Here is a 61,371-nt window from a genome sequence, read left to right on the forward strand (position 1 = left end):
TTCAAAATCGCATGTTTGCCACAATAGCACCTTGGTTGGTCATTGCGTCCAGACATTTGTTAATGCAAGAAAATTGAAAATTTTTTGGAAAGTTTTGCTATTTATTTTGGTTAAGCGCAGATAATAACTAAAATGCGCTAGTTATTTATAAGCGAGACAACACACATAACGTAGTATTTCACCGCGCTATGCTTCGCGTGTTAAAGATTCTTTCGAGTATAAAACAGCTTTTTCAGAAGATAGCTTTTGCAGGCGAGCAGCTTTTTAGGTCGACAAGACAACACACATAATGTAGTATTTCACCGCGCTATGCTTCGTATGTTAAAGATTCTTTCGGGTACAATACAACTTTTTCAGAAGTTAGCTTTTGCAGGCGAGCAGCTTTTCAGGTCGACAAGACAACACACATAACGTAGTATTTCACCGCGCTATGCTTCATGTGTTAAAGATTCTTTCGGGTACAATTAGAGGTGTTTAACGGGCGGGCTGGGACGGGCTGTACACAAAAAAAAAAATTAACCCGTCCGTTTAACGTTCCAGGCTGTTAGCGGGCTGAATTAGCGGGCTAAATTAGCGAGTTGTACTTTTTCGGGTTTTTTTGTCCGTCCGGGTTCGGGCTGGACCGGGCCTGGCTATTTTTTTTTTTAAAGTAAATTTTATTTTTCTTATTCAATGTTATTGATACTTAAGTGTTTGCAAACTTTTAAGGCTTAGAATTAAACTTTGAAGTTTAAAGTTTTAAATTTGAAATTTGAATTTTAAAATTTTAAAATTGAAATTTGAAAGTAAGTGGCTACAAAAAATTATTTAATAAGACCAATAGGCAATATGTAAGGTTCAAGATTCGAAAGCTTTCATTTAATATTTTTATTGAATAATATATAATACTTCAAACTAAGTTGTAAGTTCTTTTTTGATTTTTTTATTTTTGAACTTGCAAATTAAAAGTTTACAACAATTATAAAAAATAAGAAATAGTACATCACATGCTTTGCATCATTTTTGTAAGTTCATCCATGTCAACATGAGGTTCTTTGAATTTGACCGTTGGCAACGGTCCAGAAAATAAAAAAAATAAAAAATTTGTAACGGATACCGGGTTGAACCGAGCTGTAGCCCGTTAAAATTTCGTTAACGGGTTAGCGGGCTTAGCGGGTTCCGATGCACCGGTATCAAAAAACTGTTCGTTTGAAACCCGCTCCCCGCCAAACCCGTCCCAGCCCGCCCCCAATGCTACAGTACCGGGCTGACCCGGGCTGAACTGGGTTATAAATGGGTCAGCCCGGCCCGATTAACAGGTATAGGTACAATACAGCTTTTCCAGAAGATAGCTTTTGCAGGCGAGCAGCTTCTCAGGTCGACAAGACAGTTGTTTTTTTTTAATGGTTTTATATTAGATTGTTGTACTGAAGTATTAATGTTAAATATCAATAAAATTTAACAGCAATGGAAACATAATTTTATTTCATACATTCTATAAGATAAACAAGTACATACACTTATTACAACCACATTACAGAAACAAAACACTACGTGTATCTTTGATAGTTGGGTACATTAGATGAATTTCTACCAAGAGCTGGATTACCACTGCCACCCAAACCAGCTGAAGGACATTTATGACGGTCGTGTCCTGTTTGCGAGCATATGCCACATTTGCACGCATAAACGGTATCACCAACATCCATTTGGTTCCGCATACGCATTCTTTTTTCCACTTGTCGTTGATGTACATAGTCCTTATTACACACCAATTTAAATGGTTCCGGCGGCTAATAATACTCAGCACCCACTGGCTGCAATTGCCCACTATAGGTGTTTAAGTATGCAGCAACACTATATTCTTTATCAACATAGTTGGTTGCCCCTAAACCTGTATGTTGAAAGTACTTGATGGCATGTGAGCACAATATGTGGTAGATGGACCATTTCTCATAAGAGCATAACCTTCTGGCTTCATTTACGGGTGTGTGTATTATTCCTCCGATTTCGATGGATAGCGGTGTGAACTTCAAAAATATTTCGCTCGTTGCAATACTATAAATATGAATGCCAATGTGCTCGTCGCTTGTATTTCTCAAATCTTTTCATTGGTATTGGCATAAATTCAACACCTCTTTTCCATCAATGACGATGCACCTCTAGCCCTTTTAACAAACCTCTCCGACATCTGCTTGAATGACATCCACACCATGGCAGTGACAGGAAATCCACGTGCAGACTTCAATAACTTGTTGAAAGACTATGACACATTTGTAGTCAGAATTCCCCATCTTATGTCACCATCCGCATGCAAAGTCCACTTGTCAAGCTCATGTCGCATCAACCAACGATAGGCTCCCTCGTTTTCCTGCCTGATAGATTCCATGCGCCTCCTGAATTTACACTCTTTGTGATCTGTTGCAGCCATCCACATTAAATCATGCAAATCCTTGTTGGGATATGCCTTCTGGAAATTGGCCTTCAGGTGCCTCACACGGTAACGGTGGTAGGCATACGGTTCCTGCCGTGCATGCAAATTCTGTACAGAACTTAAAATACCACCATGCCGATCAGATATTAGACAAATACCTGAACGTTGTTTGATAACGTGCTATTTCAAGTGGTTCAAAAATAGTGTCCACGTCTCTTGGCTTTCATTGGCACAAATAGCAAAAGCTAAGGGAAATATACTTTCATTAGCATCTACTGCAACGGCGATCAACAACTTAATATCATACTTTCCATAGACATGAGTGCCGTCTATGGATATTACCGGCCGGCAATGCAGAAAATTATCAATTGCTGGTTTAAATGCCCAGAACACATATTTGAATATATGTTCTGGTATTCCCGGACTCCGCTCAAGCTTCCATTCAACAACAGTCCCGAGGTTAAAGTGTTGCAATGTAGCCATGTACCTGGGTAGAGATGCAAAGGACTTATCCCAGTTACCATAAACAATTTTAAACGCACGTTTGCGCCCGAGAAATGCCTTTCTTTTGGTAATGGTGCACCCATATTCCTGGTGGACGGATGTTATACACTCTTTGATTTTGTACCTTATGGACGCTTCAATGTGTGAAATCAAGATAAGAGAAATCAAGTCAACATTCAAGTTAAAATGATTCTCACTGAATGTGTCCATTTCACAATTGTATGTGCCAGTGTATTTACCCACAACCCACATATTTATTTTCTTCTTCCTCGCACGCACCATTCAATTACAACCCATAAACCATCTACGGCAGACTACCTTGTATACATCTGGATATGACTCGCGTACCATGATCTCACGACACTCTTTTGCGTTGTACATTAGCACCACCCTGGTTAGGCGCGCTTTATCAAGAAAAAGCATGCCCTTTGACAGCACCGTTGCTCTAGATTCATCCCACATTGCTGTCCGAATTTCGTCAATATCCCTTGTGAGGGCATCCACATCCGGCATACTTGACAAATGATCAAGGTAGGGAATCTTCCTTGAATGAAACGGCACGTGGGACTCGTACACTCTTGGTCTAACGGGGGTGGAGCATGCTCCCTCGTCAAATCGGGTCCAGCATTCTCTTCTTCCTCATCATCTCCCTCATCAAGGAAGGGTATGTTATCTCCAGACTCATCGGCATTATTTTCATAATCACTATTCTCTTCCTGACTCTGTGCATCTACCAGATCCCGATTAAATATGTCATCTTCGGGCAATTCAGTAAGGACAGGACCTTCAGGATGCTCGTTTTCACTGCACAACCAATAAAATAATGAGTTACTCAAATTGATAAATACTTTATATATAGCTATATCACTTCACTTACAAATCGTAATGTGTTGACATCCCATGATGGACATTATCCTGTTGGTGATGACTCCCGGATGGACCACCATGATCCAGCACACCAGAACTAGGCATATTCCAATTGGGTGTTGGTTCATAACTTGTAAAATTCATATATGGCAGGTACCCCCTGTGAAATATATGAGTGTTAATACAAATTCAATACAGCAAAAATAAACACCATAACACAAAAGGAAAATTAAAGTTTACCACTCGTCTTGTGGATTATGTAAACTAGGATAGAAAGTATTTTCTCGCCCCTCATTCGCCTGTGGAGATAATTTTAGATCAGGCCAAACTCTTTCAGCCGGAACCTGTTCGGCTAAAACTGCTCCAAAACAACCACCCAATGACTTAAGAATATCCCTGTTTTGCACAACCTCATTATTGCGAACGTCTTCAACCTTGACGTACATTTCCAATATTTTTATTACAAGAAATTCCTGGTATTCATCCGGAGTCCTCAAAAAATCTCTCCGAGTTTCATCGTCATCGATGTTAAACTCAGCATAACAAGCAACCCCTTGCGAAGTGACAGAATACGGATATATTCTGGTTACTTTAAGGTTCACCGAACGTTTGCTAACACTCATTTTTTTTACATAACAACGATACCAATGTATCGTACTCCATTGTAAGTGGCAACTTAACATGACATTGTGGAGATAAACTATAGGTTACTGAGTTATTCGCCACCACAACCTCAACCCCCTTCCCCTCCCCCTCCAATATAATGAAACCCTTATTCTTCGCTCTTCAGACATTATGACAAAATGCAAAACAACTTTACAAAGAAATATTCCAGAAGACTTGAGAATATTTGTGAATGGATTTTAAGAAAATCCTTAACCTCTCTAAATAAGGCAAAAATCAATCCCGTGGTACAATTATTTTAGGTATAGCGCTTTAAATAAGGACGCTATACCCAGTTGAATTATTGTTATGTCAGTTAAGCCTAGAAGAATTATTGGTGGACCCACATAATATGTATAGCGCGGTAAGGAAATGCGTTATATATATAACGCCCTTTTAAAGGGCGTTATACCTTAACGGGCAGTAGCGCCCTTTAAAATAGCGTTATATATATTTTGGTCACTATATTTTTTTTTTCCACACATTTTAATTTTTTGAGTCCAAAAAAAACCACATTATGGTTCCGGATTCATGTTATTTGGACCAAAGAAAAGGAGTAGTCGTTATCCAGTTGGCCCATAATTTAGCTGTCACAGCCAAAAAATGATTAGTCACAGATATGTCTTATCGTGCGAGTCTAATCTCAAAAGGCTACGATGCGAACACCAAGCCTACCCTAACCTTTCATTTTCTTACTGTTGGCTGATGCTACCGCTCGTAAGGTGGTAGGCGGGTCAAACATTGTTGTTTCGAAGGTGCTAGGGTCATGCCAAGAAAAGAAAATATTATACATTATATATTCGGGTAAATCTTCTAAACACACTCTTATCAATTGTATACGTCATCGCCTTAATTGATACTTAGTCATGTAAATTCATACGATTTAATATAAACATCAAATGCAGATAAGTTTTTCCATGCAAGGCGTACACAAAATACATAAAAGATGAATTTGGTAATAGACAAGGTAAATTAGTCTGTGTGTTTATAAAATCATCAATCAAATAGTATGAAAAAAATTTCAAAAATCAGTGATTGATAATTGAATTAACACGAAATTGAAAGGGAATACGGTTTTCACTCTAAGCAAATAAGAGAAGCTCATCTTTGTTGGAATCCTTTTTTTTTCCTTTCGTAAATAACTCAACGAACAGAGAAAAGAGGAATAAAAGGACAGGATCCAACAGAGAACTCTGAAATTGTGGCGTGATCAAGCCCATCCTTCCAAAATCCAAGTCCCACATTCCACTTGAATGCAAAAGAAAATGGAACTACTAAAACTAAAAAAGAGACCACAGCTTTAATACCAATTAAAGACTAAATACTTTTGCAACTTGCTGTACAAATATTTGAAAATTGACACTTACAACAAGGCAATGCTCCAAAAGTCAGTTTAAGACCCCTTGCTGCTCTTATGCGCACAGCACGGGTCAGAGCAAGAGAGACAAAAAGCTAAGAGTTTTATCTACGTTCATAGTTTACAAATGGGAATGAACCAGATGATCTGTGAGTTCCCACCATGCCAAGAAAACGGGAATGATTACTAGACTGAGATACATACCTAGGATATGAAAAAATAGGATAGCTTCCATGATCATATTGTTGATGATCTGGAGCAGGCAGAGCATACGAGGAATAAGAGCTTAAATGTGATCTTGGTGCTGAATGCCAGTTAGATGAATACGAATATGGTACTCCTCCTTGCCCGTAATAATCTGATTCAAAATGGCGGAAATTATTCGTTGAAGGATAATTGAACTGTAATGAGGTCTCCCCAATGGCAGGCACAATGTTTGGATGCCTCATAGGGGCTCTACTATTTCTGGACTCTGCCAAATTCAATCTCCCAGGTGGACGAGGCTTTTCATGGCGGTGTTTTTTTCTTTTGCTTCTCACCATTGCTTTCCCGCGTTCATCAATAGAACAATTATGTTTCTTTACTTTGCTTGTCTGTATCATTTCGCTTGGCCTCCTATGATGATCAAGTTTCTGACGCTTGTTACCTACATTTACCAAAAACTACATTAGAGTAAATATAAAGGTGATACGTCAATTTAATTTTCACAAAAGGGCACCTTTATTTTTAGAGGACACTTTTGTCGGCTTTATTGATTTTGATTTTCTTGTTGCTCTAATAAATCTTGCTGCTTCTCCACGTTTGTGCTTCTCTGCAAGCACTTCTAATCTTTCCTTTTCATTCTTCCATCTCTAATAAAAGAGCAGCAAGAAATACCGTTAAAATGTTAGAATATCTGAAAGGAATTGCAGGTACTCCAGAGTAGCTGTGGGTTCACCTGTCTGAAAGTCTTCAACTTATAAAGGTTCCGTCCCTTCACAAGCAACGGGAAAAGTGCAGATAATTTTTTAACCCCTTGGCTCCATAACACCTCAACCTTGTTAATCACAAAAAAGTAGAGGATGGAGAAATATTTAGCAAAACTTTGCGCATGAAATTGCAAGAAAGGGTTATTAGAAGGAAGATATAGCAAGGTATTCAAGTGCTACAATTGAATTTAGTGCCAAGTTGCAAGCTCATATCCACATAACTATGGGTCAAGATTTCTACCCTTATAAAATCAGACATCTCTGGGTGCACTCCAAAATTTCTCTTGAGCCTTACCGTAAAGGTATGCTGCTGTTTGGTAGCACCATAACTCTCCTTAACAATCCTCCCAGCGATGGTTCTCTTCCCTAATAGTTCTCCACCCCTTGTCATCTTGTCAAAACTTAGAAACACGAAACAGTTAATCCAAGAATCAAAGACCACTTTACACTGAAAAAAAGTGAAACAAACAGGAGAGTCAATTAGGTGAATACTTCTTGTACACTTTCTGTGTGAATAATACAACATCTCCTTTACATACGTCACCTGCAGAATCACCAGTCTCAATACTCAAAGATGGAAAAAACAAATGGGAAAACAAAGAAGCATAAGAAAAACAGAGAAGGTATCATGATGCAAATATAAACTACCGGTGCAGTTTATAGTAAATGATGATCTGGGATATAGTCTTTGACCATTTCCATCTTTCATCCTGTGAACAAATCAAGTAATAGGACTTTGCATTAGCAAAAAGGAAAAAACAAAAACCTACTGGGAAAGGAAAAACAGATTTCAAAATATGGACTGACAACATCATACTATTTACAATTAATTCCAAACTAAGTGAAAACTGTTACTATATAGTAATATATATCCTGAGACCATGAAGAATTAATGAAATGCGGTGGAGCTTCAATCACTTATGCTGCCTTCTTTTGCTTGTTTTTGTTGAGTGGGAAGGACCAAGCTCACAGGATAATGAGATATTTTAAGTCACCAAATTGAATCAATTTGCAATATGCAACTTTTTAGCACATTCACTGAGATGTCAATAGAAGAATGAAGAGAATCCAAGTGAGCTAGCAAGAATGAGGACTATACCGACAATCAAGGCATTTCTGATTTCCAGAGTCACTGTGGAACAAGTGCCTCTGGAACTAAAAGAACATAAGGTCAAAATAGAGAAACCAAAAGTTCCTGGTGTATTGGCATACTCGGTGCAATAGCTGAAAAATAAGTGCAAGACATTTAAAAGAGAAAAGCCATTTATACCCACATATTTGTCATGTGAGATTAATGTTCAGAGACAAAAGGACAAAGAGATGAAATAGCAACCATGAAGAAGAGTGGGGAACTTCCATTTTTGGTAAGTACGAAGATAAGCATAGTATATCCTCCAAGACACAATATCTTAACAAAATTATAGTGCAATGATCCGAAAAGGTCAAACTGCTCAAGGAGAGAAAATAATTTAGTTGGTTAAAGGAACAAAATCATCAAGCACTTATAGGTCTCACTGACAATGAGTCAAACCAGGGTTTTTAATTTGCTTAACTATATGCGGTATACACATAGTAGTATGCTGACATTTCTCCCTTATACTTAAAGAGTCGTATACCCTTTTTAGCTGCTCACGATAAGCAACCTAAATGCTTGAGACTCTACCTATTAACAAGACCCTTATACACCACAAAAGAAACAACATAACAGGAAGCAAAAAAAAAAATGAAAAATAAAAATAAAAATGGTTGATGGAATGCCAGGAGAGCACGCTTTATTGTAAATTGCAAAAATTCTAGGGGTGCATTCAAATACATGAGGTTTACATCTTACACTCCGACATACCTCCAGTGCTCTATGATCCTCTCTACACATTCTTCTTTTGTACCAGATAACCTCAACCCATTCGACCGCAAATATGCTTTATAGTCCGTCAAGGTTAGCTTCCTCAATTCTCCCTTTAGCTTCTTCAAATCTCCAACCCCTATACAAGACACAAAAGATTGTAACTTGATAAATTTATATGTTAGAGAGACCATAACTAGCTAATTTATTGTCTTGAGTCAGAATCTGAAAAACATTGTTATTAGTTGGAGATTTTCAACATGTGCCTCCACCATGAAAAGAGAGCAAGTTATGAACTCCTTTGAAGAATCAACAACTGCATTTTACTATACATATGTTAGGATCTTTGGTTTATAAAAATATTGTGAATACACCAAATTGTCCATTGAATAATGAGTAAATTTTTTTGCATCTCTTACTAATTCTATCCTCTCCAATGGCAGGGCACAAGATCCATATTACTTCCGCACCCTTCCCTTCCATGTCCATGAAAGCTCGTGCAAAACATATATCAAAAGTACTTCCATATAAAAAAATTCTCCCTGACCCACCTGGCTCCAGTAATGCACGCTGCCTAACAAGAAGAAAACATGATCACACATTTGCACCAAACTCATGGACAAAGAGGTCCCCTTTATAACTGGGTGTTCAGCCGAGATAGTCGTTGCTCCCAACCCCAACAAACTCTTTTTAGTAGCTCTCAAAGTCTCAGCCCCTTCTTTGGCTTCTCTACTTGCTGATTATTAATAACTCATGCAATAGCAAAGGCTAGTCCATGGTGTGTCACCAATGCCATACTCTAACATGCACTTCCATGGGTTTATCTAACAAAATTGATAGCTCAGATTGGTCTTCCATTGATCGCCCATGTAGGTCTTCGGCAAATCAAATAGGTAATTCAACATTTAAGACTAGCCACCACAACATCACAGGTACTTGTTACAAAGCGATTCGCACAGTCCCACATTTAAAGATCAAACTCATTTGTGCAGAAAGCAACTGAGTTTAAATTCATTAATTTCAATTAAAAAAAATAGAACACTGGGATTGGTTGAAGAATGATCGATTTGCGACAAATTGATAAATCAATTAATGCTAACATTTTACTATAGTAACAGTGCAACTTAGTTTTTCTTTAGTTTATCCATACATTTGCCAGAAGCGTAAGAGCATAAAAATGAAAACCCCTATATACCTTGGAGAAGGCGAAGGACTCTGTCGCACTCCGACTCCTTACTTTCCTCTTCGATATCATCCTCATCATCATATTCTTCGTAATCACCATCGCTTTCGCTGGCCCAAATTACCCAAAAATTGATCATCATAAAATTTACAATAAACTATGTAGTATTTGAATGAACATAATAATTCATATAGCTCACCCTAATTAATTTGGAATTGAGGCGTAAATTGATTGATATATTAATCGGAAAAGAATACCTTGAGGCGGAGGAGTCAAAATCATCGTCATCCGATTCTGATAATGGTTCTGATTCTTCTGAGCTTCCTTCATATTCTTCATCTCCATTTTCTTGTTCGGAAGAAGAAGAAATTTCAATAACACTGCGTTTTGCTCCTCTCCTCGTCGCCATCTCAATTAGTTAGACTGATACTTTGAAGCTTGTTTTAAGAGCAACAACAAAAGAGTACCATTTCATTTCAAATGCCCAAATTATACGGTCCCATTGACGCACGAATCCACATTTAAAGCGTCAAATTTATCCTCGAACTGTACAAAATGGTATAGATTTTTCCACATTTAACATAACTAGCTGCAAATTTGTAATGACAAGGGTAAATTTGATCAACCGAAGGTAAATACAAACTGTATAATAGCATGATTCAAGAGCATATTTGGAACTTTTCTCTCTTTTTTTATTTATTATAATTTTAATAAGAAAACTAATAAGATCAAGATAATTTTATTTTAAATAAATGTTGAGATGGGTTCTAAGTTATTTAACTTTTGGGCTAATTTCATGTGAAATAATGCAAAATGGTAAGAAAGCAAATCATACAAAGGGTAACCTTAACAACTTAATCTTAACAGGTTAACAAAATTTGAAATTTTGATATGATTTTTTTGCTGTCAAAATCAAGTTGATATAGTTTTTGTCACGACCCAAACTCCCTCCATATAACGTCGCGACGGCACCTAGTCTCTACGACTAGGTAAGCCTAACAAATTACGAAAAATAACAAAACAAAAGTAAAACTTGGCAACTAACAGCAGTAGATAACTGAATAACTAGTAACAATGCCGCTCGGCATGTACAATAACCAATACTCTATAAATACACAGTCTTCCCAAAACCCGTAACATCATAAGTCACAAGCTACAGAAGGAAACTAGTATCTCTATACACCAGAGTCTAATAAAAGAAGTGCGGAAGGTAAATGACATAGGGGAGAATAGAGGGGGACTCCGAGGTCTGCGGACGCGAGCAGATGTACTTTGAAGTCTCGAGAACAACATCAATTGCACAACTAATAGTGAGGCTAGTATAATGAACCTGGATCTGCACACGAAAATAGGTGTAGAAGAGTAGCATGAGTACACCACAATGGTACCCATTAAGTGTCAAGTCTAACCTCGGTCCAGTAGTGACGAGGTCAGGTCAGGCCCACTGATAAATAATAAATAGGGCGGGAGAATATACAGTATAATAAAAGACTAGAATTTAACAAAAGGAAACACAGCAAGGCAACAGTACAACATGCAGGGGTAAGCAGCAGGGGATCTCCCGAGACACCATCTCGTAGTCAGAAAATATATATACAGGGAGAACTCCTAACGTACCGCCTCGTAGTCTCAAAAGTAAATATACAGGGAGAACTCCCGAGATACTGCCCCGTAGTCTCAAAAGTAAATATGCAGGGAGAACTCCCGAAGTACCACCTCGTAGTCTCAAAAGTAAATGTACAGAGAGAACTCCCGAGGAAACCGCCTCGTAGTCTCAAAAGTAAACACATAACACAAACCGATAAATACAATAGTTAACAACAAGATTTCTACACTTATATGGATAAAGAACAAGGAAAAGCAGGAAATCAACTAGGCATGCTTCACAAGGTTCAAATAAGCAGTTAAAGCACGTAGACAAGCGATATTAGACTAAACAGGATAACTACACATATTGGAACAACTCAATTAAGAATGAAAATATACTAATACTCATTTAAACGGTATAACTCAAATTAAAGAAAAATCAGGTTGCTACTCAGTAAAATAAATCGGGTTTTACAACAAATAGCACGTGTACGTACACGGCGCTCACATATCACAACAGTACCAAATCCTAAGAGAATTTCTCCCACACAAGGTTAGGCAAGCCACTTACTTCGAACCAAGCTCAACTAATCGGTAACAATGTCTTTTCCATGAATATCCGACTCTAAATGGCCCAAATCTAGCCAGAATCAATTACATACCATAAATATAACTATAAGAACTAATCTAATTAATGAAATCAAAGCTAAATCAAAAAGTTAGAAAATCGCCCCAAAAAGCCTCCTCGGGCCCACATCTAGGAATCGAGTAAAAGTCACAAAAATATAAACACCCATTTATTCACGAGCCCGATTATGTAATTTGTTTTGGAATCCGACCTCAATTTGAGGTCTAAATCCCTATTTTACGAAAATCCCTAATTCTACCCAAAACTCCCCAATTTTCACCATGAAAAACACAAGATTTTTGGTTGAAATCTTAAGAAATGTAGTGAAAGATTGAAATCACTTACCAATGATTTGGGAAAAAAAGTTCTTTGAATAATCGCCTATAGGGTTTCTTGTTTTGAAAATTTGAGAGAATGAACCAAAATCCTGTCTAAGTCCCATTTTGATCAGTTGCACATGTCGCATTTGCGACCTAGGGTTCGCAAATGCGAGCCTCGCAAATGCGAAGAAACAGTCGCAAAAGCGAAGTCCTCCCATATCGGCTTTCATCGCATTTGCGATGACTTGTTCGCAAATGCGAACGTTGATCTTCCGTATTTTCGATCAAATTGATCGCAAATGCGACCAAGCCTGCCCCAGCCCCACTTCGCAAATGTGAATTCTGGCCTCCCCGCAATTGCGACCTCTTGATCGCAAATGCAAACTCATGCTGACCCAGGTACTCTTCGCAAACGCGAGCCTGTCAGGATTGGGGAATGTTCACAAATGCGAACACTGATCTCGCAATTGCGAGATCAGACACCAGTTACCAGAAATTACAGAACCAGCTGAGTTTGCTAAGTCCAAACCACTCTGTAGCCTATCCGAAACTCACCTGAGCCCTCGGGGCTCCAAACCAAATATGCACACAAGTTTAAAAATATCATACGAACTTGCTCGCACGATCAAATCGCCAAAATAACACCTCGAACTATGAATCGGACACCAAAATCAAATAAAATTTTCAAGAAACTTTAGAATTGCTATATTAACAACCGGACGTCCGAATCACGTCAAACCAACTCCGTTTCACACCAAATTAACAGATAAGTCATAAATGTAGTATTGGACCTATACCAAGTTCCGAAACTAAAATACGGATCTGATATCAATAAAGTCAAACATTGGTTAAACATTTCAAAGTCATTAAGCCTTTAACTTTCAAATTTCAACAAAGTGTGATAACTCGAGCTAGGGACTTCCAAATTCGACTCCGGACATACGCCCAAGTGCCAAATCACGATACGGACTCACTTGGATCGTCAAAACATGAATCTGAGTACGTTTTCTCAAAATGTTGATCGAAGTCAACTCAAATAGATTTTAAGGCAAAATTTTTATATTTTCTTAGTTTTTAACATAAAAGCTTTCCGGAAAAACACCCGAACTACGCATGCAAATTAAGGAAGGCTAAAATGAGGTATTTAAGGCTTCAAAGCGTAGAATTAGGTTCTAAAATATAAGATGACCTATCGGATCATCACATTCTCCACCTCTAAAACAACCGTTCATTCTCGAACGGACATAGAAAAGTACTTGGGCTAGTGAAAAGATGGGGATATCTACTCTGCATGTCCGACTCGGACTCCCAAATAGCTGCCTCGATGGGCTAACCTCTCCACTGCACTCGGACTGAAGGTTTAACTCTTCGACCTCAACTGACAAACCTGTCGGGCTAGAATAGCCACCGGCTCCTCCTTGTATGTCAAATCCTTGTCCAACTGGACAGAGCTGAAATCTAACACGTGAGATGGATCGTTGTAATACTTCCGGAGCATCGAAACATGGAATACTGGATGAACTCCTGCTAGGCTGGGAGGCAAGGCAAGCTCATAAGAAACCTCCCCAACGCGTCGCAACACCTCAAATGGGCCAATAAACCTTGGGCTCAGCTTGCCCTTCTTTCCGAAACTCATAACACCCTTCATAGGTGACACCCGGAGCAAGACCCGTTCCCCAACCATGAATGCAACATCGCGATCCTTTCGATCCGCATAAATCTTCTGTCTGGACTGGGCTGTGCGAAGTCGATCCTGAATCAACTTAACCTTTTTCAAAACATCCTGAACCAAGTCTGTACCCAATAATCTAGCCTCGCCCGACTCGATCCAACCCACTGGAAACCTACACCGCCTACCATACAGAGCCTCATACGGTACCATCTAGATGCTCGATTGATAATTTTTGTTATAGGCAAAATCTGCAAGTGGCAAGAACTAATCCCAAGAAACTCCAAAATCTATCACACACGCACGGAACATATCCTCTAATATCTAAATAGTGCACTCAGACTATCCGTTCGTCTGAGGGTGAAATATTGTGCTCAGCTCCACTCGAGTACCCAACTCATGATGTACGACCCTCCAGAACCGTGATGTAAACTGCGTTCCCTGATCAGAGATGATAGTTACCGGTATGCCATGAAGCTTGATGATCTCGCAGATATAAATTCGAGCCAGCTGCTCGGAAAAATAGGTAGTCATCACAGGAAGAAAATGAGCTGACTTGGTCAGCCTATCCACAATCACCCAAACTGTATCAAACTTCCGCTAGATCCGTGGAAGTCCAACCACAAAATCCATAGTGATCCGCTCCCATTTCCACTATGGAATCTCTAACTTCTGAAGCAATCCACCTAGAAACTGATGCTCATACTTCACCTGCTGGCAATTTAGACACCGAGCTACATACCCCACTATGTCCTTCTTCATCCTCCTCTACCAATAATGCTTCCCCAAGTCCTGGTACATCTTCGTGGCACCCGGATGAATGGAGTACCGCGAGCTATGAGCCTCCTGGAGAATCAACTCATGCAACCATCTACAATGGGCACACATAGCCTAACTTGCATCCTCAATGCACCATGATCTCCAATAGTGACCTCATTAGCATCACTGTATTGAACTGTGTCCCTAAGGACAAGCAGATGGGGGTCATCATACTGACGCTCCCTGATAAGATCATAAAGAGAAGACCGAGAGACCACACAAGCCAATACTCGACTCGGCTCAGAAATATCCAATCTCACAAACTGGATGGCTAAGGCATGAACATCCAACGCCAATGGCCTCTCTGCTGCTGGTAGATACGCTAAACTCCCTAAACTCTCTGCCCGGCGACTCAAAGCATCGGACACCACATTGGCCTTCCCCGGATGGTACAAAATGGTGATATCATAATCCTTAAGCAGCTCCAACCACCTCTGTTGACGCAAGTTAAGATCCTTATGTTTGAACAGATATTACAAACTCCGGTGATCAGTGTAGATCTCACAAGGGACACCATACAAATAGTGCCGCCAAATCTTCAAGGCATGAACAATAGCTGCTAACTCAAGGTCGTGGACAGGATAGTTCCTTTCATGCACCTTCAGCTATCTAGACGCGTAGGCAATCACCCTACCGTCCAGCATCAACACCGCGCCGAGACCAATCCGCGACGTATCATAATATACAGTATAAGACCCCAAACTTGTAGGCAATACCAATACTAGGGTTGTAGTCAAAGTTGTTTTGAGCTTCTGAAATCTCTCCTCACACTCCTCTGTCCGCCTGAACGGAGCACCCTTCTAGGTCAGCCTGATCATAGGTGTTGCAATAGATGAGAATCCCTCTACAAAACGACGGTAATACCCAGCCAAACCAAGAAAACTCTGGAGCTCCGTAGCCGATGACGGTCTAGGATAACTCTGCACTACTTTTACCTTCTTCGGATCCACCTCGATCCCATCACTCGATACTACATGACCCAAGAATGCCACTGAGTCTAGCCAAAACTCATACTTTAAAATTTTTACATATAACTTCTTTTCTCTCAAGGTCTGAAGCACAGTCCTCAGGTGCTGCTCATGATCCTCCAGAGTCCGGGAATACACCAGAATGTCGTCAATAAACACAATGACGAATGAGTCAAGATAGGGCCGGAACACACTGTGTATCAGTGCATAAAAGTTGTTGGGGCATTAGTCAGCCCAAAAGACATCACAAGGAACTCATAGTGATCATACCGAGTCCTGAAAGCAGTCTTCGGGATATCTGGCTCCCGAATCTTCAACTGATGATAGCCGAAACGTAAATCAATCTTGGAAAATACACTGGCACCATGTAGCTGATCAAATAAATCATCAATACGAGGCAATGGATATCTGTTCTTCACTGTAACTTTGTTCAGCTGGCGATAATCAATGCACATACGCATAGAACCATCCTTCTTCTTCACAAACAAGACAGGAACATCCCAAGGTGACACACTAGGCCGAATGAAGCCCTTATCAAGCAACTCATGTAACTGCTCTTTCAATTCCTTCAACTCAGGAGGAGCCATACGATACAAAAGAATAGAGATGGGCTGAGTGTCTGGCAACAAATCAATGCCAAAATCAATATCTCTGTCGGGCGGCATGCCCGGAAGATAAGCTAGAAACACATCTGGAAAGTCTCTCACTACTAGACTGATTCAACAGTAGGGGTATCAATACTAACATCTCTCACATAAGCTAGATACGCATCACACCCCTTCTCAACCATTCGCTGAGCTTTAAGGAATGGAATAACTCTGCTGGGAGTATACTCTAAGGTACTTCTCCACTCTAATCATGGTAAACCTAGCATAGCCAGTGTCACGGTCTTAGCGTGACAATCAATAATAGCATAATGGGGCGACAACTAGTCCATGCCCAAGATAACATCAAAGTCTACCATATTGAACAATAATAAATCGGCTCTGGTCTCAAAACTACTAAAACCAATCAAACACGACCGATACACGCGGTCCACAATAAGAGAATTTCCCACAAGAGTAGACATATAAACAGGGAAACTCAAGGAATCACGAGATATGCCCAAATACGGGGCAAAATAAGAGGACATATAGGAATAAGTGGAGCCTGGATCAAATAAAACTGACGCATCTCTATGACAGACCGGAACAATACCTGTAATGACAGAGTCGGAAGCAACTGCCTCTGAACGAGCCGGAAGGGCATAATACTTGGCCTGGCCTCCCCCTCTAGGGCGACCTCGACCTCCTCGACCTCCATCTCGAGCTGGCTAAGCAGGTGGGGCGGTAGCTGGTGCTGGAATCATAGCCTGAGGACCCGGTGGAGCACGCGGTGGCTGAAAGTCTATGAAGGTTCACCCCTCCTAAGTCTGGGACAATCCCTCACCATATGGCGGGTGTCGCCACACTCAAAAAAAGCTTTCGGAGAGCATGGCTACTGTGACTGGCTCGGGCTAGGTTTGCTGGACTGATCGCTAAAAGCACCCCATGCAGGAGGCACACTAAACACTAGCGGTGCATAATAAGGCTCATGGGCCTCGAAGGGGCTGGAATACCATTGGCGTATGGAAGAGATGAATGAACGGGGAGACTCACATAACCCCTACCATGGCGAACTGCAGTTGGGGCACGAGTACCACTGTAAGTGCCAGACTCTCGAAACACCTTGGCCTCCCTCTTCTCTCTATCCCGAGCGAGCATGCCCTCCAATCTCCTAACAATAATCACATTGTTGGTAAGGAATATCCATCTCCAGCTCCCTGACCATACTAATCTTGATATTGGGGTGGAGTCCCTCAATAAACCGACGAACCCTCTCTCGAACTGTGGCAACCAAGGCCGGTGCATGTCGGGCCAAATCACTAAAGAGAACTGCATACTCTAACACAGTCATAGCACCCTGGTGCAACTACTCAAACTCCGTGCGCCATGCGTCTCTTAGACTCTAGGGAACATACTCCCTCAAGAAAATGTCCAAGAACCGAGTCCATGTAAGTGAAGTTGCCTCACCCGGACTACTCAACTCATAAGCACGCCACCACTGATAGTCTGCTCCTCTAAGCTGGAATGCAGTAAAAGAAACCCCACTCGACTCTGCTACGCTCATAGTACGGAGAATACGGTGACACTCCTCCAGAAAACCCTGGGCATCCTCTGACGCAATCCACTGAAGGTAGGAGGGTGGTACTTCTTGTACTTCGCAAGTCTGAGCTGCTCCGCCTCAGAAACCGCTGCCCTAACCTCGGGATGAGCTGGGGCTACTGGCTGCATCGGTAAAATCTCAGGAACCTGATCAACCTAAACTCGCTGCTCTGGAGTACCGGCGACAGGAGTGTGTGCTCCTCCCCTGGCCTGAGATGTGGCAGGTGCAAGTGGAATCAGTCCAGCCTGAGCTAAGGTGCTGAACATGCTCAGAAATTGGGCTAGAGTCCCCTGGAGGACTGGTGGAGCAACAGGTACCGCAGGTGCCTGCCCTCCAGCTGGAGCTACTGGGGGATCCTCTGTAGCAGCTCATACGGGTCCTCACCATCTGTGAAAAAGAATAGAATACAGAAGTTTAGAATTTTTTTGATGTCAACAAATTTCGCACGACAAGGAATCAAAGAAGTATAGTTTTTTTTCCTAACAGTTCCATAGCCTCTCAAAGATAAATACAGATGTCTCTGTACCGATCCACGAGACTCTAATAAACCGGCTTGTGACTCACGACACATATGAACCTAGGGCACTGATACCAACTTGTCACGACCCAAACTCTCTTCGTATAATATCGTGACGGCACCTAGTCTCTATGATTAGGTAAGCTTAACGAATTGCGGAAAATAACAAAACGAAAGTAAAACTTGGCAACTAACATCAGTGGATAACTGAATAACTAGTAACAATGTCGCTCGGTATGTACAATAACTAATACTCTATAAATACACAGTCTTTCCAAAATTCGAAACATCATAAGTCACAAGGTACAGAAGGAAACTAGTATCTCTATACACCAGAGTCTAATAAAAGAAGTGCGGACGCGAACAGATGTACCTTGAAGTCTCCAGAACAACATCAATTGCACAACTAATAGCGAGGCTAGTATAATGAACCTGGATCTGCACACGAAAATAGGTGCAGAAGAGTAGCATGAGTATACCACAATGGTACCTAGTAAGTGCCAAGCCTAACCTCGGTCGAGTAGTGACGAGGTCAGGTCAGGGCTACTAGTAAATAATAAATAGAGCAGGAGAATATATAGTATAATAAAAGACTAGAATTTAACAAAAGGAAACACAAGGCAACAGTAACGCAGGGGTAAGCAGCAGGGGAACTCCCGATACACCATCTCGTAGTCCCAAAATAAATATACAAGGAGAACTCCCGAGGTACTGCCTCGTACTCTCAAAAGTAAATATACAAGGAGAGCTCCCGAGATACCGCCTCGTAGTCTCAAAAGTAAATATGCAAGAAGAACTTCCGAGGCACCGCCTCGTAGTCTTAAAAGTAAATGTGCAGGGAAAACTTTCGAGGAAACCGCCTTGTAGTCTCAAAAGTAAACACACAACTCAAACCGATAAATACAACAGTTAACAGCAAGATTTCTATAGTTATACTGATAAAGAACAAGGAAAAGCAGGAAATCAACTAGGCATGCTTCACAGAGTTCAAATAAGCAGTTAAAGCACGTAGACATGCGATATTAGACTAAACAAGATAACTACACATATTGGAATAAATCAATTAAGAATGAAAACATACTAATACTCATTTAAACGGTATAACTCAAATTAAAGGAAAAATATATTGCTACTCAGTAAAATAAATCGGGTTTTACAACAAATAGCATGTGTACGTACACGGCGCTGACAAATCACAATAGTACCAAATCCTAAGGGGATTTCCCTCCCCCCCCCTCCTCACAAGGTTAGGCAAGCCACTTACTTCGAACCAAGCTCAACTAATCGGTAACAATGCCTTTTCCACGAATATCCGACTCCGAATGTCCCAAATCTAGCAAGATTCAATTACATACTATAAATATAACTATAAGAACTAATCTAATTAATGAAATCAAAACTAAAGCAAGAAGTTAGAAAATCGCCCCAAAAAGCCTCCGTAGGCCCACGTCTCAGAATCGGGTAAAAGTCACAAAATATGAACACACATTCACTCATGAGCCTGGTTATGTAATTTGTTTTGGAATTCAACCTCAATTTGAGGTTTAAATCCCCATTTTACGAAAATCTCTAATTCTACACAAAACCCCCCAATTTTCACCATGTAAATACAAGATTTTTGGTTGAAATCTTAAAAAATATAGTGAAAGATTAAAATCACTTACCAATGATTTGGGGGAAAAGGTTCTTTGAATAATCGCCTATAGGGTCTCTTGTTTTGAAAATTTGAGAGAATGAACCAAAATTCCGTCTAAGTACCATTTTGATCAGTTGTACATGTCGCATTTGCGACCTAGGGTTAGCAAATGCGAGCCTCGCAAATGCGAAGAAACAGTCGCAAAAGCGAAGTCCTCCCATCTCTGCTTTCATCGCATTTGCGATGACTTGTTCGCAAATGCGAACGTTGATCTTCCGCATTTGCGATCAAATTGATCGCAAATGTGACCAAGCCTGCCCCAGCCCCACTTCGCAAATGCGAACTGTGGCTTCCCCGCAATTGCGACCTCTTGATCGCAAATGCGAACTCATGCTGACCCATGTACTCTTCGCAAATGCGAGCCTGTCAGGATTGGGGAATGTTTACAAATGCGAACATTGATCTCGCAATTGCGAGATCAGACACCAGTTACCAGAAATTGTAGAACCAGCTGAGTTTGCTAAGTCCAAACCACTCTGTAGCCCATCCGAAATTCACCCGAGCCCTCGGGGCTCCAAACCAAACATACACACAAGTCTAGAAACATCATACAAACTTGCCCGCGCGATCAAATCGTCAAAATAACACCTCGAACTATGAATCGGACACCAAAATCAAATGAAATTTTCAAGAAACTTTAGAATTGCTATATTAACAACCGGACGTCCAAATCAGGTCAAACCAACTTCGTTTCACACCAAATTTGATAGATAAGTCATAAATGTAGTATTGGACCTATACCGGGTTCCGAAATTAAAATACGGACCCGATATCAATAAAGTCAAACATTGGTCAAACATTTCAAAGTCATTAAGCCTTTAACTTTCAAATTTCAACAAAGTGCGATAACTTGAGTTAGGGACTTTCGAATTCGACTCCGGGCATACGCCCAATTCCCAAATCACGATACGGACCTACCGGGACCGTCAAAACATGAATCCGGATCCGTTTGCTCAAAACGTTGACCGAAGTCAACTCAAATGGATTTTAAGGCAAAAATTTCATATTTTCTTAGTTTTTAACATAAAAGCTTTCCGAAAAAATACCCGGACTACGCACGCAAATCGAGAAAGGGTAAAATGAGGTATTTAAGGCTTCAAAGCGCAGAATTAGATTCTAAAACATAAGATGACCTATCGGGCCATCACAGTTTCAATAAAGCATTAATCTAGTAGTCGGGGGCTCGAGGTGGAGGTGCAAAGATCTTATGACTAGCAGTTCTAGGCTCAACTTTCATTAAAGAATGATGTACCTATCCAAATTATATGTTCTTCTTCCTACTTTAGCCACTTGATATGAATTTATTTTCTTCTTAATTTAATCCAAAAAGAATGAGTTCTTTTTAAATTTAAAAATAATTTAACTTAAACTTTTAATAATATGTTTAATGAAAAGCTTTTATAGCTACGAAAATACTTAAGTTTAACACTACAAGTTTCAAAAGAACTATAACCAAAAAATTATTTGGGGCAACAAGTTTTAAAAGTCTATATCTCTTTCTTAAACCCGATGTCAAGTCAAATAAGTTTAAATTAATTGGAAAGGAGGAAACTTCCTCCGGTCCACTTTAGTTGATTTTTTTGTTGTTTTCACACATATTAAGGAATCCACTATTTAGTATTAATTAACAATAAAATTGATCATATTAACCTTAATTTGTTCATTAAAGTATAACAAATACGCCTAGCCTCGTTACTCCAAAGGCAACTTTGAAAAAAAAAGATGTTAATTCCCCCCTTGATATTTAAAAAAATCAAATATTGTGGACTACAAAAAAAGCCAAAAAAACCAGGTGAAATTCAAAAATAGCCAAATTTACAAGTGGTAAATGAACAATAGTCACAATTTCAAAAGTAATCGAAATTTAGCTATTTTTCATGTAAAAATAAATTTAAATGAAAACACTGTTCAAAATCCAGAAAATATTCCGGCATAATATACTGGAGTTCGAATTTTTTACATGTGAACTTCCAGCATAATATACTGGACTTCCAGTATAATATACTGATCCAGCATAATATGTTAAAAGTTCATACACATGCACCAATATCCAGTATATTATGCTGAAACTTCCGTGTCGCAGCAAAATAGTAGCTATTTTTTAATGACTTTACAAACGCTGACTATTTTTTAATTACTAGTCCGAAAACTGAGTAGTCCATACTATTTTCATCAAAAAAATCAATTAAAGTGGACCGGAGAGAGTAATTAAGAGTGCAACTATTCATCTGCTGGTCGTATGTAAGTATCTTTTTTTTTTGGTGCAACAAAAGTATCGTAAGTATACTTCTCCTATACAAACAAATAAAAAATAAAAACTCAATAATACATTTTTTGAAAAGTTAATATAATTAAAGTACCAGACTAAAAACAGTTAGAAGCTTCAACATTTCACGCAATGTATTACGTGTGACAAGCCAATTACCAAATTATATGTAATAAATATGCTTGTCTACTTATCCAATATTATGTTGCACTTCGCTACTTAAATAAAGATCGCCAGAAGAGTGTAAACAATGGGACAGGTAGAATTGTTTTTCTAACTTTTGGCTGGTGGACCACCATTTAAATTAAGGAAAGCAGATATTGTCTGTACTTTAAAGGCCAATTCCTTCTGATCATCAATGTGAAGACAGTTGATCAAGAAAAATAGTCCATTGTGCAATACCATGGCTTATAAGATCATCCAAGCTAATGTTGCATTTCTAAGTCTACAGCTATTTTCTAACTAACAACAATTAACTCCCTTGCTTTCTTTTCATCTTTCCTTGAGCCGAGGTCTATCGGAAGGCAGGGGTAAGATCTGCATACACACTACCCTCCCCAGACCCCGCTTGTGGGACTATACTGAGTTTGTTGTTGTTGTTATAACAACAATTAACTCCCTTGCTCTCTCACAGATTTTTCCTTTCTCCAATTTAGTTGAGAAGCAAGAAAAGTGGTGGAACTTCTCAACAAGAAAGAGATGTAGACAACATTATACAAGCCAATAGTAGACATTAGCGATGTCCAACAACTTACAACATCTTGTGTGTGTCCGCAAACTGTCAAACCAGCTGAGAGGAGCTCTCACCTGCAATCAAACAGAAATTAACTACAGCTTTACAGTAAGAACTCTATATGCAGGGTGCCATTGCTCTGATAACACATGGCCAAAACTCTAATCCTCTTCTTGAAAATCACTCTGTGGAATCTCACACTTGTCCTGAGAAATTAAGGTCTATGAAGATCCAGAACGAGGGACAGAAGTTGATCTTCATCATTTCTTCACTGCTCATTTGTTTGCCAACAATGGCATCAGCAATAGAATGAGAACGTGAGTGAACCAAAAAACTCATTGAACTTTTGTAATTGAGCGGCTGGACACTCCATGCAACAACTTTGCAAAACCAAGAAAACTGAGCTTTCCATCAGTATGCCTAAGCCAGTCATGTAGAACAGCATGGACTGGAACAGAAGGGCTAAGACCAAGTTCCTGGAATGCCAGGTTCAAATTAAGTTCAGTTAGATTCCTTACCAATTACTTATACACTCCCCTCCTCCGAAAAGATAAAAAGAAAGATTGTTACGTAAGAGACAAAGATGTGGCGAACAGTATTCAGAACAGAAATGAACAATCATAATTACCGAAGCTAATTCTTCTATCATAATAGCCCTATTGCCTTCCTTCTCAAAAATTTCATAGGCACAACGTGCATGTTGTTCCCATCGGTCAAGAGCCTCAAGCTGATGAACACTTAATGCAGCAGCACAGAATTCCTCAAAATCCATCCTCCTGTATTGCAGTGCATTAAGCTGCCATGAGAAGGAAAAGGAGAGTTAAGCATCATAGTTAAAACCCAGAGCAAGACTATATAAGTTAGAAACTGAAGTCAATGGGTTTCAAAATCTACCGATGCAAGAAAATCATGCATACGAGCTTCCTTCATAGCATCTGTTGCATGTTTCATCAGGGCCTGATAAGATCACAGAAGGTCAGCAACAACTTGCGAAATACTAGAAACAATTATATCATTCATTTTTTCTAAAAAATACAAACCGTTTTAACGTTATCGAAACTTATGGTGCCATTTTTGTTTGGTTCCAGCAGTGCAAACTGCTCCTTCAGATAAAATAGCTCATCTACAGTCAATGTCTTTGACAAAGCCTGCAAAAAGTGCACAGGGGAAGATAGAGCTATTAAACAAACTTCTAATACTCTACATGTAGTATTGGAGTCGGAAGATAAAATGGGAACCGGAGAACTTTTCTCAATAGCATCATACACACCCGTAGTGCAGCTTTTCTAAGAGCAGAGGACCTCATGTAAGCCTTCATTAGTTTGAATATCAAAATATCCAAAGGCATCTCTATGTTGTGACTATTCTTTATCCATGGGTGACCTGAGAGAGGGAATTGTTACGCAGTTTGAAGAAATTAAAAGAACGAGAATTCTCCTTTTCCAACTTGACTGTAGAAACTCACCCAAAGCCTGAGCTGCAGTCATTCTTTTCCGGGGATCTTTATTCAACAGACGTTTCACAAAATCTTTTGCCTCAGAAGATAATGTAGGCCAAGGCTGTTCGTCAAAACTTGGATCAGCTTTTAGGACAGCTCTAAAAATTCCAGATTCTGTTCGAGCCCAAAACGGACGGCTCCCACACAACAGGATATATGCTATTACACCTATACTCCACACATCAGCCTCTGTACTGTAAGATCTATGTAGAACCTCCGGCGCTACATAATATGCACTACCGACAATATCATTAAGTCTTTCATCTGCAAAGCAATCGAGCATGGCAAGTAAACAACAGGTTGGTGGAGCTACTCAAATCTTATGCGGGGTAGTTGTTTAACTCTTTTTTCTTTTTTGAGGGGGGAGGGGGATTTCCAGAGACACAGTAATGGACTAACCTGGCTTCACAAAATCAGACAATCCAAAGTCTATTGCTTTAAGTTGTGCATTTTCATCCTTAGACGTGAATAAGAAGTTCTGCTCAATCAGAAAGCTTGAGTTAGATAAGAGTATGATAGAAAGGAAGGTTTACAGAACCAGATAGCACATCTTCTCTAACAAGTTATACAATTAACCATAGCAAAACGCCACAGCTGATATTTTGAGCTTCTCTGTTACTTGTTAGCTCAAAGCAGATCCATTACTCTAATACTAGATGAAACAAACATTAACTTCACCTGATGAATAAAAAACCTAAGCAACTGACTGAAAAGTTGTTCTATTGGAATATAACATTACTTATATCCATTAAAGTAAAAAAAGTTTTTTCTCCCCCTCTTCTCTTACACCAGGTGAAATTACTAGATATGCTAAAATGCTGTACTCTCTAAGCAATCATAGATTAGCATTTTGCTCCTCTTACCTCTGGTTTGAGATCCCGGTGCACCACACCTTGAAGATGGCAAAATGCAACAACTTTCAGTATTTGTATCATTACAGACTTTGCATCGTCTTCTGTGTACTTCCCACCTCTGCAGGACAAGAAGACACCTAGTTAGTACTTCATCAAAAAGATTTGCTACTATTCAAAACTCACAAGATTCAAATTCCAAAACAATGGAAACATAGCAAAGAGCAAGAACAACCTAGAGAGTATTCTATCCAAAAGCTCGCCTCCTTCACATAGCCTGAAATTTAACGACATTAATCAGCAGTACTTAAAGAGCAGTGTGATAAGGAAAATAAGCAAATCAAGCTCCTGATAACAGCAAAATACAATGATTAAACCCATATATTTACTAAGAGGGAATTAAAATAGTGTCATGCTACTTGAAATCATGGTAAATAACCAACATCTCAAGCTGAGTTTGAGACTAAATCAAAAATTACAGATGCAAATGCGATGAGAGTTTGAGTGACCAAAGCTTACTCCATGACTATGTAGACATTGTTGGGGTCTTCATATGCATCATAAAACTTAACTAAATTATTATGTCCCGTCAAAGCTCTTAATATCTTCACCTCCCTTCTCACATCCTCAATGGCTATTGCAGTAGTCATCTGGAAAAAAAAATTAGGATCAGATATTTCAGATAAAATGCCAGAAAAGAACAAGAAATCCACTGATGCACATTCAGGACAACAATAGTCATACATCACATTATGTAACCTAAGCAAAATAGAAAGATCAAGCTAGAAACAGCAGAAAGCAGCTTTTCTGAACAGCTATAAAATTCCACAGGACTTTTTTTTGGATTGGACGCACAAGTTGCCGTGGTCACGCTGTCGAATACTTTTCAAGCTGTTGTGGTCACTCACAACTACTGATATGTTAAAAAGGTCCATCCCTCAAACTGTCAGATGCCTTGACTATACAGACCGAGCAACTGATAACATTGTTCAAGAAGTTTTTTGCTGCTTTCATCAGAGAAATACATGGTGAAAATGTCTCAGCAATAAGAACCCCTAAACTCTACAAAAAGTATGATTTTGGTAAGGGAGGGAGGGGTGGTGAAAGCGGCTGTTGTTGCTTTACTTATTGAAGGCAAACTTATCCTTCTCCCTCTAGAGTTATCTGGAACAAGTGGAAGGCAAACAAAACATATTTAACTCCATCTCTCCATTTACTTATGGAAAAGATAAAAGAGCGACTGTGTTCTAAGTCGTCATGAGCATTAGCCCTCCTCCTTGACTCCCCTTACGCTGCCCTTCCTCTTTTCACCCCACCCAATTTAAATCTCGATATTCTATTTATTCACAATTAATCCCTCGTTTAGTGCATCTTACGGGCAATCAAACAGATTAACTTTCATACTCTAAAAAGGAAAGAAACAAAAATCAGACTCTAGTGCACTGCAAACAATAGAGCTTCCTTAAAACAGTCAAGGACATAACAAACATAACTAAAAATAGCATAAAGTCTGCCACTACACTTGAAGCTGCAATCAGCTTCCTACTTCCATCACTTCACAACCTCTAAACTTAAATACCAAAATCAAAGCTTTGAACTTAAACCATCAACTATACCACCTAAGGAAACAGTAGATGATGGACCTATTTGACAAAAAAATTTACAAGTAGTAGTATGAATAGACATTTGAAAAGTAGATCTGACCATTGTTACTCAAGTACTTGGAACACATAGATCACGTAGCAATTGAATCGAACTTGAACAAGAGAATAAGAGTATAACAGAAGGCCAAACCTTTGATTTGGGAATGACTTTTACAGCAACCTCTTGTCCCTTGACTTCACCTTTCTTAAACTTAGCTTTACAAGTATACCCAAAATGCCCTCTTCCTACTTCCTCTCCCATCTCATACTTGTTCCCAAAATTCTTCGAAAATCCAAAGCTCTTATCTAGCCCCGCGCCGCCTCCGCCTCCGACCTCTGATTCACTCCCTTCGGGGATTGCAGACTCGTTGGGTTTCACCGTGCCGTGTCGCCGAGCCAACAGAGAACGGATGTGCTTCGCCGGAGAAGGCGGAGGGAACGGCCGTTTAAAGAACCTCATGGGAGTAGAATTAGAGCTGGCATTCGTAGCCGGAGACTTCTTTGAGAATAAATAATGCGCCGGACTTGGACTGTAGAAGGGGAAAAATGGCGACTTTTTACCCACATTAGGTTCGTCCTTTTTCGTCTGATGGCTGTTAACATCGTCTTCATTGTTCGGACCAGATTTCACCGGAAGTGTAGCGACGTCGCCGGCGACGGTAATGTTATCGCCGGAAAAATTAGAGGGTTTTGAAGTGCAAGCACCCATAGGCTATTTTTGAAGCTTTATTTTTTTTTCGCTTCAGAAACGCAATGTAATGTACTTGAAGAACAAAGGGAAAAGAAAAGAGTAGTTCAAAGTCAAGAGAATTGCATGAAAACGAAATTATTACTATAAAGTAGTGGAAATTTGTGTGTTTGTTTAATGGAGGTTTTACTTTGAAATTTTGAATGTGTTGTTTGTAAGAGAGAAGAAGAAGAAGAAGAAGAAGAAGAAGATGGATCTGCAGATGGCGATAAAAAGGAAACGACGATGTTCGCTTTTGTCTGAATAAGTTGCAAGTGAATATTTTAGCTTTCTTTTTTATATTACAAAAAAAGTAGGATATACAATTTTTATTTGTATCTGTGGTGTAAAAGCTTTAATATACTTAGTAATTTGACTATTTTTTGCGTAAGTTACGAATTACAATATTTAGAAGCTTCCTTTGTCCTTCTGGTCTTCTTTCTACATTAAAAAATATATATATGAGATGAGATAAACATATAAATCATCATAAAACATGTTTGAATTGAAGCCAAAAACCTATTTAAGGTGAAGGTCAAAAATTTCAAAATCATGTTTAAATCTCGATTCAAATGAATATTGGCAGAATCAGAAAGCTTGAGACCTCAAAAATTTCGTATCAATCTATCATTATTGGAGAGTATTTATCGGAGAAACTCCATATATTTGAATTATTTAGACCATAAGTTTCAATCATGATATATATTACGCCATCAATGAACACAACTTTTAAACTTATTATAGATTAGAATTTCATTTGAAGAGTGTATTTGAATGTGGAGGTAAACATTCTTTTTATAGACAGCTTAGGGTGTGTTTGATATAACGAAAAATATTTTTCAAGAAAATATTTTTTTGAAAAATAAGCAGTAATTTTATTCATTTTTTGGGGTTTGGAACGTAAATTAAGAAAAATAACTTCTCAAGAGTATTCATAAATAATTTAGATACAATAAACATGAAGCCATAAACTTTCGAACCAACAACCTTCCGAACCCACAAATTTCATAAACTTCCGAACCGCTAAACTTTCGAAATCGCAAAATTTCGAACTCGAAAACTTTATAATTTCTAAACCCCGTAAACTTCCAAACACATAAACCTCTGAACTCATAACTTTGAAACTTGTAAAATTTCGAACCTATAAAACGAAAGATGAAAAAACTAAAACTGAAAATATATAAAAAGAATATTTTTTTCGGGGGTGAGCAGAAAAACGAAAAGACAGAAATTTGAAATTATAAAAAAAAAAGTAAATAAAAAACTTTTTTTGTGCGGGATGGAGTGGGTGGTGCAGAAAAAAAGAAAAAACAGAAATTTAAAAATTACAAAAAAAAAATAATAATAAATAAACTTTTTTTGTGCGGGGGTGGGGGTAGTGGGGGTGGAGTTTGGCGGGGTAGGGGTGGGGGATGGGTGGTGCAGAAAAACAAAATAACAGAAAATTAAAATTACAAAAAAAAAATTATTTTTTTTGCGGGGGGTGGGGTAGGGTAGGGTGGGTGGCGACGGAAAAAAGAACTGAAATTTAAAAAGAAAAAAAAAGGCTTTTTGGAGAAAGGGAGTGGGGTGGGTAGGCATGGGGTGGGGTTAGGTGCGTGGGTGTGGGGGTGTGGGGTGGGTTGGTGAGAGTGGGGAATAGGGTGGAGAAGGTTGATGAAGAAGTTTTGGAAAATATTTTCCCTTCTATTTATAATGAAAATATTTTCCTCCAATTGAAGGAAAATGAGTTCATAAAAAAAATATTTTTCAAAATATTTAAACCAACCAAAAATGTAAAAAATATTTCCGAAAAATATTTTTTTCATGCCAAACACACTCTTAATTTCCTCATTTTTCTTTAATATCGACATAAATTAGTTTCAAATACTTTGATTCTAAAACTAGTCATATGAGTTTTTCTTTTTCAATTACAAAAGATATTAACGATACATAATTAAATAAAATTTACTGTTGATCGCGTAATAATACTTCACAACAACTGAAAAAAGAAGTGACTACTTATATTAGAAGCGTTCAAGCCATCTTATTGAATTCAACGTGAAAATCTTATGGGTGCTCCTATCATAGAAAACTTGATTTTTTTTAAAACGCGAAATTATTAATGATTTAGTTAGTAGATAATGAAAATCATAATAGTATAAGTTACTTTCTTGTGACCTATAGATTTTGGATTCGAATCGTAAAATTAATCATTAATATTTGCATTAGGATAAACTGTCTATATCAAGATGTGTGACCCCTTTTTCGGATCATGCATGAACGTGAAATATCTCGTGCATCGAGCTACTGAAAGTAAATAATGAAAACATAATTCTCTTTTACATATATTAAGGGGAGTAGGGTTTAAATGGATAACTGGGGGATTGATACTTCACAATTTAGCAGGTCATGGCTCGTCCAATAAAATAGTTGGATGTTTGGGTTATTTAAATTTGAGAAAAGACTGAAAAGTGAGATGAGATTGAGACAAAATTAACCAACGATTTTGTCTTGAAAAGGTTTTAAATTTTGTCTGTTAGAATTTGGGTAAAACCAAAGAATGGGAACAAGGGACAATTCTTCTGTTTTGGCATTTTGCAGCAAAAGAATCTTCACATTCCAAATTCCAAGTTTTCAAAACTCTTTGTACTGTTCGTTTTCTGAACCCCGTTATTTGCCTTTCTTTATTTTGAATTTCTTGGAATTTACAAGCTCCTTTAAATGTTACTCCTCTGTGTTTGAAATTCATTTACCAAATACCCAAAAGGTACCCTCTTGCAGTAACTGCATAGTAACTCCGTACGTCATGAGTTATAGTAAAAAAAATTGCTATTTGAGAATAGTCAGAAAAATCTAAAGCAAATTAAACTGAAACGTGAAAAATCGACTTCACGGTTTAAAAATTGTAGTATGTGTTTTAGATCTAGAAATTTCACGTAAAAGTATTATTGACTTAAAAAGAAGTTTAGTGGGCGTTTGGACATAAGAATTTAGAAATTCCGGGAAAAAGTGGGTGAAAAAAATTCAAGTAAAAATAGTATGCATTTGAAAATTAGAGTTGTGTTTGGAAATAAATATAATTTGGAGCTATTTTTGAAATTTTGTGAATGATTTGAAGTAAAAATTTTAAAAAATAATATTTTAGAGTTTTTAAATTTTTTGAAAAATTCTGAAATTCAGCTTCAAGTGAAATTTGAAGTTTCATAGCCAAATAGTGATTCCGAAAAAGTAAAAAAAAAAAATGAAAAAAAGGTGAAAAACTTTTTATGGCCAAACGGACCCTTAGAATCAATATACCAAATCTAAGTCAAAGTAAATTCGTCAAACCGAAGCTATCTTCTTAGAATTTTGGTTTGTACTTTTAGCAACCCTTTGGAAATAAATTTAGTTGAAACTTAAAAAAATAAATTTTTGGAGAAGAGATAAAAAATAATTTACAACAACAACTCAATAAAATAATTTGTGAAAGTTAAAAATATTTTTGGACATATATTTTACTTTAAAAAAATTTGTAAGTTTTGTGAGTAAAAAACTTCAAAAATTACTTCAGAGTTATTTTTGGAATTTAAAAAAAATGATCAAAACCTATAAACAAACAGATATTAGAAAACAAAATTTGAAAAAAACTCCCAAATTTTATGACCAAACGTGAGCTTAGTTTCAGAAAAAATCAAACAGCCGGAACGAAGTTCTACAATTTTTTTGCGTAGATGCTAGCTTTCAATTATAGTATATGGTCGAATAACTTTCAAACGTCCTTATTCTTGATTATATAGCTTTTCCAGTAAATTCTTCGATGGATTGGATTCTTCCTTCTTAGGCATTTAAGTCATAAACGACTTTCTACTAATTAATTGAAATCTTTATTATTGTCATTAAAAATATCTTATCATCATTATTATTATCATTTTCATCATTTTATAATTATCCTCTATGGTGGCTGTTTGACCAAAAAATGATTGTCTTTGGCTAAACTAATTGAATATATTTAATTTGGGGTTAAGTCTAGCTAATAATAATAAGTTAATAACTTCATATATAAATTCAATATGTGAATACCAATAATGGAAGAGGAAGATCTAGCATTCAAGTACTTTGAACGGCACTAAAGTAAATAAAGGGAATGATTCATCCAAAATCAAATAGGATAAGAACGGTTCTTCTTCTGACTACGAAGAATAATAGATAAATACAAGAATTTTTGAAGCCTTTCTTGGATCTGCTATAAAAGATGTGAAGAGTATTTTTGTCAAGTAAGTTCTTGTGAGAGAGAGATCCCCTTCATCTAATCTCCCTCTTTCTATTTATAGGAGCAGGCCCTCAATTAACCCTAAAGATACAAGTATCAAGAATAACTAGCGGAATATTCTCTTAAAGGTTCTATTACTGAACTGGTTGTTAACTACTCTCTGATACTTGACCTCGGCCATAACTGGTTGCTCGGCCATAAATCTCATTAGTTATTAGTCGACCTCGACAAATTACCTATGGCAACATCGCTTCATGTTAAATGCTCTTAGGCAGATTTTGACACATACAGTTAGGCCCTCCGATTATCGAGGCTGCCTCTCGTACGTCCTCGGTGAGCGGACTTCGCTAGTTGTAATTTGAGAGATTTTAGGGAAGCAGGTCGAGTAGTAATGCTCTTGGCGAGATGATAAAGTGGTGCTTCGTAAATCATAACGTATCGTTACGTCGATTCAGACACGGTGTCGCGCGTCATTATGACGCGTTTTCTTGATGTATTGTGTCATTTCTCGAGCCTCTGTTGTTTCGATATCCGTACGGGGTATCGACTGTTTGTATTCTCGATCGTGGTGCCCAGGTTCTTATAAATAGGGATATAAGACATTTTGCTTGATTTTTCGTGTTTTTCGAACATTTAATATTCTCTCTTCTCTTCTTTCATTGTTGTTGCTTTTGTTACATATATCTCTTCTGCTCTTGCGTTTTCTCGATACAAGAATAAGCAAAAATGGTTAATACAACCAATTCGGGGGGGGTGCCTGATCCTGCCCCTTGGCGATTTGCATGCCTCCCCACGACGATGAAGTGGCCATGGTTGTTGAAGATGACAACTTTCCTACGGTGGAGGAAATATTTCCCTATAAGGAAAAAGATAGGTCTGATTTCTTGAAGATACCCGAAGATGGCCCCGAAATTTTGGAGTCGTTGATGATAGAGGCGGCCATTGCCAAATTTAGGGCTAAATTTAAAATTCCTGCCCACATAGACATCATCCCAGCGGGGCGTGACGTGGTATAAATACATCACCTTAGGTACTGCGCCTTCTATACCTACCCCTTCTTCGTAGGTTATACTCTTCTTATTCTACCCCTGGCCGAAGAGTTTTGCCACTACTACCAGGTGTGCCCGATCCGCATGATTTCGAAGTTCGCAGAGTTGGCCGGGGTCGAGGTGACTAACTGTCACTTGATGCATCTCTTCGCCCCCAATTTTTTCAGGGGGCGATGTTACATCTTCGCCACCAGGGCAGAAAAAGTATTGCGGTAAAAATGGATGATAAGGTTAACCAATAGTTTTGGCTCAACTACTTCTACGTCCGAAACTGAGGACGTGGTGGCGAATGCGAACGGGTTTCGTGAGCTTTCGAACTATGCTCGTAAGTACCTTTTCTCTTTGTAGCACCTTATACTGGTCGACCTTGATTATGCTCAATTTCTCCTTTTATGTAGCAGAGGCTGAGCCCCCTCCCTTGGTCGAGGATATTCATGAGTGGGTTAGACAAGTCCATCCTCATACAGTGGGGATTCGCGAATGGTCGACTTTCCGCACTAAGTTCAGGCCCACGTTTCTTGGTAATTTAGCTTATTTCCGTCTTCGAAGTTTTCTGGTAGGTCGCCATTTATCTTTGTGGGGGTTGATCTTGATTTTTTTTAGCACGAAAAGGTCTGAGGAGGTCGAGAGCTCCTACTCCTGCATTCCGCCAAGCGATCACCACAACGGAATCTGCTTTAGTTGCAATTACGTCTAAGCCTGCCAGGTCGTCTGCCTCTGTTCGATCTCCGATTTTGGCGAGGTCAGCTCATCAATCGGTGGCCTCGGCATCTGGGACATCGACTTATCCATTGCATTATTTAGTGGATGAGTTATCGTCGAGCGGAGAGGAATTGAATCCACAAAAAATGAGATCGGTGGATGTCGGTGATGGTACAGTTCGAGCAGTGGACTCTACAAGGCGTGACCATGAGCCGACCGTTTCTGTACCTGAGAGTGGCGGAAGTCCGTCGTCTGGAGTTCCATTATCAACGGGGGTAGTGGAAGGTACGCCCTTTCTTAAGGTTGGGGTTGTTGGACAGTCCGCGGAGGTCGGGGATAGCATACCTAGAAGTGAGCTGTCATCCTCGGTACCAGTTGATGTTCCCTCGTCGATCGCGGTGAGAGGTAAAGGTATTGCCGAGGACTGCTACAAAACGGGCTCAGATATTGACCCCGATGAGGTACGGACGTTGAGTGAGGGGTTCACTCGGGTGGAAGTGAGTTTGGAAGGGTCCACTCGTACCATCGTGGTCCCCATGGATTGTGACCTACTGGTGAATGTAGTCCCTTCCTTAGGTCCCCTTTGCTCCGAGGTGGAGGGCAAGAAGCTGAATGATGCCACCATGTCGTCGAGCATAGCCGGCCTCGCCCTTAGGGTAAATTTTTTGAACTCTGGTGGTTTTTGTATTTTGCGCATTATTTATAATACCGATTTTCTTCCTTTTTTCTCAGACAATTATCTTGGAGATTGAGAGTGCTCACCGAGAACAGAGGTGGAAAACCATTTTTAAGAAGATGGCGAGCAAGTACCATGAATATCGTAACAAGCATCGCGAGATCTATAGGCGATTTGGCAAGAGCAGCAACTTCTAAGCCATCAGGGATGAGTTGAAACAGAAAGACGATGAGCTGATGAGAGTCATCAGTAAGTGCAGCGTCCTTGAAGGGGCACTTAGGGACAAAGCAGAGGAGCTCGATGTGAGCAAAGGTGTTGAGGCAGAATGCGCAGACCTTCAAGCCCAAGTGGTATCTCTGCATGCTGAGCTCGAGCAATGTTCGATCAGGACCGATATGTTGAGTAGTGAGGTCGCCGAGAAGATGACGGATTTGGAGAAGGCCGAGTTAACTCGTTTGGCGGCTTTGACAAAGGCGGAGGCTTTGGGGGATGCAATTCGCGTCCTTCGGTTTGAGCGGGCAAACGATTTGGAGACGTCCATGCTCAGGGAAGAGCGGATAGATGAGCAAATCGGGGGGTTAGAGAAAGAGGTTTCAAACCCTGGTGATCAAATTGTCGGTCTTGAGGCTGAGAAGACGCAGTTGTAGGCTCGACCGTCCTCCCACACTTCTTCGTATCCCGATGTCCCGCAGGATTTATATGAAAAGTGGATCCACACTGAGGCCCAGCTAGACATATTTAAAGATATGATGACGGCGCGAAGAGTTACTGAGGCTGATCTTGAGGATTCTCATGCCAAGGCGCGTGTAGCTCGGATCACATGTGGCTACGACCCCGCTACACCGGGGACTGGTGACGGCGATGAGGATCTATACGGGATTGAGCAGGATGCCTGGTACAAGGACGAATATCCTGATGGAGGTGGTGAAGATGGCAATGTTGGGTCGGGTAGCGAGTAGTTATCCCTGCGTTGTATTTTTGTTGGCGTCTATTTTAGCCCTTGTAAAGAATAGTTTTTAAGTACGAAGTGTTATTTTTGTTTAGTTTCTAGATTTCTTCTGTTCAGTTCTATATGCTCATTTCCTTAATCTTGCCATTTTGGTTGTTTTAGGCTGTAGCAACTCGGTTTGTACGCCAAACGAGATCAAAACGCCGCACTTGGTGGTCGTGATCTATAGACAATATGTGTTACCGAATGAAAAACACAGCCGCAGCTTAATTTGAAACAACTTAATACAAGCGAAGTCGAACGTAACCTAAACTCTAAGATGGTCGATGGTCGTATAAATTTAATTCGAGTGAAGATAGGCCATAGTTGATATTTGAACGACATCGAATGCGAGTTTGAGCAATGTCGAATGGTTAAATTTGAATGAGGTTGAATGTCGTTCTAATTCGAACGAGGTTGAATGTTTTAATTCGAACGAGGTCGAATGTCTTTATTCGAACAAGGTCGAATGTCTTTATTCGAACAAGGTAGAATGTTTTTATTCGAACGAGGTCTAATGTTTTTTCATGTGGCTCAATACTTGGAGTAGCTTATATATTTTTGGGTCTGGCATTCCAGTCCCAGTCTATCTGCTCAATACTTGGGGAAATTTACATATCTTTCGGGCTGGCATTCCAGTCCCGGTCTACCTAGTCCCTTCATTAGGCGACCTGGAGATATGTTGAGAGATTGAGCAATGAACTTCCTTTTTCTTGTACGCATTTCGACTTGAAGTGTCCTCCTCATCGCCTCGTTAAAAACCCCATTGAGAAAACTCAATTGGGATAAAACTCAAGTGGGGGAAAAAGAGTACGACTTGGAACACGATTGTTCTTAAAAGTTGAAGTACTTGAGGTGGGTGACGTTCCAGTTGTTTGGTAGTCGTTTTCTTTCCATTGTTTCTAGTTGAAATGACCCTTTGCCTGATGTGGATATGATTTTGTATGGGCCGTCCCAATTTGTTCCTAGTTTGCCCTCTCACGAATCTTTGCTTGCTTGTGTTTTGGCTTTGAGTATCCCCGACTTTGAGTGGTCTAATCTTGGCCTTTTTGTTGTAATAGCGCTCTGCCTGTTATTTTTGGGCTACCATTCTTATGTAGGCCATGTCTCTCCGTTCCTCGGCTTCGTCGAGGTCATGCATTCTACTTTCGTCGTTCCTCGACCCGCTTTTATGGGAGTATCTCAAACTGGGCTCTCCAACTTCAATTGGTATTACTGCGTCAGTCCCATAGACTAACGAGTAAGTCATTTCACCTATGCTCGTCTTTGGTGTTGTACAATATGCCCATAGCACTTCTGGCAGTAGTTCTGGCCAAAGCCCCTTGGCATTCTCAAGCTTTTTCTTCATGATGTCCAGTATTGATTTATTGGAGGATTTTGCTTGACCGTTGCCCGCGGGGTGGTATGGAGTGGAGAGTATTTTTTTGATATGCCACTTCTCAAAAAATTCAGCGAGCTTTTTTCCAGTAAATTGGGGTCCGTTATCGCAGTTGATCTCTTTGGGAAGGACAAAACGACACACAATATTTTTCCATATGAAGGTGATCCTTTCCTGCTCGCGTAACTGAGCGAATGCTCCTGCTTCTACCTATTTAGAAAAATAGTGAGTCAAAACAAATAGAAAGCGTATGTTACCTCGTCCTACAGGGAGGGGGCCGACGATGTCCATCCCCCACTTGATAAAAGGCCAAGGGGAAGTGACTGAATGGAGTTGCTCGCCTGCTTGGTGGATTATTGGGCCATATTTTTGGCATTGATCGCATCTTTTTACGAAGTCCGCGGCCTCTTTTTTCATAGTGGGCCAGTAGTATCCTGCTCGTATGAGGCATCTAACCAGAGCTCGGTTTCCTGAATGAACACCACAGTGGCCTTCGTGGACTTCTTCTAGTACACGGCTAGTGTTATTCGGGCCTAAGCATTTTGCTAGGGGGCCGTCGTACATCCACTTGTATAGGGTGTTCTGGATGATATTGTACCTGGTTGATTAAATCCGCAGTTTCTTGGCTTCTTTCTTATCATCTGGGAGTACGCCGTCCTGCAAGTATGAAATAATATGGTTGCACCAGTCCCAAGTTAGATTTATAGTCCTTACCTTAATTTGGTCTATTGACGAGTAGAGGGCGACCATGTTTTCTTCGCCAGTTACCCTTTTGGTGACAACAGCCAATTTGGCGAGTCCGTCGGCTTCATTGTTTTGTGCGCGAGAGATATGGTCGAACCGACATTCATCAAACTCGAGCAGTAATTTGCAAATTTCGGCTTGGTACTTTTGCAGCCTTTGCTTTTTGATCTGGAAAGTCCTTATGACTTGGTTGACGACGAGCTGTGAGTCACAATGTAGGATGACCCTCCTTGCTCCGTACTTGGGTACTAGCCTTAATCCTGCAATCACAGCCTCATACTCGGCTTCATTATTAGTCATGTACAGACATCTTATGGGACCTCGAGTACGAGTCCCAGTCCGGACCCTAACACATTAGAAGTGCCATCGGTGTACAAAATCCATTGATCTTGTATTTGCGGGGAAGCTTGGGCGACTTCATTTTCTACTTCAGGTATTATTTTTGTGCTGAAGCCGGCGATGACTTGTGATTTTATCGAAGTCCATGGTTGATACGTGATATCATGCTCGTTCAATTCTATAGCCCACTTAGCCAATCTTCCCGATAGCTCGGGCTTATGTAAAATACTTCTCAGGGGGAAAGTTGTGACTACCGAGATGGGGTGGCACTGGAAGTAGGGCCTAAGCTTTCGTGAAGCTACGACCAAAGCCAGCACTAGTTTTTCTAGGTGGGGGTACCGCGTCTCGGCATCGATTAAGGTTTTGCTAATATAGTATATGGGGGATTACGCACCTTTGTCTTCTAGGACTAGGATTACGCTTACTGCTACTTTGGATACGGTGAGGTAAATAAGGAGACGTTCTCCGGGTTCTTCTTTGGCTAGAAAAGGTGGTGATGATAAATAAGCCTTTAACTCATTTAGGGCTTGCACACACTCGGACGTCTATAGAAGACCATTATCTTTCTTGAGTACGCTGAAAAATTTATGACACCTATCAGACTATCATGAGATAAATCTTGACAGTGCGGCGATGCGGCCGGTTAGCCTCTGAAATTGTTTTTTTACTGGTTAAGTGTTCTGGTATTCCTTCTATGGCCTTGATTTGATCGGGATTGACCTAATTGCCTCTTTGTGATACCAGGAAACCCAAAATTTTCCCGAGGTGATGTCGAATGCACACTTCTCGGGGTTTAGTTTTATACCGTATCGACTGAGTGTGTCGAAGGCCTCTTTCAGGTGGTCGATGTGATCTTCTTTCCGTATGGATTTGACCAGCATGTCGTCTATGTAGACCTCCATGGTTTTGCCGAGTTGGTCTTTAAACATTCTTGTCACCAACCTCTGATAGGTTGCCCCCACATTTTTCAGTCTGAAGGGCATTACCATGTAGCAATATGTTCCTTGATGAGTGATGAAGGTGGTATTCTCCTGATTTTCCTCCTCCATGAGTATCTGGTTGTAGCCCGAGTATGCGTCTAAGAAGCTCAGTAGTCCGTGCCCTGTTGTTGCGTCAGCAAGTTGGTCGATATGGGGTAGCGGGAATGAATCTTTGGGGAATGTTTTGTTTAAATCCGTAAAGTCTACGCACATCCGCCACTTTCCGTTCTTCTTTTTTTACCATGACCACATTGGCGATCCACTGAGGATATTTTGATTCCCTGATGGAGCCGTTTTCTAACAATATTTCGACCTCCTCGCGGACTGCATCGTTTATTGCGGAATTGAATTTCCGCCTAACCTGCCTCACCGGGGGGTGGAATGGATCGACGTTCAACCTGTGTGTGGCGACCTCTTTTGGGATACATGGCATGTCTGCATGGGAAAAAGCAAATAAGTCCGCATTAACAGTTAAGAATTGACGGAATTTACCTGGTTCTTGAAGCTTGCGGCCGACGTAGGCTATCTTGTTGTGGTCATTATCGTCAAGTTAGACGGGGTCGAGGTCTTCTATGGTTGATCCCATGGTGTCTATTGTTTCGGGATCTCTGATGACGTCCGCTTTCTCATCACAGCTCGACCTCGACATTGTTAATTGATATGCATCCTCTGCCCTTCATTTGTTGGGTGTATGTACAATCCTGGGCGATGCGATAACATTCTCGAGATGCACGTTGTTTTCCTCATATACTGAATATTCCCCATGGGGTTGGAATTTTGATGACTTGGTACAAGCTGGATGGGAAGACTCTCATGGTGTGTATCCAAGGTCGGCCTATTACGGATTTGTACGATGTATCCTGGTCCATGATGTGGAATGTGATTTCCAGAGTGACGCCGCCGGCCAGGACGGGGAGTGTGATTTCCCCGGATGTTCGTTCAACTGCATTGTTAAAACCTGTCAGCGTGATGCAGCGCGGTACTACCTTATCCTCGAGTTTTATTTGCGTAAATACTCGAGGATGAACAATGCATGCGCTGCTCCTATCGTCCACCATAATGCGTCCTACATCTGTATCTAATATTCATAAAGTTATAACAAGGGAATCATAGTGAGGGAAAACCAAACCATGGGTATCTGACTTATCGAAGATGATACTTTCTTCTAGTTCGTCGTACCGTTTATGAGTAATTGACCGTTTGAGCTTGTGGGTTATGGCAAATTTTACGTTGTTGATTGAAACGTCGCCGCTGCCCCCGATGATCATTTGAATGGTGCGAGTCGGTGAGGGTGGTTTCGGCGGTCCCTGGTGTTGTTTGCGTCCTCGGGCAAAGTTTGTCCTTCCTCGGTCGCTCAACAATTCTTTGAGGTGTCCTTGATGAAGCATGTTCACGACTTCCTGTCTTAGGGCGATGCAGTCCTCAGTTTTGTGACCTCGCTCTTAGTGGAACTCGCAGAGGGCTTTTGACTTTGTAGTGCTTGGATCTGACCTCATCTTTTGCGGCCACTTTACTTTTGGTCCGAGCTTCTCCAATGCATAAACTATTTTTGAAGGTGACACATAAAAATTATGAGCGGATAGTAAATGGGGCACACCTCTCTCGTTCCGGTGAGTCCCTGGGCCCTCTTCGTGGCGCAAATTGGTCATGATGGCATTTCTGACATATGTGTGATGCCTTTCTCGGTTGGATCATGGGGCTGCGATATCTCTCCTGGCATCATTTCTTCGATCCTTCCTGGTTTCGGCTTGTACCGAGGTCAATCAATGGATTGGCCCATTCAGGTCGTCTTCGTCAGCACGGACCTCGGCATAGTAGGCATTGTGTATTTCATCCCAAGTGGTTGGAGGATATTTCATAAGCCGGCTTAGTAGTTTTCTGGTTGCCCTTGAGCCATTCATGTTCATCCCGTTCTGGAAAGCTGCTATTGCCATTCCTTCCGATACATTTGGTAAGGTCATCCTTACTAATCGAGCAAGGAAGTCCCTCAATCCCCCTCCAAATGATTGTTTGATGGCAAATATATCGTTCACTTTTGCCTCCAATTTTTTAGCTCGAGCATGGGCCGTTACGAACTTGTTGTCCATCTCCTCGAATGTTTCAATGGAGAGCGCGGGCAGCTGTGAATACCAAGTTAGTGCGCCCCCAGTGAGAGTTTCACTAAATTTTTTCAACAGGATGAAGGACACTTGTTCTTTGGTGAGGTCATTGCCTTTTACTGTAGTGACATAGTAAATCACATGATCTTCGGGGTCGGTCGTACCGTCATAAATTTTCAGATAAGGTGGCATCTTGAACGCCTTGGGTATGGCATGTAGGGCGGCTTCATCATTGTAGGGTTGCTCGACGAACCGACCAGCGTCTCTTTTTGGCAAGAGTTTTGGGGCACCGGTATTTTGTCGACTCTTTCTTGGTGCTCTCTCATTTGATCCCGAAGCATTTTGTTTTTATTTTTTATTTCTTCCATTGTCCTCAGAATGGATGTGAGGGTGTCGTTACCTGCATTATTAGTTTGTGAGTGATACCTGTTACTGAAGGGAGAGGATCATACTGGTTGGCCGTTGCTGGTGCAATGCAAGCCTTTGCATTTTCTCTAAATACCTCGTGAGTGGGCTTGTTGAGGATGCTGGTCAATGTATTTATCAGCCAAGCCTCGAGTAGCTTCTTCAACGATGGTGGTGCCTCTTCCGCTGTGGACGTAGAAGTTCCTTTACCATGGGATGTTGTGATACTGCCATGAGGGAGGAGTGATTCACTTCATCGGGGAGAGTTGTTAGGCATTATGTCTTCGCCTTCTGTTTCGGAGACCTCTTTGATGGTGTTTAAGAGGTTGGTAGTGAGATCGGCTACTGCCTTCATCCTTTCTTCTCCTTTACCGCCATGTCATAACTGGGTGTACAAGGAAGTACAAACTTCTCTCTTTTTTTTTTGAACAGTGCTACTTATAGATCCAAAAGAAACTAAAGATTTAACTAGACAATCCCCACAGACGGTGCCAAATTGTTTGAGCAAAAAATGATTGTCTTTGGCTAAACTAATTGAATGTATTTAATTTGGGATTAAACCTAGCTAATAATAATAACTTTAGATATGAATTCAATATGCGAATACCAGTAATGGTAGAGGAAGATCTAGCATTCAAGTACTTTGAATGACACTAAGGTAAATAAAGGGAATGATTCACCCAAAATCGAATAGGATAAAAACGGTTCTTCTTCTGACTACGATGAATGATAGATAGATACAAGAATTTTTGAAGCCTTTCTTGGATCTGCTATAAAAGATGTAGAGAGTATGTTTGTCAAGTAAGTTCTTGTGAGAGAGAGATCTCCTTCATCTGATGTCCCTCTTTCTATTTATAGGCCAAGTCTTCAATTAACCCTAAAAATACAAGTATCAAGAATAACTAACGGAATATTCTCTTAAAGGTTCTATTACTGAACTGGTCGTTAACTACTCTCTGATACTTGACCTCGGCCATAACTGGTTGCTCGGCCATAAATCTCATTAGTTATTAGTCGACCTCGGCCAAATTACCTATGGCGACATCGCTTCATGTTAAATGCTCTTAGGCAGATTTTGACCCATATAGTGGCATGTAGGAGATTGAATTAATAGACTTTTTCCATTACTAATACGTGCTTAAGTAATTATTGATTTGTAGTTAGAAACTTGTTTACTAGCCAGAGGAATTTTGTTGAACAATAAGTTGCGTTCTGAAAGAGATCCCCCAATCTGGGAATAGAAAATAAATCACGAATCATCCCCGAAGAAGTCAAAGGAAAATTTAAACAATTCATGTTCATTAGAAAATGGATGGAACTGATCAGCAATCCTTTTTGGTTGAAGAGTTGGGTTGAACAAGGCTATGCCTTAGCCACAGGAATTAACAAATCTCCTGTTGTCAATAAACATAAAGAAGATAAAAGGATAACATAAACCTAGAGAGATAGAATTTACAGTTTGTTCGAATGGTTGTGACGTATTCTATTGTTTCGTTTGTAACTTTAAATACAATGCAGTATTTTTTTTAATTGTTATTTTAAATTTATGGTATCGTATCAATAATCCATTCTTTTCTCATCTTGTCCTTACTATAATTCTATTTAACTCTTCATCCTACCTTTTTAATAATTATTCCACCTCATACTATGTTTTTTCTTCGTAATGTTGTACGCAAATTCTTCAAATTGCTGGTATATGACATTATGAAACGATGAAAAACAATACAATCTTTTCAAATATATATATATATATATATATATATATATATTGTATAAATTAAAATAATACAATATAATATAATACGATACATTAAAAAATAATAAATAACAACAATCCAAACAGACTGTTAAAACGCAAACTAGGTGCAACTACAAATAAATTATCTAAATAATTTTATAAAACAAATGACTTTGCACCATATAATTATTATTGATGCATATGGTTGCCAATCATCAAATCTCATTCTTCCTAGATTCTTGAGAGAAGCTTCTTATAGAAAATGGAGAAACAACCAGAAAATGCATGTACACTGTACAGTACTACAATATGGTTATTTCTTGGTTCAGAAGCAAAATCTTTTCGGGAAACATTACAAATCTAATCTGTTAAACAACAGCTCCTCTCATTGTCAAGTAGTTCAGTCCCTGCCTTGAGGGGAACCCCATAAAATCTGTGGCGTTTAATTTGTTTCCAATCTATATATATATATATATATATATATATATATTAAAGTAATAAAGTTACCATATATAATTATCATTATGGTTAATCCAAGTGGCAAGTTAATAAATGTCAATAGTATATGGTAACTTTATTATATATTTGACTATGTTAGTCAAATACGAATATTATATATATAAACTGAATTTGAATTAAAAGATAATTTTGAATTTATAGGTTAAGTTTTAAAATTCGAATTTAAATTAAAAATAAAAATTTATCTTTTTTTTCTATCATGTTATCATACTTAATTCGGTTAATGATCATATGCAATCATGTTAGGAACTTTTGTTATATTTTCTATTATTTAAATGTTACTTCGCCTCTGGCAAAAAAAAAAAAAAAACTACTCCATATAACTATAAAACTTTTTCACATTTAAAACCCTATAATTATAGTTCTTTAAAACATTGTAGCTAGATTTGAATAAAGCGAATTTCTTTTAAAATAAATATAATATATATATGGTACACGTCTATATTTATCCAAATAACAAAAAAGAGTTTAAAAATCGAATAAAGTTTACTTACATATATAATGAAATAAACATATATGCTAGAGAAAGAAAGATCACAAAAATCAATCAATATTAATTTTTTTTATTTTTTTTTGAAGAATATTTGTTTGAAGAGTCAATTTGTATAAATGGACATCAAACAAATAACAAAACTTTGTCTATACAATTACTATCAGTAATTTCAATTTAGCACATTCTAGGAATTGAAGGGTATAAGCTAAAACCCCTTTATTTAGCTGCCCTGCAATCAAACCAATATTACAAGGGTGTAGTATTTTTTTCGCCAAAGAATATTAGTTTTGAATTATCAGATCATGTGAAAGGTTTTTTTTCTCGAACTCAACAAGAGAGATATTGGTTTCTAATTGATAGTTTCTATAGCGATTTTCAAGTGTAACAAAGTATATTTTTAAAAATAAAAGGTATGACGTGATTTTTTTTTAAAAATGTAAACAAATTATTTCGAACAAACTCTTTACTCTTTTCTACTTTAAAGATAATAAAAAGATAAGATATTTTTGAACATTAGTAGAGAGCTTTTAAAATTATTATAATAGAAGTCATATCATGGATAAACTCAAAAAATCGAAATCTTATGGAATATTTACATAAATATCCGGCCAGATTTATTGTTTACTTTTTATAGCTAATATAAATAGATGATATACCGACAACACATGATTATACACATATTATATATGGATTATATAGAAATTACACCTCCTTTAATTTTTTAATTTAAGTGATCGGGCGAGCACTTATTTAGGCTGATTAGATAAAGCCAAAAGAAAAATATGAAAGAATTTCAACCAAAAGACTAAAAATATAAATAAAGTTCGTACGTAGACAATTTCTATTAAAACTCATCCTTTTATAGTGAAATAAATTAATTTTTTGTAAAAAAAAAGAAAGAATGACATAAAAAATAAGATAAAAGATAATAAATATTGAAAAAATAAATGCATGAAAGATCTAAAAATTAGAAATAAGAGATGGCAACGAATTTCTTCTTATGTTTCATCTTTGTTGAATATAAAAAATTTGGAAGCTAATCTCATCGATTTCAAATATTTTTTTCAACTCAAATACATAGATTATAAGATAAGGATATGTTAGAATTTTTTTTCTATTTACATTGTGTATCGTTTTGAAAAATTACTATTATTAACAAACTGATATGATATTCAAATTTGAATTTAAATGCAATTTGAATAGTTTGCATTGAGGTTAAACCAAGTATGGTGTCGAAAAATAAACTAATTGGCAATTTTAAGACAATATATGTAATGTTATATAATAACAATCAACTAATTTAACATTTAATTATTCAAAGAACAAATTTTTTGTATATATAGGGTATTAAAAATTCAAAATATGTGGCTAGAGATATCGATAAACTTAAAATGGAGTCATACTGAAATAAAGTTTTTCCGGCTAAAAAATTATTTAAATTTTTAGATAGCCGATTAAAGTGAATTTTAAATTAAGGATAATATCTTGCATCATTATAAAGATAATCATTATTGAAATATATATAAAATTTTAGAAATTGAAATTTCAAAATAGAAATTTTTTTTGAAAGATAATATCATACCAAATAAGAGCACGCCGTAACCAAAGAGTCATTTATATTGTGTCAACCTTTGAACTTTGACATAAATATGAGTTATTATTTCGTTTTGTGGTTATTTTTAGGTTCCAATGACACCAATGAGAATAATGCAAAAATAAAATTATCACCACGCGATTTGAGAAAATGTTAGTCTTTTTTCATGTAGTGTTTCTTAATTAATATCTAACGATTATCTATAATTATTTAGTAGGCTTAAATTTTAAGGTTATTTACATATAATTCAAATAACTCAGATATTTAACATGGTTAATGTCAAATATCAAAATGGAGTCATACTGGAAAAAAATTCACTACTAGAGAATTTTTAAATTTTTAGATAGCCAACTAAAATGAGTTTTTAATTAAGGATAATATTTTCACTTATATTATTATAAAAATAATTATTATTGAAAAATAAAGTTTTAGAAACTGAAATTTTAAAAAAGAAATATTTTTTAAGAGATATCAACAGACAAAATAAGAGTTCAAGTAGTAGTTAAAGAGTCAAGTCGTATCCAAAGAGTCATTCATAGTCTCAACATTTGATTGTTTTACCATAAATATGAGTTATTATTTTGCTTCCTGACTATTTTTAGGATCGAATGACACCGACGAGAATGGTATCAAAATAGAAAAATAGAAGAAATGGTTAATTTTTTTCATTTAACGTTTATTATTAATATCCAATGATTATCTCTATTTACTGAGAAAGTTTAAATTTTAAAATTATTTACATATAATTCAAATAACTTAAATATTTTGATATGATTAGTGTTCGCGCATCCGCACGGGTGCTAATACTAATATAAAATTAAATACGCACTGTTTAGTTGGTTGCTTTCATTAGTATTGAATGGGATGATGGAGATGTTGACACTTGACAGTAAGTTAGTTGGAGCTAAACGAAGCACATGGTCCATTCACATCACACTATAAATAAGTGAAAGTTATCCCGATAAAATCTTACTCGCATATAACACTAATTAAAATGATTATAAGACATATTTTTATTATATTCCATCTGTTTTAATTTACGTGAACCCATTTGATTAGACACGAAATTTAAAAAAAAATAAAAAACTTCTAAATTTGTGGTGTAAAACGAGACACATATATTTTGTGTGGTTATAAATCATTGCAGAAAGATAAATTGTTTCCAAATAAGAAAAAATGTCATTCTTTTTTACACGGACTAAAAATGAAATATGTTCACATAAATTAAAACGAAGGAAATATATAGGAAGAGGACCTTGAAGTAATAAAGTTGTATATGTGTGACTTATATATCACTATGTTACGGATTCTAACTGTGAAAATAATCACTAATTAATGTTTGTATTTGCGTAAACTGTCTGAAGCACATCGGTAGAGTCTTCTGATTCTGGTTTCTGGTTTGAACATGCCGCCAATGTAAGCTATTGCGGAATGGAATCATCTGCCAAATGAAAAAAATAAGAATAGAAAAAAGAATTATTATTTCTCTCAATTTTCTTGGTTGTAAAAAGCAATGAAGGGGACGTCAATATAAAATGATCATGCAAGTTGACCAATAAACAAGGAGAAGGTTTAGAAAAATAGGATGAACTGTTGTTGCCGGCTGAGCACTTGACTTTTAATTATTTTTTTCTTTGACATTAGCAAGAAGATATTAAATAAAATTGAACATAAATTCATATTTAAATAGAGATTGAATATTAAATTTTTTGATTTTAATACTTTCACCTTAACTCGTCAAAATCTTATTAGCGAGTACTTTAACTTTGATTCACTGCATTAACCTTTTGACAACAAGGGGGGATCCGACCAATTTAACTCAAAAACATCATGGATAATAATGTCACATTGTCGATAATGGTTATGACTTATGATTAAGGTGGTGGTGCCAACTTTTCTTTTCCCTATAAAAGAGGGACTAATTTATCTCCGCAAAATACATTTTTTTAGTGCAAAACTCCTAAATCCGACACAAATACACCGTCCCTCAACCTTCAACCAATCCTCATCTATTATTTTTACTTCTCTCTGTTACATCAGGTGCTTATTTCTGCTTAGGCCTACCTTCAAAATAGAGATATCTTTTGTTCTTTCTTTTCCTTTTAAAGAAATATAATTTAATTTATGTGCACTGATAATTTAAATTTTTATTTAATTTATTTTAGTATGTTATAGCAGATACTTATTTAATTTATTAGATAATTAATATTCTCTCAATTTTAATTTTATCTTTATGCAATGATTTATAGTCAACAAAATATATATGTCTCATTTTACACCACAAGTTTATAAGTCTTATCTATTTCTTAAATTCTGTGTTCAGTCAAATAAGTTCACATAAATTGAAATGAAACGCGAATATTTTTTTATGGATAATTATTTATATTAAAAATTCTTCTCAGTTGATAAGGATTTTTTACCAGCTTTTATGGAAAAGACGAAACAAGGATAGGAATGGACCACCTAAATCTTGGATGGAGAACTTAACAAGTATTGACACATTGTCGCAAGGTCCCTATTTACAAAATAGTTGTCCACCCTATTACCTAAACTAAACATAACCGGTGAATGTATAATATATGCATAATTTATGTATTACATATGTATAATTGTGTATAATCAATATATAATCTATGTATATGGCTAAAAAAAGTAAACAATTAATATGACCGACTATTTATGTAAAGATCCCTTTAAAATATGTGTTGTTTGTGATAGAAGAACTTTTAGAAACCACTATTGTTTAGTGGCTATTAATTTCCTATAGCTACTTTATACATAATTAATTCCTATAATTATTATTTAGTTGTTATGCGATTGTATTCGATGTATTCACGCTACTGTATTCATGAATACAATAGTAGAATTTGCCTAAAAAATAGGGGAGTCCAGTCGTGCGATTGTATTCGCCTAAAAATAGGGGACTCCAGTTGTTTAATAACGGAAAGAGAGTCAATTAGCGTGTATCACTCCTAATTTAACTCTACAAAATCAATTCCATATAAATTTCGCTGCTACGCGACTGTATCCAATGTATTCTTGTTACTGTATTCATGAATATAGTAATAGGAGAGTGCAGTCGTGTGATTGCAATCGCTGTATTTGTGGTACTGTATTCATGAATATAGTAGCGGAAGTCGCCTAAAAATAAGTGAGTTTAGCTGTTTAATAATGAAAAGAGAATCAATTAGCGTGTATCACTCATAATTTAACTCAACAAAATCAATTCTATATAAATTTCACTGCTACTGTTCTATATTCCATATATTCGCACGACTGTATTTATAAATACAATGAGTATCATGAAATGGGGTGTATACCGTTCTATTCAATTCGACTGTATACATTGTATTCAATTAACAAATATTCATTATTCACTATTATATATTGTATTCAATTCACCGTATTCAATTCGATTGTATTCAAACAACAAAAAATCATAAAACACAGTGATAATCAGTTGTATTAAAAAAAATACAAACCTTCGGAATACATAAATACAGGCGAAAAAATAATGCATTTATACAAAAATACAATATAGTTAGGTGTATTTGTACAGAATACAATGTATTTGTATCATTGTATGTGACTAAAAGCAAAGAAGAGAAGAAAGTTTGTCGGAGATGGCTTTTTTCGGCCAAGTAAAATACTGTATACGTTGTATTAAAACTAAAAATGGAGACGAACAAAAATTCGGGTGATGGTATTCTATAATCTCATATTTTAGTCGCTTATTACACTCCAATTTACTGCACTTTAATTGAGTTTGAGCTTTAATCGCTAGTGTTTTACTCTAATTGTGTGTTTTATGCCTTGTAGGAGTGATTCTGATCTATGCAGATGTTATGGAATGAATTCAAGCTATTCTGGAGCTTAGAAGTTTGAGTAAAAGCCCAATGATTTAGTTGGGAATATGTTCGGGGATCAACGGATGATAGTGCACTTTAAGAACGAAACGAAGAATCGAGCAAGCATACTACGTATTGTCCAGTAAAATGCACATAACTTTGGCGCCGTTGCCAGGGATTGACAATCAATAGTATTTGAAATAGTTTATAGTGCAAATTCAGGAATTAATTTTTAATTTTATTTTCTTTTATTTTTAATTTGTTTGGTTAAACTTCTCTTCAAGATTTTTTTGTTGAAGAAATCTTGAAGTGCATATTCTTGTTATTGAACTCTAAATGATGTGAAGATAAAGTACAACCAGCCGAAGAAAACGGTTGAAGAGTTAGCAGCTGAACACTGTCAGCAGTCTGCTATGTGTTTTAAATGCGGTGGAAATCATCTATGGGTTGATTGTCAAGCATGTAGGTATTCTTCCTATGATTTATCTTTTGAACACTCTCACTTTGTCTCTAGTCCGTACAGGTATGAGGAGTCATATGGGTACAACTCTGACTCTGATTGGGATGAATACCCATATTATGACTGGAAAGCGAAGTGAGACAACCACCTCAAAAGGAGAATGGTAGTTTAGAAGAGCTTATGTATAAGTTCATAAATAAGATGGAAGAGAAATTTATACGAGATGACGAAGCCACTACCAACCTAACAATGTTTTTATGGAAAAGACGAAATAAGGATAGGAATGGACCACCTAAGTCTTGGATGGAGAACTTAACAAGTATATTGTCGCAAGGTCCCTATTTACAAAATAGAAGAAGTAACTCAAATAGTTGTCCACCCTACTACCTAAACTAAACATAGCCGGTGAATGTATAATTTATGCATAATTTATGTATTACATAAGTATAATTGTGTATAATCAATATATAATCTATGTATATGGCTAGAAAAAGTAAATAATTAATATGACCGGCTATTTATGTAAAGATCCCTTTAAAATATGTGATGTTTGTAATAGAGGAATTTTTAGAAACCACTATTGTTTAGTGGCTATTAATTTCCTATAGCTACCATATACATAATTAATTCCTATAGCTATTATTTAGTTGTTATGCGTTTGTATTCGTTGTATTCGCGCTACTGTATTCATGAATACAATAGTAAAATTTGCCTAAAAAGTAGTGGAGTCCAGTTGTGCGATTGTATTCACCTAAACAAATAGGGGAGTCCAGATGTTTAATAATGGAAAGAGAATCAATTAGCATGTATCACTCATAATTTAACTCTACAAAAACAATTTCACATAATATTCGCTGCTACATGACTGTATTCGTTGTATTCACGCTACTGTATTCATGAATACAGTAATAGGGGAGTCCATCTGTGCGACTGTATTCACTATATTCGTGCTACTGTATTCATGGATATAGTAGCGTAAGTCGCCTAAAAAATAGGTGAGTCCAACTGTTTAATAATGGAAAGATGATCAATTAGCGTGTATCACTCCTAATTTAACTCAACAAAATCAATTCTATATAAATTTCGCTGGTACTGTGCTATATTCTATGTATTCGTACGACTCTATTTATAAATACAATGAGTACTATTAAGAAATGAGGTGTATACCATTCTATTCAATTCGACTGTATACATTGTATTCAATTAACATATATTCATTATTCACTATTATACATTGTATTCAAATCACCGTATTTAATTTGATTGTATTCAAACAATAAAAAATTACAAAACACTATGATAATCGACCGTATTAAAAAAATACAGACCTTCGGAATACATATATACATGCAAAAAATAATGTATTTATACAAAAATACAATATAGTTAGGTGTGTTTGTATCATTATATGTGACTAACAAAGCAAAAAATAGAAGAAAGTTTGTCGAAGATGACTTTTTCCGGCCAAGCAAAATACTGTATACATTGTATTAAAACTAAAAATGGAGACGAACAAAAATCCGGCCCTCAAATCTTCTCCAATGTAGCCATGGCCAGATCGGTTCGCCAAAGAGGATGGGCCAATAGTGGACGACTCTGACGCCGACGATCAAAATTGAGTGCTTTAGTGAGTATACCTCGTGTAACCCTTTTCGGAGTTGTTGAAGCAACCATTGAAGACGAAATTTGAAGTATCTTTCTCAAAACCTAACAATGGCGAAAATTAAAAAAAAAAAGAGCGAAGAGAAAAAGAAGAATGTCAGAGTAATTTGGCGTGAACCGACCAAAAGCTTTACCAATTACCATGAACTTTTGGAGCAAAAACGTTGATGATCAATTCTGAGAAATTTGTTCCTGCAATCTTGGTGTGAGAGAGAGATCGTGGAGAGAAATAATTTTTTTTATTGTGATTTGAGAGAGAACGTGTGTTAACTGAAAGAAAAAGAGAGAAAAAATATAAATAGCGTATTTAACGTCTATATAGTAGTGTATACAATAAATAACTATCTTGCTATAAAATATAAAAGGTAGCTATATATAATAATATTTTAAAATAATTTTGGTTTATAATAAATAGGGTGTAATGGTTTGTTACAGGAAGTAAAAATATTTCTTTGTGATATGACAAAGTGATCCAGAGTTTTTTATTTTATTTTTATTTTTAATAAATTATTTCGCATATTTATCACTTTTCCACACTTTTTCTCAATTTCCTGTGCTTTGTTTTTCTTTTTCTTCTTCTTTTTCTTTTTCTGGATATATAGCACAGTTTTCCTTCTTTTTTTCCCCATTCGGAATTCTCTTTTTTCCTTATGCATGCCAATTGCCATTGCAGGAAAAAGCAACTTTGGAAAGGTGATTTAAAGCGTATAGATATATAATAATCAATGTATTAAGTCAAAAAGTTTAAGGATTTGAGAGCGGTATCTGGTATTTGAAAACGGAATTTGCCTACTTTATATACATAACGGAAATTGTAATACTTGTACTATATTGATCCACCCAGCTTAGTCTGTGAATCTGGGTATCTCTTAACAATGGGCACAAAGTGAAATATTTGAGCAGTCATTATTGCTTGTGTTATGGTAGGTCGTCTACATCACACCACTTGGGTGCAGTTTTTCGCCGAAAACTACGTGAACACGTACGGAATATTTTATGCATTGAATTGTCCTTTTTATTGTAATCTTTTGGTGGGAATAATTTGCACCATGCGGTGATGGGGCTATAGAAAGGATGAAACGCACAGGATTCTTTATATTGCGACATACTCTAAACAAGCTTTCTTATGTAAGACTTTGATAACCATATTACTTCAATTATCCACTTACGAGTAATCATCTGACTTTATGCTACAAAGAGAAATCTTGCCATCGCCATGTGAAAAATCACAATAAGTGTGTAATGACATAACCTATGTGATCTGATTAAGATTATGGTTGGAGGTTGGTCACGGTAGGTTAATCAGTTGTAGTTGTGGCTGATAATCAAGCAACTAAATATTAACTAACTATTAAATGCAAGGAAACCTGACAAATTACCTCACTGACTTGCCACAGGACATTGTACCCAAGAAAGTGATCTCTTATCATTTGCTAAGTATATTCGTTTCAACAACCAAGAGCATGTTCGAATAGATAAATATTTCGAGTTACTTAAAGAAAAAAAAGTATGTATAAGTTTCTACTTAAAAGTAAGCGTTGACCAACGCAGCTACATGATTGAACTCCACCAAGGAGCTAGGACGGCAATGATGTCCACTCCATATCCCAAATGTAAGTAAAACGAGAAACGACTTGTGTGCCCCACCATCTCATCCCCCCAATACTCTTTAGTTCTTCGCATCATCCAAATGTCAATATCATTCTAAATTTTTATATTTCTATATACTATTTGAAATTTTATTACCCACACTACTCAAGTTTCAATTATATAAATTTACTAATTATATATATTTTAGGAATTAAATGAGTATCTCTTTATAATATGAATCAATTATTTCCCAACCTTATTCTCTCTCCCTCATGCACTCTCTCTTTCCGTCTCTCTCTCTCTCTACATCTCTCTCTATCTCTCAATCCCTAATTTCAGTAATGTAGAGCAAAGGAAAAGATAACAACAATTCCATGCTTATTGAAATTCTAGTAATGTAGAGCTGAAGGTGTTGTACAATTGGTGTTCAAATTCCAGTAATGTTGCACAATTGGTGTTCAAATTGAAATTGTCAATTAATAAATTTTGAAAGTGTTTGACTCTCCACCATTGACAACCATTAAAAAGCTTTGAAGCTTTGAATTCGAATTTGGATTTTCAAAAACCATTATTTGTTTGGATTGGGTGTTGTTGCAAACAATTGAGAATATTGTTTGGAGTTTATATCTCAATTTTGAGGGTGTTTTAAGTAAAGATTAGACTTGATTTTGGCTGAATTTTATATTGAAACTCGAAAGAAGAAGACATGACATACATTATACTTACGAAATTGTAATAAAATTATAGTAAAATTGTAGAAAATTATTTATATATATATTTTTATTTAAATATTGTATGAAAGTTGAACAATATTGTATAAAAATTATATTTAAGTTGTATGATATTGTAGTTGTATATAACTGAGTAGAAATAATGTACGAAAGTTGTAGATAAGTTGTATAATATATAATTAGTTGTATGAAATTTATTTTTACTATGTATAAATCAGATACAAAATATACAAAAGACATATTGTATAAAATTTGTATAAAAATTGTAATTAAGTGGTATGATATTGTAGTTGTATATAATTAGGTAGAAATAATGTATGAAAGTTGTAGATAAGTTGTAGGTAAGTTTTATAATATATAATTAGTTGTATGAAATTTATTTTTACTATGTATAAATCAGATACAAAATATACAAAATACATATTGTATAAAATTTGTATAAAAATTATATTTAAGTGGTATGATATTGTAGTTGTATATAACTGGATAGAAATAATGTATGAAAGTTATAAATAAATTATAGATAAGTTGTACAATATATAATTATTATGTATATATTATACTTTTATACTTTTATTTTTTCCATTAACTTCAACCAAATATTGTCCAAATGCCTAGTAATGTGTATTTCAGGTGTTGGATGGGAAGAAGGTGGTTCCATCGAGGGCCAATGAGTTAGGTTTTCCATTCAAATACCGATATATCAAAGACGCTCTGAAAGCAATCATGTCATGACTCATGAGACCATCAATCATCAACCAATTTTCTATACATCTTGAAGTTGTCAACTTCATAGGGTCCAAAAGAGTATTAAGCTAATGCATTTCAATAGCGTGGGAGAAAAAAAGAAGAAACAAATAACTGTCTCTTCCTTGTTTGGGCGTAACACCTTTTCCTAATTTTTATTCAATTTGTAAACATCAAGCCTGTTTGAAAAGTATGTGCACCTTCATACCAGTCAACGCAAGTCCTCCATGCGTATTATAAATTGAGTCATTTACAATTAACCGTTCAAGAACTTTAGGGCGAATTCATTGTGGAAGTTGCAGATTAGGCACAATTGAATTCGAATTTTCAACTCAAGCTATATATATCAGTTGAGATCGGAGGGATTAGATTCTCTAAATCCCTAAATATAAGTTCAATCTGGAGAGAAGAGGGGAGAGATGAGAGAAAAAAGGAAAATGGTGTAACTAAATCCCTTGATTGAAGGTATAAATAATGGATTGAAAGCCTTTTAAGGTGGATTGTATATATTTTGAAACTAAAATGTGTTTAGGTCGGATAAATATCAAAACATGGACATTTTTCGTAATAACATTTCAAATAGCGTATATGAATTAAAAAATCCCATGTTATTATTACTTTTGTCATTGCAACTATAATATTAAATCAATCCAACAGCATAGTAGGCTAAGATCCTACAATACCTTACCGATAACAAAAAAAGGAACAGAAATAAATACTGAAATATAATAAAGGACCGGAGAAAATGGGTGCACTTAACTATGAAGCCGTTTGGACATAAGAAATTTTTTCTTTTTTTTAATTTCTTTTTTGAAAACAATGTCTGGTTATCAAAATCTTGCAATTTTTCCAATCTTACTTGAAAATGCATTTTCAAATTTGAAAAACTATTGAGAACCAGTTTTTCAATTGAAAATGGGAAGGTTGCTAGCGTTTAGTTACAAAATATGTTGAAAAAAAGACATCCAAATATGTTGCAAAAATTATAACCAAACACAACTTCATCTTCGATTCAAATTTTAGTGAAATTTCAAATTTGATTTTTTTTTTTGGAATTCTATGTCCAAATGCCTACTATAACATGCTGGCGATATTTCAGAGTTTAAATGCACCAAGCTATTTTTGAAGATACGACAGAGTAAGAGCAATATTTTCTAGATTTTCAGTTATCCAGAACAATTATGTCGACAGTGCCATGCATAACTAACCAGAAGTTTTGTCCCCACCAAAACCTGAGTCGAGAAATTCAGTCTGGTTGAGATGTGGGAAAGCCCGTCTGTGGAGTGCTCTGATTGCACTTTGCACCACCATGAGATACCACAACTACTCCTGCATTCGAAACAAACACTTTTTATGTGCACAAATAATCTTTGTAAGATCTGACCCTTAACCAATTTCAAAGGTCAAATGTACCTCTCCGCTTCTTTGCAATCCTAAATAAACAAGATGTACAACGTTGGTAAACTTGATCTAAACTTTCCCCACCACCCTGCGAATAAGTTGAATAAAGTCAATCTCATACATGCAGCCCTTCATTACACAGACACTCATCTTTTTCTCCCTCTTATCTTGTTCTTTTTTTTCCTTTTAAGTTATTCACTTATATTTTTATGGGAGATCGGTGTGGTGAACAAGCTTGATCCTATATTCCTCAAGTCCTGTTTCTATTTGATTCATTTCTGGTAGGTGAAACTTATCTTGAAGAAGGATTTTCAGGTTAATTTGCACCTTGAAAGCTCACAGATACTACATCCATAATTAATGCAGCACATTGAACATTCACGTTTTTCTTTACACTCCAACTCCCTCGCACGAGTAAACCGCTGCCCTTCCCCACTTTGCTTAATTGGTGACACCAACCCCTAACCTCACCTTAGAGGTGGAGGGTGCTTGCCATTTGAGCGATCCTCCCTTGTCCAAAGCACATTGAACAAATTATATTCAAAAAGTTTTTTTATTTTTTAAAAAAAATTCAAATGAAATAAGGCGATACTCATCAAGGCAGTACTAGCACAAGGATGTGCTAAACATAGGAGAGTGGGTACTCACTGGAATTTCCAGATCTTTCTGCCCAGATACAAAAGCCTGATAAGCCTTCTGTCGACTTTTAGCTGCTTCACGAAGAGAATAGCCTTGAAGATCTCCTAAATGTCTCTCTCGAAAGGTCTGGATCCTTAATCACCTGGAATTAAATACAAAGAAAGGATGACGATATAAAATAATTAGACTAATCCAACAGGCCGGCCAGTCAAATTGTATACAAAGATCTTATACACGCATACTTATCAAACCCCAACACTTTTTCCCTTCTTCACAAGTCATCACTCATAGAAATAACAAATATAATATCATATTTGCGCCACATAAAACGGGTGCGAGATCCTAACACCTTGGACATGGTCATGTTGCATTCTACATTTCAAACATGAAAGAATCAAACAGACATTATACCATAGTTCTTGAGTAGCAGTTCTGCTGAATTGCACGCCTTTCTTAGCCCAATAGGAGCATTCTAGTCCATCCTCTTTTTCAATTGGTGGAATGTTTTTAGCTAATGGCCAACAAAATCCTTATTGACTATCCAACTATAGAATTACGTAAGACCGGTGCCCACAATCAACAAATGTTCTCTTACTAAAGTTTCCCACAGTTAAGAAATTGCTAAATTCTGCTGCTCCCATAGTAATAAGAAAACTACTATGACATACCAAAATCACGACTCCTTTCCACACTCATAACAAGCAACAAATAGAAGAAACAGAACAGTACCCTATTGCCACAAGTTCACAAAAAATATGATTAATAAAGGAAAAAGTTAACAAACATTTAAAAAAATGTACGAAGATCTCTGGGAGGAGTTTCTGAAGTGGGGGGAACAAAGCAAATTGTTATACAAGATGAAACTGGTGAACCAAAAGCAACATGTACATGTTTCTCATTGGTAGCACGTAGTAAGAACAAATCGTATTCAGGATGCTACGTGAAGAGTATGGTGGATAAAAAGTTTGTAACAGTAATGGATTGGGATTTAATTCCAATCATGCAAAGTAACAGCGAGATCATACCTCTAGACCTCCACAGTTCCTTGCAATTGTCTCAGCTGTCTCATAGGCCCGCTTCAAATCGGAAGAGTATACAATGGAGATCCTTGGCTCCATAGAGAGCCAGGCTGCCACCTTTGAACAAAACATATTTCAGGAACTAAGCCCAGATAGGAGAAAAAAAGAAAAGGATAGAAACAGGTGAATTCCATGTAATCCTCTCTGGCTTTCCAATTTGGAAAACTTGTCTAACCCAGCGGGGACGACAGAGTACTTTCCTTGACTGGTCATTAACAAATGGAGGTGTAGTCCAGTTACTTGACTCTTCCCATGGTGGACACACTACTTTAATGGAAGGAAAGTCGGGGGAGAAAGAGGGGAGGGGGAATTGGTACCAACCAACCCTTTCTCAATCTCTTTCTTTTCCCTGCTCTTTCTCTTTGCATAATGTAATTCATATTTATTAATAAATGTTGCTCCCAGAAAAGGCTTTTGAGTAATGAGAAGGATAGTGTGCATCAATTCCAGTGGTTCATGAGGGTTAATTGAAACACTTCTTAACAAAAGCATATTGTTCCTTCATCGTGATTTACTGCCATAGCTTGCTTTCTCCCAATGTCATTTAGTTCAACATCTAAATGCCCCTGGTCAATAAAGAAAAACAATATAACTTTAACTTTTTTTTTTTTTTCTTCATTCATATAAGTATCACTGTTAGCTTTATTGCTTTCAGTAATAATAGCCACTTGCTGATGAGCCATATGCGGAGGAGTAGAAGACATTCGAGAATATAATTTCTCATCCGAATCATAGCTACCAGATCAACAATTAGTGAAATAATCCCACAAATCTTCAAACAACTTATAAATTTACAGGCATATTAGATAAGGATCTTGGCATTTTTCGTTTTCCCTATCCATATATCTCCCATCAACAAAGGTGCAACACAACTAAGGATATGTAATGACTCAATACAGGAAATGGTCCTTCGTTATGTTGTTCTTTGTTCTTGATGCCCTTGAGAATCACTTGCAAGATTGACACACACTTGATCGATTCTTGAATGTGAAAGTGTTTTGTTTTTACCTTTGCTTGATGTTAATAATTCATTTCTGACATCACTTGAATGATACAAGCAAGTTAGGTAAAGGGTATTCCCCATAAAGTTGACTGCTGCACTGTTTTTGCACTGTTGCGTGTGCAGGCAACAACTTTACAGCTATGGAGAGTTGACTTGTACAGTCACCAAGGGAACTGGTGGCCATCTGTTCCCTCTATTGTTCCTTTGACTCTGAAGAGTTGAACTACGTCCCTGACTTGAGACTTGTTATTTTTTAAGTACTTGAGAATGTGTAACAGATTCCTTATCTGATTTTTATCATTAAGTTTGTTAGATCATCAAAACATAATAGGGATACATATAACCTATCAATTTCCCCTTTTTTGATGATGACAAACTTATAATTGAAGTTCCCCCTAAGAACCAGAATGGTAGATCAGTTTTCTGTATTCCCCCTGAATCTGTTCCCCTCAGCTTGTTCCCCCTTTTGGCATCATAAGCAATAAAAAAAAAAGGTCTAGCTTGGTTAACTCATGCCATATGTGTGCACATAATCATGACTAAAAATAGAGCAAAAGAGCATGACATACACATCAAAAGGATGAAACATACATTAATTTTTGGAAATTAATCAGGGAGCAGTTCCATTGTTACCAAAACATCCACAAAATAAAAGCAACAAAATGTACCAATCATAAACATCATTAAGACTAAAAACAGAGGACGAACACTATGAACTTGACACTGGGAAGGGAACAATTTTTAGGGAGCACTTGAAGGAAAAGGCCCAGATGAAGAGGACGAACACTACGAACTTGACACTGGGAAGGGAACAATTTTTAGGGAGCACTTGAAGGAGAAGGCCCAGATGAAGAGGCAAGGGTTCTAAGAAGGATGTCCATTCGAGCATTAGCTGACACCTACTCGTTGAGCAGTCTCTCTTTCAGGTCCTCAACCTGTTTCCTGAGGTAAGCATTTTCTTTTGTCAGACGGGAAACCACTATGTTGTGAGAGCTGCTAGAACCAGTACCTCATGAACCTAACTGAGATGACCTTCGAGAATGGTATTCCTTGCCATCAGCTTCCTTATCTCTTCAATGGCACTGTTCTGAGCTTTGATCAGCTGAGAGATAGTAGAATTGCTTCCAGCCCCTCCACTTCGGTCAATGCACTCATAACTCTTCTAGGGTGGTCTGGGAGAAGGTTTGCTTGCGAGTTCCCACCTTATCTTTTCCTAAAGGGACTTTGAAAAATTCAAAAACTTCAGTGAGGAGGAACCGGTAAGGCGGCCCATGATTACCATCCTTGAACTCTGCCACCTTCTTCATGTATTTTGTCATAAGACCAGGCAGGTTTATAGTGGTGTAGCCATCCATTGCTTCCATGAGAACCATGTCTGCTCGTGACGTAATGGACCGTCTTTCTGCGCGTGGGAGCAGAACTTTGTTCACCAATTCGAACAACAGTTGGTACACTGGAAGAATGGCCTTCTTGTGTACCCATTCCCCTTGCTGTATGGCCTTATCATTCACAATGGCATTTCTGAAGTTAGAAGAGCAGGTTCCCTCAACAACGGACATTCCCTCAGTAGGCACGCCCAAAGTGGTTCCCAGTACAGTAGTGTCCATCACAAAATCAACACCAATCACTTTCAGATAGATATTATCATCCTCAACTGTGAAGAGGTCGGCATAGAAACTGCGCACTTCTGCCTTATAAACTCTGGGACTGTCACTAGTGAACAAATGTGTCCACTGTTGGTATTCACAAATGTCAGCCAGTTGGCGTACTCCTAACATTTTAAGAATATAAGGGGCAAATGTGCGGCCCCAAAGCACCTTCTGATTTCTCAAATTCTCCCTTTCCTCATCCCTGACCACATTCACTTTGGCCTTTTTAGAGGAACCTGGTTCCTCATTAGCACCAGCCTTTTGCTTCACTGATTTTCTTGCACTCTTTCCTTTATATGCAGATTTCTTGGAAACCTTCTCAGCAGACTCCTCAGCCACTCTTTCACCAGACTCCTCAACCACTCTCTCACTATATTTCTCTGCTACTTTCTCACAAGAATTTTCACCCTCAACCTTGCTCAAATCCATTTCACTCACAGATGACTCCCTTTTGGACTTTGGAACAATAAGTTTCTTTGAGAAGTTACGAACCAAGGAACCAGGTTCCTCTTCTACCTCATCATCAACATCAACAACTAGTGTATGAGGCACTATATTCTCATTTACAACCTTTCCATCTTTCACCAATTTCATCTTATTCTTTTCCCTTTTTGCCTTTTCTTAAAACTGACTCAAGTTCTTCATTCTTCTGCAACCTAGTGATAGGTCTCTTAAAAGTTACCCATGGGAGTTGCCTTTCTACTCCTGGCCCTGATGAATCTC

At 37.5% G+C, this 61,371-nt stretch overlaps 3 protein-coding genes and 1 long non-coding RNA gene across 5 annotated transcripts; all 4 read right to left on the reverse strand.

The window, feature by feature from the left end:
- Positions 1-3,192: 3,192 nt before the first annotated feature.
- LOC138906649 (uncharacterized) lies at positions 3,193-4,018 on the reverse strand. The gene is made up of 2 exons (XM_070195981.1): positions 3,795-4,018; positions 3,193-3,721 (listed from the first exon to the last, which is right to left on the reverse strand). The coding sequence occupies exons 1-2, from the start codon at positions 3,926-3,928 to the stop codon at positions 3,313-3,315; spliced, it is 543 nt and encodes a 180-aa protein (XP_070052082.1). The 5' UTR covers positions 3,929-4,018; the 3' UTR covers positions 3,193-3,312.
- Positions 4,019-5,746: 1,728 nt separating this feature from the next.
- Positions 5,747-10,343, reverse strand: LOC104105023 (zinc finger CCCH domain-containing protein 62-like). 2 transcript variants are annotated; one of them, XM_070195980.1, is made up of 9 exons: positions 10,056-10,343; positions 9,811-9,908; positions 8,616-8,754; positions 7,421-7,482; positions 7,265-7,316; positions 7,014-7,173; positions 6,742-6,840; positions 6,523-6,655; positions 5,747-6,450 (listed from the first exon to the last, which is right to left on the reverse strand). In XM_070195980.1, the coding sequence occupies exons 1-9, from the start codon at positions 10,205-10,207 to the stop codon at positions 5,909-5,911; spliced, it is 1,437 nt and encodes a 478-aa protein (XP_070052081.1). In that variant the 5' UTR covers positions 10,208-10,343; the 3' UTR covers positions 5,747-5,908. The 2 variants fall into 2 exon arrangements, with proteins under 2 accessions (XP_070052081.1, XP_009611548.1); XM_009613253.4 differs by having other exon boundaries at positions 7,068-7,173; positions 10,056-10,341.
- Positions 10,344-23,152: 12,809 nt separating this feature from the next.
- LOC104105025 (CDPK-related kinase 5) lies at positions 23,153-28,175 on the reverse strand. Its single transcript, XM_009613255.4, has 11 exons — positions 27,329-28,175; positions 26,054-26,184; positions 25,770-25,811; positions 25,547-25,655; positions 25,083-25,161; positions 24,651-24,947; positions 24,456-24,568; positions 24,226-24,333; positions 24,080-24,142; positions 23,814-23,981; positions 23,153-23,661 (listed from the first exon to the last, which is right to left on the reverse strand). The coding sequence occupies exons 1-11, from the start codon at positions 27,884-27,886 to the stop codon at positions 23,521-23,523; spliced, it is 1,809 nt and encodes a 602-aa protein (XP_009611550.1). The 5' UTR covers positions 27,887-28,175; the 3' UTR covers positions 23,153-23,520.
- A 23,363-nt stretch (positions 28,176-51,538) lies between these two features.
- LOC104105026 (uncharacterized) lies at positions 51,539-58,081 on the reverse strand. Its single transcript, XR_011414168.1, has 5 exons — positions 57,943-58,081; positions 56,927-57,059; positions 56,291-56,366; positions 56,086-56,206; positions 51,539-51,854 (listed from the first exon to the last, which is right to left on the reverse strand). It is a non-coding gene; the product is annotated as an uncharacterized lncRNA (long non-coding RNA).
- Positions 58,082-61,371: the final 3,290 nt, after the last annotated feature.

Source organism: Nicotiana tomentosiformis, chromosome 2, assembly GCF_000390325.3.
Source record: "Nicotiana tomentosiformis chromosome 2, ASM39032v3, whole genome shotgun sequence".
In the NCBI taxonomy this organism is placed as follows: domain Eukaryota; kingdom Viridiplantae; phylum Streptophyta; class Magnoliopsida; order Solanales; family Solanaceae; genus Nicotiana; species Nicotiana tomentosiformis.

Excerpts from the sequence above, each read along its gene's own strand:
- LOC104105023 (XM_070195980.1), bottom strand. The coding sequence starts at position 10,207 with ATGGCGACGAGGAGAGGAGCAAAACGCAGTGTTATTGAAATTTCTTCT. Across the intron at positions 8,755-9,810 it reads AGTCCTTCGCCTTCTCCAAG|GGGTTGGAGATTTGAAGAAG; the intron begins GTATATAGGGGT and ends TGTCTTGTATAG. Across the intron at positions 6,656-6,741 it reads AGTTGAAGACTTTCAGACAG|AGATGGAAGAATGAAAAGGA; the intron begins GTGAACCCACAG and ends CTCTTTTATTAG.
- LOC104105025 (XM_009613255.4), bottom strand. The coding sequence starts at position 27,886 with ATGGGTGCTTGCACTTCAAAACCCTCTAATTTTTCCGGCGATAACATT. Across the intron at positions 25,812-26,053 it reads AATGTCTACATAGTCATGGA|GCTATGTGAAGGAGGCGAGC; the intron begins GTAAGCTTTGGT and ends GTTAAATTTCAG. Across the intron at positions 24,569-24,650 it reads GACTGCAGCTCAGGCTTTGG|GTCACCCATGGATAAAGAAT; the intron begins GTGAGTTTCTAC and ends TCCCTCTCTCAG.
- LOC138906649 (XM_070195981.1), bottom strand. The coding sequence starts at position 3,928 with ATGAATTTTACAAGTTATGAACCAACACCCAATTGGAATATGCCTAGT. Across the intron at positions 3,722-3,794 it reads ATGTCAACACATTACGATTT|TGAAAACGAGCATCCTGAAG; the intron begins GTAAGTGAAGTG and ends TTGGTTGTGCAG.